At 39.7% G+C, this 72,089-nt stretch overlaps 1 protein-coding gene across 1 annotated transcript; it reads right to left on the bottom strand.

Moving 5' to 3' along the window:
• Positions 1 to 27,573: 27,573 nt before the first annotated feature.
• LOC107802047 (transcription factor JUNGBRUNNEN 1-like) lies at positions 27,574 to 61,151 on the bottom strand. Its single transcript, XM_075224399.1, has 3 exons — positions 60,798 to 61,151; positions 51,756 to 52,060; positions 27,574 to 27,957 (listed from the first exon to the last, which is right to left on the bottom strand). Exons 1-3 carry the CDS (start codon positions 61,057 to 61,059, stop codon positions 27,574 to 27,576), a joined length of 951 nt encoding a protein of 316 aa, XP_075080500.1. The 5' UTR covers positions 61,060 to 61,151.
• Positions 61,152 to 72,089: the final 10,938 nt, after the last annotated feature.

The following is a 72,089-nucleotide window of genomic DNA, read 5'->3' as shown; positions in this document are numbered from 1 at the left end:
AGCCTCTAGATCCAAGCCATTGATTTCAGTTGATCCGACGGCTGAGATCAACCCACCCATTAACTATATAAACCCTTTACCATACCCTGCCCCCCTATCCAACACCCCAGCCTTCGTCTTCACCAAACCCGTCCCCTTCAAACCCTAGCCGCCCCTGTATCCTTCACCATGAAAGCCGGCGGCATGGACGCTGGTGACCCCACCCTCAACACCATAGATGCTCCTCACCATCCTAAACTCAAATCCACCAACCACACACCTCGAATCCCATCCCACCTTCTCGAATTTTCATTTGAAGATTCGAGTCGGAACCCGATTTACACCAACCGACCCCAGCTTCACACCAGACACTCCCCAGACCCCCCCATCGTGACCAAACCATACTTGGTTTGGTCCGAATCTGATCTGGGAAGCATGAATCCCAGATCTGAGTTTTGGAACTTTGTGTTTCTTCGTCACTGGTCCATATCCGAAGAGATTAAGGTCTAATGGACCTTAATCGAGGTGTTTCTCATCCGAGAAACACTTCGTTTAAAAGTCCATTCAACCTTAAAGAAGATCAGTTCAAACACCAGTGGACTTTTCTGATTTGTTCCCTAAAAAAGCTTAAAGGTGAGTTAATTTTCTTTTCTTTATTTCAGTTCGTATGTTTGTGTGTTGTTAAAGGCCTGTCCGTATGGCCAAACTTTTTGTTTTGTGTTTTTGAACTGCTATTGTCCACCTTGGCCGGACCTCTATATTCAGTAAGTTCTTTCTTCATGATGCGTGTGTATAAATGTATGTTCAATTGAATATTGAATTGGTTCGTTCATTTAGCTCCTGGGGCCCTTCTGTGTTAACATTGCAATATGAACCCCTTATGTGATAATGTTAAATGTCTGATTTTGGCTACGATTGTATGTGTTAATGCTAATATAGTCGAGTCGACATATGTCGTCAATTAGTTTCAACTGTCTGAACAAAATAAATCGATTTGCTTCTGTCGAACATTGCCTGAATCAATTAAGAACTAAGTTCATTTACTTATAGTTGTTAATGTGATTTCAGAAACCTAATGTTTAGTCTGTAATGGTAATCTGAACTGGAGGGCATGTGCACAACATGGGCATAAAGGCCCTTTTGAATTAAATAGTTTGACAGCATGTGCTGTCAGACTACATCCTGCTGCCCATGCTCGCTTTTAGTTAATAAAATGGAAAGTTAAGCCTGCCAAGGGAATGATGGGGTTTAATACTTAATTAGCTAAAGTGGAACTGAAAATGAAAGGCACATGAGAGGGGTATGGTGATATTCTAAATAGGCTGTTAAAAGGGATATTCTAAACAGGCTGTTAAAAGGGGGTAGTGTTAAGGCTTATAAAGGGAAGGAGAGGATCCGGAAGATAAGAGGAAAAAAAAAACACAGACAAGGATTAGAGGAGAGAAATATACACATTGTGAGGATATAAGAGAAAAAGAGAGAGCTGATAGAGATACACAGACAGAGATTAGAGGAAAGAGGGCACAGAGATATACACATACAGAGAGGATTGAAAAAGGATAGAACTGATTTTAGGAAAACACAGATAGAGAGAGGTTAAGAGATAGAAAGTATACAGTCAACAATCAGAAACTGTTTCTTCCTATTGTTGTTTGGGTTTCATTTGTTCAACTTGTTCAAATCAATTCTGATTCTTTGAAGTTCCAATTGTGTCTACTAGTCGAGTGTTTTCATTGGTCTACTACTGGTTTTGGTCTGCCTGGAGTTCTGATTCTGCTCCACTGTGTGTTGCTGTCATTTGGCTACTTCTTCTATCGGCTATAGTTGCATTCCTGCACTCGAGCCTGTTCTGCTGGGTTGTTTTGTTTGCTGCTATTCTGTCCTGCTGCTATTGCTAGTCCTGTTTCTTGCTGCTGCTGATTTCCACATCTTCTTCTTCTTCTCCTTTGCATTTTCAGTATTTCCAGGTACACATTTCAAGTCCCATATTGATGTAACTGAAACAGTTTGAAAGCATGAAATGAAAAAGGTTGAAGAAGTTCAAAGTTATTTGTTGTAATATTCACGGTATATTAATGGGCCTGTGTAGTTGTTAGTTCCCAATTCAATAGTACGAAAGTGTATGTTAACTAATACTCATCTGAGCTTAGTCCTTCATGTTTTAGTTTGTAGCTATTTGTTAATACGGGGTATGGATACTCCAAACTTATACTATGCTGACTTGTTTTTTATTTTAGTCTTTTTGCTGGGTCTCGTTAGGCAGTACATAAGATCATATTCAAATCCCATTAGTAACAACGCCTAGTAGTTAATTCCCTTAATTCAGCCCCAATAAGTCTAGTTAAATTCAATTCAAGAAACGTTTGGACACAAGTATAACATTGGGTCAATCTCGAATGTAATTTCTTTGTCCAATTAAAGTATGTTTCACAAGTTATGCCATCCCTCCACTTTGTAAATAATTAATCAGAAATTGATAAGAATCCGGATTAGGCAAAAGCATATAGTTAAATTAGCATGTTCCTTTTCTTTTAGTTTTAGGGACAAACGTAACAGAAATGTAGTCACTGTAGGATACCCTTCTAAAATAATGAGACGAGCCTCGCCAAATAAAAATGTAAATTGCGGGGCCCTCAATAAATAACCATAATGAGTGTTTTAGAATTCAGGCTAGGCCGTTTAGTGAATCTCACAGCCTTCCACCAAATAATAACGCGCTAGACTCTTCGGGCACGGTTTAAGTAAATTATATTCTTAAATTCGGGTGCACATTGATGTGACCCAAATCCAAATCTCAACGGAGTCAAAATGTGTTAACAACTACGGGTGCATTGACTGTGACGTGGTTTGAGATGCATTTTCACGACGTTGCAATTCTATAAAAATAAATGATAATAATAAAAGCGGTTTAAACTTAATAAAAGCACATAAGTCACAACATGTATTTAAATCAGATATTTAGCCATTATAACAATTTAAGCGATCGTGCTAGAACCACGGGATTCGAGGGTGCCTAACACCTTCCCTCGGGTCAACAGAATTCCTTACTTAGAATTTCTGGTTCGCAGACTTCATTTGGAAAAGTCGAAAATTTCCTCGATTTGGGATTCAAGATAAACCGGTGACTTGGGACACCAAAAACCAAACCTTTCCCAAGTGGCGACTCTGAATTAAATAAATAATCCCATTTCGAATATTGTCACTTAAATTGGAAAAACTCCCTCGCGCATTTAACCCTTCGGGGCGGGGCGCGCAAAAAGGAGGTGTGACAGCTCTGGCGACTCTGCTGGGGAAACGAACCCAGAATCTCTGGTTCAGGGTTCAAGAATTCGAGCTTATAATAATTGTTATATTTGGCTTTATTATCTGATCTTTATTACATGTTTTTGCATAACGTGCTAAATGTTGTCTTTTATCGCTTTGATATTATCTGAACTGTATATAAACTGTGCCGAAACCCTTCTCTTCTTACCTCCGGGGAGAAGCTCGCTGGTCGAGACTCCCTATTCTGTTAGTGTCAATACCTGAAATAAGAAAGAGGTCGGACAAGTTACAAAGCCGGACGATCTCGCGGGTCCCCGGTACGTAGCCCCCTCCTCGACTCGAGTGGTCCGCTCGGGTACACAGTCTAGAACAAATACCCAGGTTACGAACCTAGAATAACTTGACTTCATGCCGGATCCCTAGTAGGAACGCTTATTTGCATCATGTTGCATTTGACTTAGGGGACTCAACACAGGGGTTGGGTCCGTCTAGGACAGACAACCTGAAATGAAAAGACCATCATTGCTGCATTCCTATCTATGTTGTGCATTTATATGCTTCGGTTCCGCATGTTGACCGGTTTCTAAAAAGGGGAAAATAGCAGCGTAGGGAGATAATTACTTATTTTGGAAAAATAAAACCAATGTTCAAGTATTGTCAAAACCTCGCCGGAATTTTTCTAAAAAAAAAATAATAAAAAAAAAATTGTCTTCTTAGTTTGAATTATTAAAAAAATAATAATAATAAAAAAAAATCTTTCATGTCCAAAATCAAAAAAAAAGAAGGTATGTATTTAAAAGTAAAAAAAATGGAAAATTCATAATTCAAAAAAAAATGTGTTGTTTCTTTTGTGGTACCCCTTTTATAAATTCAGACTAATAATCCAAAATATTGCCTAAAAAAAAATATTTTCTTTAGTCTTTATCTTTTTTTTTCAAAAATAATAATAAAAAAAATACTTATTCTTGATTTCTAGGTTTATTTGATTTTCTCTATTCATGATATTCCCGAACTACGCCGGTTTGATTCTCACCGGATGTGAGATACGTAGGCAACCCTCGTCGGGTTCAACCCCATTTTGCTAAATAGCCAGAAATCAATAAATAAATAAAAAAAAAAATGTGTCAAATTTTTAAAGAGCCATAAATAAGTCAGGCGACGTTGTTTTGTCATAAATAGCCGAATATTCCCGAAAGGGACGCCGGAAGGCTGACTTTGCATAAACAGCCACCTTTGGGTCTTGTTTAGCATTTTATCCAATAGACCCACACAGCCTTAAAATCTTCGTCCCCGAAGTGTTTAAAGGCCGTGTTCAAAACTTGATCCCCTCTGTAAAAATATTTTTGAGTCAGTCATTTTTGTTAAAATCACCCTAATAAATGTGCAGGATGAGCACGATGCAAAATGAACATTTTTCAATAATGACCAAAATCCCTGTCAAGTTACGGCTATGGTGGAATGATCTAGGTGTTGAAGGACAAAATGAGGTTAAGAAATATCTGAAAGGTCTTGTGGGTCTGTTGGAAATCCAACCTCGGGGAGATATCATAAGGGCTTTGGTCACTTACTGGGACCCGACGCACAACGTTTTCCATTTCTCTGATTTTGAACTTACCCCGACTTTGGAAGAAATGGCTGGGTACATCGGGAATGCTGAACTTCCGTTAAGACAGAGATACTTGGTTGCCCCAAGAGTCGTCACAGTACATCGGTTCCTAGATTCATTGAAGATACCTAGAACAGTCCACAACCCGGATCTAGCAGCCGGATTTTGTACTCCATGCTTCATATATGATAGGTACGGTCATGAGGGGGATTCAATAATCCAATCAACAAACTGTGCAGCAAAGGAGTTCGTCAGAAGTGGGACGAGCACAGACGGGTAGCGTTCATGATAATGTTCCTGGGTCTTCTGGTATTTCCAAGGAAAGATGGAAACATTGATTTGAAGATATCTGGGGTCGTCAGCACTTTACTCACGCAAAGTGACAGTACTCTCGCGCCAATGGTGGTATCTGACATCTTTCGGGCTCTCACAGCTTGTAAAGCTGGGGGAAATTTCTTCGAAGGTTGTAACTTGCTCCTACAGATATGGATGACCGAGCACCTCTGCCATCATTCCGAGATTTTGAGCCATGGTTCCCCGGAAAAGACCCGCATAGAAGAATCTTACACGAGAACCAAAGAGATCATTTTGCCCAAAGGAGTCCTGGCATGGACCTCGTTCTTTCAAGCTCTTACTGCCAGCCAAATACAATGGACGTTGGGATGGTTGCCTGTTGATGAGATCTTATATATGTCGGCAGCTAAAACTCATTTCTTGCTGATGGGGCTTAAGAGCATTCAACCTTACGCACCCGGCCGAGTTTTGAGACAGTTCGGAAGATGCCAGACAGTACCTCATGAGGAAGATCTTAGCGCTCAAGCAGTTGAGATAAGTCCTAACGGACAATTCCCAGAAGCAAAGATTCGCCAAATATGGAGTGAGTGTCAATATTTGAAATCAGATACTTGCGTGCGGGATCTAGCCAAAGGAGAAACGGCGCCAGGTTACCTTGCATGGTATAGAAGGGAATTCGAGCATGAAAGGCCGGCTAAGAGACCCCACATCCGGAATTTCACCGAATCATCGCAAAGACAGTGGGATTGGTTAGCAAAGGAAAGAGGCTATTGCGCCGAAATCAGCAGGTTGAAGCAACAAGTAGAAAGCTTGAAATATGAGCACAATGTGCAAACTGCTACCAATTTGGGAGAACGGAACGGGTTAGTTCAGGAGAACGAAATGCTCAGGGCCCGGATCAAACAGATAAGGTGGGAGGCAGATAAACAACCAAGGCGTCGATCAGACGAACACCTGATAAAAAGGCTAAAAAGTGAAATCAGGGAATGGCAATATGGTTTGGAGAAATCTGAAAACGTCATAGCAGAGCTCAGGGCACAGTGGGATGCAAGAGCAGATGAGCATCGCCGATACCTGAATCAATTGGAAGACAACCATGAGAAGACTGTTGCTAAAATAAAGAGATAGATGGCTGCACTTGAGATCAAAGCAGTTAATCAGGCCAAGGATTTCCAAATAGAGAGCGGATACTGGTACGACTCAATAGCCCAGATGAAGTTGGAAGTACGGCGACTGAAGTATCAGCATGTACAAGATGCTCAAGTCTTCAAGATATGCAGCGATCAGATAAAACGCCTACTCATAGAGAAGAAGCAAACCAGAGATAGGATCAAGGCCATTGCCCATGCCATCACCAGACGATGTCTACGATGTGAGAACATGTCCAGCATTACCGTCCTCTCGGCAGCAATGGGTTATGTTAAGCAGACTATGCATGAGCTGGAGCAACTTGAGAGGGATCTCACGCCCAGGACCGCGGTGAGGCCGAACGATGCCCCACGGACACCAATTTTCAAAACCATAATGCGTTCATAGGTCAAATCTGTATCTTAGCATCTTCTGCTCGTTTTTCCCATCAGGGTGATTTTTAGTCTATTTTGAATCTAGGTTTATTTTCAAAGTTCGCTTTTTCTTTTGCAAAATGTAGTTTGTAATAGAACATTTCAACAATAAAGAGGTTGTTTCTTTTACGATCATCTGTGTTTTTCGAACTACGTAATGATCTGATTCACGTAGGCATCGTGATACGTAGGCAATCCTCATCGGATCCGGTCGCATTTCTTTTACTGCAAAATAAAAAAAAACATAAAAGAAAAACAAAAGAGAAAAAGAAAAGAAAGAAAAAAGAAAACTAATAAAATGCCGGAATGACGCATGCTCTCGTAGCAAACATATAGTAATCCACTTAACTGTATAGGTGCATCATGCCCAACGTGAGATTAACTATATGTTATTTGCTACAAATTAACCGTGCGTTTGTCATTGAGTATTCCAGGGTTTTTGAAAAGACGGTTGGTTTGGTGAAAGTCTGGCCTCGCACTCATATTTCACGAGGTCAAGGAGAAGTGTTCAACTACCTGTTGTTAGGGCCAGAAGCAGTACTCACACTTACTTCACCAGGTCAAAAGGAAGTGTGGAAATGTCTTCAGAAATTCCATTGCAAACAATCCCTGTTTCCGAGGAAAGCTCGATCTCAGCCGTCCTCACACCTGAATCCGTAACTGCGGAGGAAAATAGAATCCTACGGCTCCGCATGTTGGAAATGCTGGACGACTGGAATAATGGGAAAGAGCCGCCAAGTGTCGTCCCCGGATTCCCTGAATTATTCTCCAGGTCAAGTGGGACTTCTAATGTCCCCATAAATTATCCTGCTACCCCATTCGGGTACCCAGCCACCTCAGCCTTCTCTGCTGGATCGCCTTCTGAGCCTCATCCCCGAATGTCGGCCACTGATGCAAGCATGAACATCTTTACTGCATCGCCTTGCCCGGTTACGGCACAACCTACCACATACAAGCCAAGCTTTGACTCATCCTCTTTTACATTCCAAGCACCATCGTTCTCAATGGAACCAACCAGGTTCGCTACCAACACTAATCCTCTACTGCCTCAGTGCGAGCTTGCACCCGGGCAGGATCAGAACCCCAGAATTGCAGAACAAAATGAGATTGCCAAGAGAATGAGAAGCCTTGAACAAAGTTTGAAGAACATGCCAGGATTGAGCGGACAAAAGAGCGTCTCTTACGCCGACCTGTGCATGTTCCCTCACGTGCACCTGCCAACGGGTTTCAAGACCCCAAAGTTCGAGAAATACGATGGGCACGGTGACCCCATTGCACATCTTAAGAAATACTGCAACCAATTGCGGGGAGCCGGCGGAAAAGAAGAACTACTAATGGCATATTTTGGGGAAAGTCTAGTAGGGATAGCTTCGGAATGGTATATGGATCAGGAAATGTCCCGATGGCATATATGGGATGATCTCGCCAGAGATTTTGTAAAACAATTCCAGTATAACATCGACATTGCGCCAGACCGAAACTCTCTGTCGAATTTGAAGAAGAAACCTTCGGAAAGCTTTAGAGAGTATGCTATTAAGTGGCGTGAACAGGCGTCGAGAGTGAAGCCTCCCATGGATGAAGTGGAAATGGTCACTACTTTTCTCCAGGCTCAAGAGTCTGACTATTTCCAAAACATGATGTCGGCCATGGGTAAGCCATTCGCGGAAGCAATCAAGATTGGAGAGATGGTGGAAAATGGGTTGAAAACGGGTAGGATTCTGAGTCAAGCAGCCATAAGGGCAACTTCCCAGGCCGTCCAAAGCGGGTCCGGAGGAACGACGAGGGGGAAGAAGAAGGAAGAAACGACTATGGCAGCCTCTGAAGCAAGGGAGTATCGTCATCCCAGGCCCCATTTTCCGGAAAGAGCCCCACAACACTACTACCCCCACTCAAATTTGGCATATGCTCATCAACCTTATATGGTCATGAATGCCCAACCTTATAACCATCCACCACAACAAGCCAACCGAGGCCCAGCTCCACCTCCCAGAAATCAGCCTCCTTACCGCAACCACTATAACCCACAACCCCCGCAGAATAACTACCGCCCCCAGGAGCCACCTCGACGGCGGACTTTCACGCCCATCGGTGAACAATACTCTACTTTGTTCCCTAAGCTAGTCCAGTTGGGTTTCTTGCAACCAATCCCCCAAACGAGGCAAAACCCAACATCGCCTTCTTACAAAGCCGGAGTCAGATGCGCCTATCATTCAGGGGCCGAGGGACATGATACAAACGACTGCTGGTCATTGAAAAGAGTGGTCGAAAATTTGATAGAGCAGGGGAAAATAGTGCTAAGGGACGAAGAGATCCCGAATGTGACTAATAATCCATTGCCCGCTCACAATAATGGGCCACTGATCGGAATGATTTGTGAAGACAAAGAGTTCGACCCTGCTCTGAAAGCCATAATTGCCATTGTCGACACGGGGAAGAGGCCTGAAATAGACCAGAAACCAGAAAAGGGGGAGGAGGCCAAGGCTATAAAGAGCAAGCCTGAAAAGAAGATAGAGAAGAAAGTGGTCCCTGTAAAAAATGAAGTTCTTTACATACCACGAGGTCGAGCTGAGAAGACGCAAAACTTCGGGATCAAAAAGACAAAACCTATGTACGTGCCGAGAAGGGCCTATGTGGTCCGGGGGACGATTCAACCACCTCGGCTGAATGAGCCAGTGGTTATCGGACGCGTGCCACAAAAGCCAATGACCAACCCGTCCACAGTGCCGTGGAATTATCAAAAGACTTGGGTGATGTACAAAGGTAAAGAGGTCATGGGAGAACTTCCAGAAAATACTTTCATTGGAAGGTATTCAAATACCCAAGAATTGAACAACGCCACACAAAGGCGCTTCCCGCCAAAGAAGCCCGTGAGTGTTGAAGAAGCGGAAGTGTTCTTCCAATAAATGAAAATGCCGGATTACGAAGTGATAGATCAGCTGCGCAAGTACCCTGAGCAAGTATCCATGCTGTCATTATTGATGAGATCAACCGAGCATCAAAAGATCCTATTGAAAACCCTGAATGAAGCATATGTACCAGTTGAAACCTCGGGGGAACAACTAGAGCGGATGACAGAAAGATTCTTCGCCGTCAACCAAATCTCTTTCAGCAAGAACGATTTACCCCCGGAAGGAGCAGCACACAACAAGGCCTTGCATTTAACAGTTAAATGCGAGGACTACTATGTCAAGCGGGTAATGTTGGATGGGGGATCAGGTGTTGACATTTGCCCGCTCTCCACGCTACAAAGAATGGAAATTGGGACAGGAAGAATCCGACCCAACAATGTCTGCGTAAGAGCTTTCGACGGCATCAAGAGAGATACCATGGGAGAAATAGACCTGTTGTTGGTCATAGGACCAGTTGAATTTCGAGTAACCTTCCAGGTAATCGACATGGACACATCCTACAATTTTCTCCTTGGCAAACCTTGGATCCATGCGGCAGGAGCCGTTCCTTCCACTCTTCACCAGATGGTGAAGTTCGAGTACGAAGACCGAGAGATCGTGGTCCATGGGGAAGATGAGCATGCCATTTATCGGGACCCATCCATCCCGTACCTTGAACCAAGAGAAGGAAGCGAACATACGGTCTATCAAGATTTCGAGGTTGTATTGGCAGAGCAGCACGAAGAGGGAATACCCTGCCCCCAGCCTTTCTTGTCTAACGCCTCGGTTATGGTGGCCAAAGAGATGATCCGGCACGGATTTAGGCCAGGGAAGGGACTTGGATGAACCCTTCAAGGAATAACAGAACCCATTACTTTGCCAGTCATCAAGAAACCTTTTGGACTAGGCTTCAAACCTACTCCAGCAGACGAAGAATGGGCAAAGAAAAGGAAAAATGAGGGTTGGAAGTTACCACAACCACTGCCGGATTTATACGCAACTTTCATCAGGCCGAGGTACATCGAAGAAGAAGATGATGAGGTCTTCACAGCTGAGGAAATCGAGGAGATATGTGGGGCAATGAGAGAGATACTCTACGAGGTCCACATTGTTCAACAAGGTGAAGGCACAAGCACTGCTGAGATGCTGTACATGGGGCCGAGCGCCCAACTTCAAAACTGGGAGGCCACGCCATTCCCGACTAGATGGAAGTCCGGGTAGACCTGTCCTGCCACCTTTCCTGTGTCACAAGTTATCTCCAGGACATAACTTGAACGTTTTTTTTCTTTTCAATTGTTGCTTTGAATTCCTAGTTGTAAACATTGTTGTCTTCCAACTTTCCAAAGAAAATATAAAAAAAAAATCATCATTGCTTTCCTATTTCTTTCTTTTGTTCTGATTTTTATTATTTTTCCTTTTATCTTCCTTTTCAGTCCTAATAATGCGGCTTTAAATATGACATGCTTGCGGACTTCACGCCCAGATCACAATGAGTTATTTAACTGCGAATTAATGAACCCAGAACCAGAATATGATGCGGAAGAGGCTTTTAGGGAGATAAACCGAGAGTTGGAATATTTCGAGAATAAACCTAAGCCAAATCTGAATGACACTGAACCGGTAAATTTAGGAACCCCGGAAGAAATCCGGGAGACCAAGATAAGCATTCACACGGACAAAGAAACGCGGGAGGCGATAATTCAACTGCTTTTTGAATTTAAAGACGTGTTTGCTTGGTCGTATGATGACATGCCAGGGCTGGGTGTTGATCTAGTGGTTCATAAATTGCCGATTCATCCTGATTGTCCTCCAGTTCAACAAAAGCAACGAAAGTTCAAAACTGAGGTCAGCGACAAGATCAAAGAGGATATCACCAAACAATTGAAAATGGGAGTGATTCGGGTAGTCCAATATACAACATGGTTGGCGAATGTGGTTCCAGTACCAAAAAAGGACGGGAAAACTCGAGTATGTGTAGATTACCGAGATTTGAACAGAGCAAGTCCTAAAGATAATTTCCCGCTGCCCAACATCCACATCCTCGTTGATAATTGTGCCAAACACGAGATACAGTCTTTTGTAGATTGTTACGCTGGGTATCATCAGGTACTGATGGATGAAGAAGACGCCGAGAAAACTGCCTTCACCACGCCTTGGGGGCACCTACTGTTACCGGGTCATGCCATTTGGTCTGAAGAATGCTGGGGCTACTTACATGAGGGCCATGACTGCCATTTTCCATGACATGATGCATCAGGAAATAGAGGTGTACGTGGACGATGTGATAGTCAAGTCTAGGATGCAGGATAATCACATCCAAGACTTGAGGAAATTCTTCGAGAGATTAAGGAAGTATGACTTGAAGCTAAACCCAGCCAAATGCGCTTTCGGAGTTCCGTCGGGCAAACTTTTGGGCTTCATCGTAAGCAGGAGAGGAATCGAGCTAGATCCAACTAAGATAAAATCCATCAGAGATCTACCTCCCCCAAGAACAAAGAAAGACGTGATGAGTCTGTTGGGCAGGTTGAATTACATCAGTCGGTTCATTGCCCAGCTGACAAGCATATGCGAGCCCATATTCAAGCTGTTAAGGAAAGACGCAGCGATCAAATGGACAGTTGAGTGTCAAGAAGCCTTCGATAAAGTCAAAGAATACCTTTCGAATCCCCCGGTCTTGGTCCCTCCAGAACCGGGAAGGCCACTTTTCTTGTATCTGACAGTCTTGGAGAACTCTTTCGGCTGCGTCCTCGGGCAACATGACGTAACCGGAAAGAAGGAGCAAGAAATTTACTACTTGAGCAAGAAATTCACCGGCTACGAGGCCAAATACACTCTGCTGGAAAGGACATGCTGCGCTCTCACATGGGTTGCTCAAAAGCTGAGACATTATCTCCAAACCCACACTACGTTCCTCATAAGCAGGTTGGATCCTTTGAAGTATATATTTCAGAAACCAATGCCTACTGGGAGACTGGCTAAATGGCAAATCTTGCTTACGGAATTCGACATAGTTTATGTCACTCGCACGGCAATGAAAGCCCAGGCATTAGCAGATCATTTGGCCGAAAATCCGGTCGATGAGGAATACCAGCCATTGGATACCTACTTTCCAGATGAAGAGGTAAACACCGTAGAAGTGATCTCGGAGGAAGCTCATGTTTGGAAGATGTTCTTCGACGGAGCCGTGAACGCCAAGGGTGTAGGGATTGGGGCAATTTTGATCTCGCCTTCTGGTCAGCATTATCCCGCCACAGCTAGACTTCGTTTCTTTTGCACAAATAATACAGCTGAGTATGAAGCCTACATCATGGGCATGCATATGGCAATCGATCAGGATGTCGAAGACTTACTGATTATGGGAGATTCTGACCTGATTATCCGGCAAGCTCAAGGCGAATGGGAAACTCGGGATGTCAAACTTATCCCATACCGACAACATGTGGAGGACCTCAGCAAGCGCTTTACATCAATAGAGTTCAGGTATATCCCGAGGTGTCACAATGAACTGGCAGATGCACTTGCCACTTTGGCTTCGATGCTACCCTACCCGGGCAACGCCCACGTCGATCCTTTGAAAATCCAAGTCAAGGAAAGACACGGTTACTGCAATGTAATCGAGGCGGGATCAAATATGCAGCCTTGGTACCATGACATCAAGAAATTCCTGAAGACACAAGAATACCCCGAGCACGCTACTGGAGATCAAAAGAGGACCATTAGGCGACATGCAAGTGGTTTCTTTTTGAGCGGTGAATTGTTGTATAAGAGGACCCCGGACCTCAATCTCCTAAGATGTGTCGATGTCGAGGAAGCGAGAAAGATCATGCACGAAGTACACGCAGGTGTGTGCGGACCTCGCATGAACGGGTATGTCTTAGCGAAGAAAATCCTTCGAGCAGGATATTACTGGATGACCATGGAAAAGGATTGCTTTAGCTTCGTTCGGAAGTGTCATCAGTGTCAGGTGCACGGTGATTTGATTCATGCACCTCCCACGGAACTGCATCCCATGTCCGCACCTTGGCCATTTGTCGCCTGGGGCATGGACGTCATTGGACCAATTGAACCAAAGGCCTCGAATGGACACAGGTTTATACTGGTTGCCATAGACTACTTCACAAAATGGGTAGAGGCTGTCACTCTCAAGTCGGTCACTAAGAAAGCTGTGGTGGATTTTGTACACTCAAATCTTATCTGTCGTTTCGGTATTCCTGCGACTATCATTACAGATAACGCAGCAAACTTGAACAGTCACTTGATGGGAGATGTATGCGAGCAATTCAAGGTAACGCATAGGAATTCCACGCCTTATCGGCCAAAGGCCAATGGTGCTGTGGAAGCGGCAAACAAAAACATCAAGAAGATTTTGAGGAAGACCATCCAAAGTTCCCGACAGTGGCATGAGCAGTTACCATTTGCATTATTGGGGTACCGCACTACGGTACGCACATCGGTGGGAGCGACTCCTTATCTTTTGGTTTACGGGACCGAGGCTGTAATACCGGCAGAGGTAGAAATTCCTTCGCTTCGAATCATTGTCGAAGCAGAAATCGAGGACAGCGAGTGGGTCAAGACTCGATTAGAGCAATTGACGTTGATTGATGAAAAGCGGATGGCCGCAGTTTGTCACGGACAGTTATACCAACGAAGGATGGCCCGTGCTTACAACAAGAAAGTCCGACCCCGGAATTTCGAAGTAGGACAATTGGTACTGAGGCGTATTCTGCCGCATCATGAGGAAGCAAAAGGGAAGTTTGCTCCGAATTGGAAAGGCCCATACATCGTAAGGAAGATATTACCAAGAGGAGCATTGTATCTAGGTGATATCGAAGGAAATGACCCCGACACAGCAGTAAATGCAGATGCAGTCAAGAGATACTACGTCTAAATCATACTCCAGTGGTCCTGACACGTTTGAAAATGGCGAAGGTTTTGTTCCCCACTACTCCCCAAACACTACCCAATTCTCTCTACCAACTTTTGAGCCGCTTACAAAACAAAAAAAAAACAAAACAAAAAACAAAAAAAAAAAAGAAAACAAAACAAAACATTGATTGAGGCCTGAACTACGTTTGACTTGATTCCGAAAGGATACGTAGGCAGCCTCTCCCTGAGGTTCAGTCACACCGACAATAAAATCCCATTCACCCTGAAATTGAAAACCGGGGCACGTCGAACAGTTGAGAAGTTAGTATCATCTACCTTTCTTTACCAAGCACAAGCCTTCAAATCAATTACCAAATATGGTGGGGAACCAATAAGCATCACAAATGGAGATCGGCACACTCTGAATTGAGAGAGATAAAATGAGAGAGTCTCGGCGGTGAAAACCTTCGGGCACCACGAGGCGACGGGAGTAGAGAAACCAAAATGAGAGAGCTTGTTTAGTAAAAACTCGCAAAGAGTGCTATCAAGCGATGACAGGAAGAGAAATGAGAGAGGTCAGCCAGCGAAAACCCGCAAAAGGCGCTGTTGGCCGAAAAAGAATGACTCCACCCCAAGAAGGTTTCGGCAAAATGCCACCGGTTTGGAATTACAGATCCATTCTGGTTCAGGAAAACGCAAGTTCTTAGAAGGTCAGACGTCCAGTCCAAAGAGCATGTCATGTCGTTTAAAGCCAGCGTCATCTTCCTCAGATAAGTCTTTCTCGTCCTGAAAAGGACACTCTTTTTCTGATTTGTTTTCTCCTTTCTTCGTTTCTTTCGAATCCCTTTTGTGTTTTAACCCCGAGTTCAGGACACACCGGAAAGGGCAGGTGGCAGGTTTGTTCGCACGGAATCCCGTCTCATGACGGAAAGCGCCTCATCTCGTTGGTACGAGTGCCCAAGCCTAATGAATCATGACGTTTGATGGTGTTTTAGAGTAAAGAGGAAAGAGAGAAATCTTGAAATCTTCCCCAGAAAGTCCGCCTTCGGACAAATCCCCACAGAGTCTCCCTCTGTACAAATCCCCACAGAGTTTTTCCTTTTGTACAATCTCCCACAGAGTCTCCCCAATATAAAAAAAAAAAAACCCGTTGGATTTTCCTCAGCACATCCCCAGCAAGTCCCTTTGTAAATATTCCCCAACAAACTTACCCCAACAAACCCTGGGAAACTCGTTTTGAAATAAATACCCAGCATGCCCCATTGTACAAACTCCACACAAAGAATCCACTTTGTAAATATCCCCCCCCCACAAAGCTTCCTTTTGTACAAATTCCCACAAGAATACCCCCAATAAAATCCCCGTTGAGAACCTTCAATCAAAACGGGACAAAAAGAGAGAAAAGAAAAGGAGGCCTTACGAGGCAAATCATCGCAGAATCTGGAAATACAAGCCTGAGCAGTCTAAAGGGTTTCACCATTCGAATCAAATCAATGGCGGAATTTCACAACAGAAACAAAGACGCACGAAAGCAACTGGGAACGATCAAGGTCACCAAACCGACCGTCATTTCCGAACTAACAATTGTTCTTTGTCTGAAAAGTTCAAACAGGTTTAATCCGAGACAACCGTGCAAGAAGCAGGCGTCGCCCAAAGAAGAAGGTACATGGGTGCAAGAAACATTTTGGCAATAAGGAATTCAATCGAAAGGTAAGTTTCCACGAAACTCCCTTTTATTTCTTGTACTAAAGTAAGAAAATTCAAAAAAAAAGAAGTCAGTAGTTGTTCTCGAATTTTGTCCCCAGCCAGTCAGCATTAGGGTTTTAAACCCTAAACTGATTTTTCCTTTAGCCAGCATTAGGGTTTTAAACCCCAAACTGAATTTTTCTTTTAGTCAGCATTAGGGTTTTAAACCCTAAACTGAAATTTTTCCATTCAGCCAGCATTAGGGTTTTAAACCCTAAACTGAGCTTTCCCATGTGATCAGCATTAGGGTTTTAAACCCTAAACTGAATTTTTCTTTTAGTCCGCATTAGGGTTTTAAACCCTAAACTGAACTTTTTCCTTTCAGCCAGCATTAGGGTTTTAAACCCTAAGCTGAGCTTTTCCATGCAATCAGCATTAGAGTTTTAAACCCTAAACTGAATTTTTCCATTCAGCCAGCATTAGGGTTTTAAACCCTAAACTGAGCTTTCCCATGTGATCAGCATTAGGGTTTTAAACCCTAAACTGAATTTTTCTTTTAGTCAGCATTAGGGTTTTACACCCTAAACTGAACTTTTTCCATTCAGCCAGCATTAGGGTTTTAAACCCTAAACTGAGCTTTCCCATGTGATCAGCATTAGAGTTTTAAACCCTAAACTGAATTTTTCTTTTAGTCAGCATTAGGGTTTTAAACCCTAAACTGAACTTTTTCCCTTCAGCCAGCATTAGGGTTTTAAACCCTAAACTGAGCTTTTCCATGCAATCAGCATTAGGGTTTTAAACCCTAAACTGAATTTTTCCATTCAGCCAGCATTAGGGTTTTAAACCCTAAACTGAGCTTTCCCATGTGATCAGCATTAGGGTTTTAAACCCTAAACTGAATTTTTCTTTTAGTCAACATTAGGGTTTTAAACCCTAAACTGAACTTTTTCCTTTCAGCCAGCATTAGGGTTTTAAACCCTAATCTGAGTTTTTCCATGTAATCAGCATTAGGGTTTTAAACCCTAAACTGAATTTTCCTTTTAGTCCGCATTAGGGTTTTAAACCCTGAACTGAACTTTTTCCATTCAGCCAACATTAGGGTTTTAAACCCTAAACTGAGCTTTCCCATGTGATCAGCATTAGGGTTTTAAACCCTAAACTGAATTTTTCTTTTAGTCAGCATTAAGGTTTTAAACCCTAAACTGAACTTTTTCCTTTCAGCCAGCATTAGGGTTTTAAACCATAAACTGAGCTTTTCCATGCAATCAGCATTAGGGTTTTAAACCCTAAACTGAACTTTTCCTTTCAACCAGCATTAGGGTTTTAAACCCTAAACTGAACTTTCCCATGTGATCAGCATTAGGGTTTTAAACCCTAAACTGAATTTTTCTTTTAGTCAGCATTAGGGTTTTAAACCCTAAACTGAACTTTTTCCTTTCAGCCAGCATTAGGGTTTTAAACCATAAACTGAGCTTTTCCATGCAATCAGCATTAGGGTTTTAAACCCTAAACTGAACTTTTCCTTTCAGCCAGCATTAGGGTTTTAAACCCTAAACTGAGCTTTTCCATGCAATCAGCATTAGGGTTTTAAACCCTAAATTGAATTTTCCTTTTAGTCAGCATTAGGGTTTTAAACCCTAAACTGAACTTTTTCCTTTTAGTCAGCATTAGGGTTTTAAACCCTAAACTGAGCTTTTCCATGCAATCAACATTAGGGTTTTAAACCCTAAACTGAATTTTCCTTTTAATCAGCATTAGGGTTTTAAACCCTAAACTGAATTTTCCTTTTAGTCAGCATTAGGGTTTTAAACCCTAAACTGAACTTTTTCCTTTCAGCCAGCATTAGGGTTTTAAACCCTAAACTGAGCTTTTCCATGCAATCAGCATTAGGGTTTTAAACCCTAAACTGAATTTTCCTTTCAGCCAGCTTAGGGTTTTAAACCCTAAACTGAGCTTTTCCATGCAATCAGCATTAGGGTTTTAAACCCTAAACTGAACTTTTCCTTTCAGCCAGCATTAGGGTTTTAAACCCTAAACTGAGCTTTTCCATGCAATCAGCATTAGGGTTTTAAACCCTAAACTGAATTTTCCTTTTAGTCAGCATTAGGGTTTTAAACCCTAAACTGAACTTTTTCCTTTCAGCCAGCATTAGGGCTTTAAACCCTAAACTGAGCTTTTCCATGCAATCAGCATTAGGGTTTTAAACCCTAAACTGAATTTTCCTTTTAATCAGCATTAGGGTTTTAAACCCTAAACTGAATTTTCCTTTTAGTCAGCATTAGGGTTTTAAACCCTAAACTGAACTTTTTCCTTTCAGCCAGCATTAGGGTTTTAAACCCTAAACTGAGCTTTTCCATGCAATCAGCATTAGGGTTTTAAACCCTAAACTGAATTTTCCTTTCAGCCAGCATTAGGGTTTTAAACCCTAAACTGAGCTTTTCCATGCAATCAGCATTAGGGTTTTAAACCCTAAACTGAATTTTCCTTTTAGTTAGCATTAGGGTTTTAAACCCTAAACTGAGCTTTTCCATGTAATCAGCATTAGGGTTTTAAACCCTAAACTGAATTTTCCTTTTGGTCAGCATTAGGGTTTTAAACCCTAAACTGAGCTTTTCCATAAATCAGCATTAGGGTTTTAAACCCTAAACTGAACTTTTTCCTTTAGTCAGCCTTAGGGTTTTAAACCCTAAACTGAATTCTTCCTTTGTTCAGCGTTAGGGTTTTAAACCCTAAACTGAACCTTTCCCCAGCTAGTCGGTATTAGGGCTCCAACCCTGAACTGAGCATGCATATCCTCTTTCATCAATTTTATGAACTTCCTGGCGAATAATTAACGAAACGTTCCTAGTGAAACTGGGGCAGAAAATTTCGTTCGTTTGTTTTCTCCCGTAGGTCTAACCTCGAGCCACATGGATCGAAATGACCCACGAGATGAGTCCCAGTTCGGAATCAACGAAGAAAAAGAAGAAAAAGGGAGAAGATGTCCCGAGATATCGGAGTAAATGGAAGGCGGATTGACTCCAACATTTGATTAAGGTCCTGAACCCTGACGTTCGCGTCTCACTCAGTATCTCAGAGGTTAAACAAGTCGCCGCAACTCGCAAGCATCAAGATTCAGGTTGGAGTCTACAAGTAGAATCAGCTAAGACCCAAGATCAAGTCGTAAAAGAATCATAGATAGGAATCTTGTAACTAGCAGTTGACATGCATATAAGTAGTTAGTTCAGTTTCCAATTTTCGTTTGGTTGTAATAAGGCGGTCAGTGACGCAGCAGTGACAACAGCAACAGCAGTAGCAGCAAGCATTGCAATCCCATGGTAGTCCCAGCTACCAAAACTTCTCGAACTACATTGACCTGATTCCTGTTTAGCCCAGGATATGTAGGAAATCTTTGAAGCAAGATTCGGTCAGATCTTTCAAAAACATGCTTCATACGGAGTGGTCCATAGGCAAAAATCGCTCATACACGCTCACTTTATCTTTGCACGAAAACTCTTCGTGTTTCCGAACAAAGAGGGGCAGCTGTGAGCACGTGATTTTTGTTTCGCACGACAATTGCTCCAAAAGAAATAAAAAATAATAATAATTGGCCCTGCTGTACAAATTTTGGATTTTTACATGGCACTTTGTTGGTTATTTACGATTTTTGCCCATTTTTACTTTATTAAAACAAAATACAAAAAAATGTGTGTGTCATGCATAATTCGAACCGTAATCCGGTCGTTAAATAGAAAATCATAAATAGGCATCTTCGTCCGTGATTTTATTTTGTTTGATTTTACCTATTTTGAAATATTTTAGTGTGTGTGCAAATAATTGTATTCAGTGTGTATTTAATTTTAATTTGATTTTTTTTTGCTTAGTTTTGTTTTTAAGAATAAATAAGAAAAAGAAATAAAAAAAAAAATCTCTCTTCTTCTTCCGGATTGGGCCAATTTATTAAAATTGGCCCAAACAAACAATGCCCAAACCAGGCCTGCCCGGTCCAGTCCAACCTGATACCCAGGGTGTCCAAACGACGCCGTTTTAATCCAGTTTGATCCGGGCCGTTGATCTCAGATTGATCAACGGCCAAGATCACATTCCCCATACCCACGAACAAAACCCGACCCGTTCCACCCGGACCAACCCAAACCCCCTTCAGTTGAAATGACACCGTTCCCCCTAAGCCTCTAGATCCAAGCCATTGATTTCAGTTGATCCGACGGCTGAGATCAACCCACCCACTAACTATATAAACCCTTTACCATACCCTGCCCTCCTATCCAACACCCCAGCCTTCGTCTTCACCAAACCCGTCCCCTTCAAACCCTAGCCGCCCCTGTATCCTTCACCATGAAAGCCGGCGGCATGGACGCCAGTGACCCCACCCTCAACACCATAGATGCTCCTCACCATCCTGAACTCAAATCCACCAACCACACACCTCGAATCCCATCCCACCTTCTCGAATCTTCATTTGAAGATTCGAGTCGGAACCCGATTTACACCAACCGACCCCAGCTTCACACTAGACACTCCCCAGACCCCCCCTCGTGACCAAACCATACTTGGTTTGGTCCGAATCTGATCTGGGAAGCATGAATCCCAGATCTGAGTTTTGGAACTTTGTGTTTCTTCGTCACTGGTCCATATCCGAAGAGATTAAGGTCTAATGGACCTTAATCGAGGTGTTTCTCATCCGAGAAACACTTCGTTTAAAAGTCCATTCAACCTTAAAGAAGATCAGTTCAAACACCAGTGGACTTTTCTGATTTGTTCCCTAAAAAAGCTTAAAGGTGAGTTAATTTTCTTTTCTTTATTTCAGTTCGTATGTTTGTGTGTTTTTAAAGGCCTGTCCGTATGGCCAAACTTTTTGTTTTGTGTTTTTGAACTGCTATTGTCCACCTTGGCCGGACCTCTATATTCAGTCAGTTCTTTCTTCATGATGCGTGTGTATAAATGTATGTTCAATTGAATATTGAATTGGTTCGTTCATTTAGCTCCTAGGGCCCTTCTGTGTTAACATTGCAATATGAACCCCTTATGTGATAATGTTAAATGTCTGATTTTGGCTACGATTGTATGTGTTAATGCTAATATAGTCGAGTCGACATATGTCGTCAATTAGTTTCAACTGTCTGAACAAAATAAATCGATTTGCTTCTGTTGAACATTGCCTGAATCAATTAAGAACTAAGTTCATTTACTTATAGTTGTTAATGTGATTTCAGAAACCTAATGTTTAGTCTGTAATGGTAATCTGAACTGGAGGGCATGTGCACAACATGAGCATAAAGGCCCTTTTGAATTAAATAGTTTGACAGCATGTGCTGTCAGACTACATCCTGCTGCCCATGCTCGCTTTTAGTTAATAAAATGGAAAGTTAAGCCTGCCAAGGGAATGATGGGGTTTAATACTTAATTAGCTAAAGTGGAACTGAAAATGAAAGGCACATGAGAGGGGTATGTTGATATTCTAAACAGGCTGTTAAAAGGGATATTCTAAACAGGCTGTTAAAAGGGGGTAGTGTTAAGGCTTATAAAGGGAAGGAGAGGATCCGGAAGATAAGAGGAAAAGAAAAAACACAGACAAGGATTAGAGGAGAGAAATATACACATTGTGAGGATATAAGAGAAAAAGAGAGAGCTGATAGAGATACACAGACAGAGATTAGAGGAAAGAGGGCACAGAGATATACACATACAGAGAGGATTGAAAAAGGATAGAACTGATTTTAGGAAAACACAGATAGAGAGAGGTTAAGAGATAGAAAGTATACAGTCAACAATCAGAAACTGTTTCTTCCTATTGTTGTTTGGGTTTCATTTGTTCAACTTGTTCAAATCAATTCTGATTCTTTGAAGTTCCAATTGTGTCTACTAGTCGAGTGTTTTCATTGGTCTACTACTGGTTTTGGTCTGCCTGGAGTTCTGATTCTGCTCCACTGTGTGTTGCTGTCATTTGGCTACTTCTTCTATCGGCTATAGTTGCATTCCTGCACTCGAGCCTGTTCTGCTGGGTTGTTTTGTTTGCTGCTATTCTGTCCTGCTGCTATTGCTAGTCCTGTTTCTTGCTGCTGCTGATTTCCACATCTTCTTCTTCTTCTCCTTTGCATTTTCAGTATTTCCAGGTACACATTTCAAGTCCCATATTGATGTAACTGAAACAGTTTGAAAGCATGAAATGAAAAAGGTTGAAGAAGTTCAAAGTTATTTGTTGTAATATTCACGGTATATTAATGGGCCTGTGTAGTTGTTAGTTCCCAATTCAATAGTACGAAAGTGTATGTTAACTAATACTCATCTGAGCTTAGTCCTTCATGTTTTAGTTTGTAGCTATTTGTTAATACGGGGTATGGATACTCCAAACTTATACTATGCTGACTTGTTTTTTATTTTAGTCTTTTTGCTGGGTCTCGTTAGGCAGTACATAAGATCATATTCAAATCCCATTAGTAACAACGCCTAGTAGTTAATTCCCTTAATTCAGCCCCAATAAGTCTAGTTAAATTCAATTCAAGAAACGTTTGGACACAAGTATAACATTGGGTCAATCTCGAATGTAATTTCTTTGTCCAATTAAAGTATGTTTCACAAGTTATGCCATCCCTCCACTTTGTAAATAATTAATCAGAAATTGATAAGAATCCGGATTAGGCAAAAGCATATAGTTAAATTAGCATGTTCCTTTTCTTTTAGTTTTAGGGACAAACGTAACAGAAATGTAGTCACTGTAGGATACCCTTCTAAAATAATGAGACGAGCCTTGCCAAATAAAAATGTAAATTGCGGGGCCCTCAATAAATAACCATAATGAGTGTTTTAGAATTCAGGCTAGGCCGTTTAGTGAATCTCACAGCCTTCCACCAAATAATAACGCGCTAGACTCTTCGGGCACGGTTTAAGTAAATTATATTCTTAAATTCAGGTGCACATTGATGCGACCCAAATCCAAATCTCAACGGAGTCAAAATGTGTTGACGATCACGGGTGCATTGATTGTGACGTGGTTCGAGATGCATTTTCACTACGTTGCAATTCTATAAAAATAAATGATAATAATAAAAGCGGTTTAAACTTAATAAAAGCACGTAAGTCATAACATGTATTTAAATCAGATATTTAGCCATTATAACAATTTAAGTGACCGTGCTAGAACCACGGGATTCGAGGGTGCCTAACACCTTCCCTCGGGTCAACAGAATTCCTTACTTAGAATTTCTGGTTCGCAGACTTCATTTGGAAAAGTCGAAAATTTCCTCGATTTGGGATTCAAGATAAACCGGTGACTTGGGACACCAAAAACCAAACCTTTCCCAAGTGGCGACTCTGAATTAAAATTTCGAATATTGTCACTTAAATTGGAAAAACTCCCTCGTGCATTTAACCCTTCGGGGCCGGGCGCGCAAAAAGGAGGTGTGACAGCTAGACACACCCCTTAAAAAGTAATTAATAAAAGGGTATTTTTACTATATCAATCCCAACTATAATAACTAAGTCATCTAAATAATTTAAACCATTCAAACATAAAAGTTGCAGCTAACCAACAGTCAGTTCAAGTTTTCAACCAAATAATTGAATAGTGATTTTATCACTTTCACTTATTCCCCATAAAATATAAGTTTGGAGCCCAAAAATTTACCTTTTCTTCATCTTATTATACAATTTTTTAAAAAGTTTTCCACCAAAATAACCGTTTTATATCTGTTTAGAGAGTTTTCGCAAAGGTATAGCTACAAAATTTTTTTACGAAATTCCATTGAACAAGTTAACTGGATCTAAATATACATGCTGAACCCGATGGATTATTGTGTTACACAACATGTATTGGATCTCAAGAAACTAGTGTGGAGGGATATTGCCTAATACACTTATTAAATTTTCAATAAGTTTAACAAGAAGCATAAGTAATCCATACATATATAGATTAGTTGGGATAATGGAGGGATGTTGTCGGATGCATTTTATCAACTATTGAAAAACTAAATAGTAGTACTTAATAATACGGGAAAGGTATAAAATGGTATATTATCTTTTGGTTTTCCAAATTGAACAAGTAAAAATGGACATTTGTTTTAGTATAGTGGACAAGTAAAACTAGATGGAGGTAGGGGTGTCAATGGATATTCGAAAACCGACTAAACCGACCGAACCGTGCCGCACTGAACCGATTTTTAGGTCTCTTCTTAAAACCGTAGTGTTTTTATATAAATCTATAACTGCACCGATAATTAGGGTAGGTTTTTTATTTTATAAAAATAAACCAAAAAAAAACCGAACCGTACCGAATAAATTTTACATGTAGAAAATATATTTATTTAATAAGTTTATAAATAATAATGCATTAAATTATCTTTGAGCCTTGGAATTATGAAAACTATTACAAGCCAACAAGTAATTAAACTCAAAATACTAATTCCTAAAACTTATTATGCTACTTCTACTTAAACTAAGTTATTGCAAATATCTTTATTAGCAAGACACCAAGTATTCTAGCAATTAGGAGTAACAAACTACAATGTATTGAATATGTTTCCTTTCATATAATTTAGATTTATCTTTTTGAATATTTAATCTTCTATAGACTTTATTCTTGAGTCCCAGCTTGGTATATCTTTCAACTCGTGTGATTAATATTTTCTTTGCTTTTGTTTGATTTCTTTTACGCTGTTGTAGAATAGTTGATGGATCTATACTCTAGTCATATTTCCTTTTTTTTAATTCATCACCCTTTAAACAATAAAAATGTCTAGAAAGTTTTGCTAAGTCCTATAAAAGAACGTACGTTATTGCAATTCTACTTCTACTAGTGAATTTTACATGATATTAAAAAAATACCGAAAATTAACCGAACCCTACCGATACCGAAGAGAAACCGACATGATTGAGACGGTTTCGAAAAGTCTAATTTTTGTTATACATAATAGAATAACCGAAAAATTGGTATGGTACAAATTTTATAAAATAGCCGACCGAACCGAACCATTGACACCCCTGGATGGAGGGAGTAGTTTTTAAGTTTCTAAAATGGTTCAGCAAGAAAGTTTTGTACAATAAAGTGACTTAATTCCTACTCCTGAACTTTTCAGATTATGTGATGCTCCTTTAATTTAGTTATTGTCTTAACGAACAATATTTTAAAACGGATTTGAAGGAATGTTTTGAAATTTGTATCTCTAAGATTTTACGTACTAATTGAGAAATGTGTTGTCTCAAGATAATTTAGGAGGAGCAATGGGCGGGTCGGGTTGGATATGGTTCAGGTCGAAAACGGGTAATAAAAAAATGGATAATTTATCCAATCCGACCCATATCTAATACGGATAAAAAATGGGTTAACCGACAGATAATATAGTTATATCTATGACTTCTTGAATATGAACACTTTTGGGAGAATTCCTAGTTTCCCAAATTTAAGGAACCCCTATTTGAGGCTTTACAAAATGTAAAATTTAAACTCATTAGTTATTCATTGGTTACCCATTAGTTATCCATTTTCTAAATGGATAATATGGTTCTTATCCATATTTGACCCATTTTTAAAAAGTTCATTATCTAATCTATTTTTTAGTGGATAATATGGATGATTAACTGTTTTCTTTTAACCATTTTGTCACCCTACTCAGGATGCACTAATCGGAATGTGTACGAGTTTAGAAGTATAAATTATGGTCAGTGGGAAGAATTATAAGAAGTCTCTCAAAAGATGCAATAATTTCAGTATCTTTTAATGTAATTTCACTTAATCACGACCTAATATTGTTGATATCATTCACTAGCCAGCTTTCACAACGTGCAATTCTAATATATAGCGACCTAAGGAATAGCTAAAACCATATTTCTTTTTCTGCAAAACAATTTTATTCTAAACCATGCAATAATACGTAAGTGCGTAACATACAAACAAAAAATAAAAACGAGTAACGTGTAAAAAATGAACATATATATTTCCTCAATAACAAGCAAATTAAACTATTTCCACTACCAACAAACAGAAGCAGTTTGAAGGAAAGAATGGAAGTTAAAATGGAGTTAAGACATTATTATATAGGATGCTACTTTGTTTTAGCCCCAGATTTTCGAAACATTTTGTTCTGCTTGAACATCTTGACTTGCTAAATTTAACAAGCTAATTTTATCCACGGTCATTGAACTTTTGTGTTTGTTACCCAAAAGTCATTTTTCTTTTTTTTTGTTACGTAAAAGTCATTCAACTTTGTGTTTATTACACAAAAGTCACTTTTCTTTCTTTTGTTACACAAAAATCATTTTACTTTGCTCTAATCATCACAAAAGTCACATTTTTACTTGAAAAGTCTATTATGCCCCTGATATTATTTAAACCTTCATATTTATGTAATACCTTCTATATTATATACTATATAATATATTTTTAACTATGTATTTTATTTATAAATAAAATAACTTAATATTATTTTATTTATTATTTTTATAATATATTCGTATATTTAATTTTTTCTTAACGTTAATTTTCAAAATATATTAGTAGCATTATTAAATTTGTCAGTAACTTTAATATATATTAGTAGAGAAATAAATCGCCAAGTACATTTCCGTGAGAAAATTCGCAGGTAAACAAACAAAGAAAATGAGGAACAAATCATATGTTAATCTGAAGGAAAATCCCTAGGTACTACATGCAAAATTTAGCTGGGGATATTTTTTGGGAATTTACCTGGGCAATTGGTTATTTGGAAAATTACACTACTAGAAATTCGGAAAAACTGTCCAAACAAATCGACCAAAGTTGGTTGGTAATGGCCAATAACTGTCCAAAACGCGACCATTAACGTGTGATCGGCATTTTGAAGGTCGGAAGGGCATACAGACCAAAGTTGGTCGGTAATTTCCGATTAACTTTGGTCGGTCCTTTAAATTTAAAAAAAAAAAGAATTGCTGAAAAAAAGTTATTTTTTAACGCTACTAATATATCTTGAAAATTATAGTTATGTAAAAAATTAAATATACGAATATATTATAAAAATAATAAATAAAATAATATTAAGTTACTTTATTTATAAATCAAATACCTAGGTAAAAATATATTATATAGTATATAATATAGAAGGTATTACATAAATATGAAGGTTTAAAATATCAAGGGCATAATAGACTTTTCAAGTAAAAATGTGACTTTTGTGATAATTAGAGCAAAGTAAAATAATTTTTGTGTAACAAAAGAAAGAAAAATGAATTTTGTGTAATGAACACAAAATTGAATGATTTTTACTTAACAAAACAAAAAAACCTGACTTTTAAGTAACAAACACAAAAGTTCAATGGTCATGGAAAAAATTATCTCAAATTTAACTCTTCTCAAACTTCAATCCAGCAACAAATGGTTCGTCATATTCTTTTATCAATCTCCTAGCCCTGGCTTAACTCATCATCACTGGTGGATCTAATCGGATCTTGTCTAGCCTATTTACGTACATCTGTATAAACTTGATGGGTCAGTTGCTAAGTCAACAATAGATTTAAGCTCATCCCATTTCCCATCACTAAACAACTCCTCCTCCTCACCATTACTTGTGTTCCAAAAGCTTGAGCTGGATGATGTGAATGGATGTTGTTGATAGAAATGAGGGTTTCTTTCATCCATTAAATTGTCATCACCATTATTGTTTTCTTGTTGAAATGACATTTGTTTAAAGTTGGTGGAGTGGTCACCACTGTTTTCAGATTCAAGGCTACATGCTTTAGGACTTGCATCCCCAAAGCTTAGTGAAACTAAGGGATATTTCCCTTCTGGTGTGTATCTCCTGTAATTGGAGGTCCTCTTGAATATTCTACATAGTGTCCAAACTTCCTGCAATTAAGATTTATTAGCTATTAATACTGTCACACCTCCTTTTTGCGCGCCCGCCCCGAAGGGTAAGATGCGCGAGGGGAGTTTTTCCAATTTAAGTGACAATATTCGAAATGTGATTATTTATTTAATTCAGAGTCGCCACTTGGGAAAGGTTTGACTTTTGGTGTCCCAAGTCACCGGTTTATCTTGAATCCCAAATCGAGGAAATTTTCGACTTTTCCAAATGAAGTCTGCGAACCAGAAATTCTAAGTAAGGAATTCTGTTGACCCGAGGGAAGGTGTTAGGCACCCTCGAATCCCGTGATTCTAGCACGGTCACTTAAATTGTTATAATGGCTAAATATCTGATTTAAATACATGTTATGACTTACGTGCTTTTATTAAGTTTAAACCGCTTTTATTATTATCATTTATTTTTATAGAATTGCAACGTAGTGAAAATGCATCTCGAACCACGTCACAATCAATGCACCCGTGATCGTCAACACATTTTGACTCCGTTGAGATTTGGATTTGGGTCGCATCAATGTGCACCCGAATTTAAGAATGTAATTCAATTAAGCCGCGCCTAAAAGGCCTAACGCGTTATGATCTTTGGGAAAGGCCATGAAATACACTAAACGGCCTGTCCCGAATTCTAAATATTTATTATGTTTAGTTATTGAGGGCCCCGCAATTGGCATTTTTATTTGGCGAGGCTCATCTCATTATTTTAGAAAAGGATATCCTGAAGCGACTACATTTCTATTACATTTGTCTCTAAAAATAAAAAGAGAAAGATACCAAACTTACTTGTTTAAACGACTAACATACTAAATCTTGACTATGTGGGACGAGTCCAGATTTTGCTTGATTACCTAATTGGTTGCTTATGAGGTGAGAATTATTTCATGCCTTGTCTTCAAAGAGTGAATAAGCTTTGTTAATTTGATAAGGGAGATTGTAAGCAAACAAATAACACATACTAAATTTAACATTAAACAAACCTTAAGTTTGAATTTCAAAATTAACTTATTTAGGATTGATAAATGAAATCGGCTATTTATTAAGAAAAACTACTATTAATTAGATTCGAAAAATGCCTATTAGTTTTCCTCAAAAGTCATCGCATTATTTCGAAACAATGAATCTATATTGAAGCCCATATCGAACCTATATAGGAACAAGTAATCTAACAAAAAGGGTTGGCATACATTATCACCCTGTTATTGTAACGCTACATGAGAATTAGCTTGGGGTACACTTATCTTGAAATTAAATGGAACCGAATGTAACAGATTTGATAGTTCAGAGATCTAGACAAAATACGTACGGATGCTTGCTATGATTCTATGTTATAATGTCATAACTAAAACAAAAACCTAATGGTTGTATGCATTAAAACACGTCCGATCTAACAAATAAATGCTATCTAGTAGTTCGTCTCAAATCAGAATGTATGTTAACCCTTACAGAGTATTTGTAGTTTGAAATTAAACAAGTACATGCCAAACTAACATTCGACCTATTTTGAAGACAAGTATTGTAAAGTAAAAAAAAATGTTCAGTTCTTTATTTCTGCTTCAAACTTCAAACTTTCAACCAACAAGGTTTCAGGAGTGTGTACCTGGGAATGCTTATAATCGAAGAAGAAAGGAAGTCAGTAGAATGACAATGGCAACAGAGACAGCAACAGTAACAGCAGGTAACAAATAGAATAACTCCCAGTGCAGGGTACAGTTATAGCCGATGGAAAAATGACAGAAAAACAGCAGCAAACAATGCAGTAGAAACAAAACTCCAAGACAGATCAAATCCAGGAGAAACAAACAATGTGAATCCATCAATGAACTCAGCTGATACTTGAAAGAAAACAGAGTTGATTGAACAGGTTAAACGAACTGAGAAATCACACAAACAAGGAAGAAACAGTTGCTGATTTTCTATATATCCCTTCCCCCTATCTCCTTTCTTTTCAAAATCCAATATCAGTCTTCAGTTTTGAAATTATACTTGAGTTATCAGAAAGAAACCTTTTCCAGTTTTTTACTGTTTTTTCCAGAACTCAACCCTCCTGAAAATGTTCCCTCTCAATTCACTCTGTTATTATCAATGTCTGTCTGTGTGTGTGTATTCTTGCTCTCCCCCCCTTTACTGATGGAAGTCCTTCCCTTTTATAAGCCTTAACATCAGCCCTTTAACAGCCTGTTAGACCAAAAGAACACCCCTCCCATGTGCTATCTTCTTTTCAGTTTCCACTTAGCTATTTAAGTATTAACCCCCTCATCACATTCCCTGGCAGACTTACTCTTTTAAACGAGGTTTAATACTTCTTAAACTAAAGCAGGGTAATGGGCAGCAGAATATATCTGACAGCATATGCTGTCAAACTATTTTTAAATCAAAAAGCCCTTTATGCAGGAACCAGGCTGTGCACAAATGCACCTGTGGTGCCCAAATGCACATGTTGTGCACAAGTGCACATGCCCTCCAATTCAGAACTGTAACTAAACAAAACATTTCTTTTACATTTCTGATTCAAATTAACAACTATAAGTAACCAAACTCAGTTCCTAATTGATTCAAGCAAATGCTTAGTAGAAGTAAGTCGATTTGTTATTGTTCGGACAGCTGAAACTAATTGACGACATATGTCGACTCGACTATACTAGTTATAACACATACAACCGAAACCAAAATCAGACATTTAACAGTATCGAACACATGATTCGAATTGTACCGACTAAGCAAAATTGTACTCGAGGAATCAGTTGGTCAGTTCAAATTTGAAAATCAGCTAATTGCACAACACATACATACATACGCATTATCAGAACAACTAGAAGAAGGACTCAATCAAACGCAGAGGTTCAGGCAAGGTGGACAGGACACAGTTGGTAAAATTCGAAACACAAATTTCACAAAACATGAACAACCTTTTAAACAATCACATGGACTAAAACAAATAAAGAAAAGAAAGCAAAACTCACCTTAAACCCCGAAAAATCAAAAACCTTAGCTTGGACTCGAACAGACCTTTCTTAAGGCTGAACGGACTTTAATCGAAGTGTTTCTCATATGAGAAACACTTCGATTAAGGTCCATTAGACCTTAATCTCTTGGTTTAAACGAGATACGGACCAGTGACGAGGAACCCTAAGGTTCCAAAAATTAGATCCGGGATTCATGCTTCCCTGGTCAGATTCGGACCAAACCAAGCATGGTTTGGTCACGAGGGGGGTCTGGGGAGTGTCTGGTGTGAAGTTGAGGCCGATTGGTGTAAATCAGGTTCCGACTCGAATCTTCAAATGAAGATTCGAGACGGTGGGAGGGGATTTGAGCTAAGTGGTTAACAGATTCATGTTCAGGATGGCAAGTGGGTTCTATGGTGTTAAGGGTAGGGTCACCGGCGTCCATGCCGCCGGCTTTCATGGTGAAGGTATACAGGGGCGGCTAGGGTTTGGAGGGCTGGGGTCTGGTGAAGACGACCCAAGGCAGGGGAGGTTTGGATTAGGGGGCGGGGTGAAGGGTTGTAGGTTTATATAGTTAGTGGATAGGTGGATCCTGGCCGTTGGATGAGACATGATGAAGGGCCAGGATCCTTCGACTAACAGGGAACGGCGTCGTTTCAAAGGTAAAGGGTTGAGGTCGGTCCGGGTGAGACGGGTCGGGTCTGTTAGTGGGTTCGGGGTGAGAGATCTTGGCCGTTGATCTTTCAGAGATCAACGGCTCAGATCAGCCTGGATTAAAACGACGTCGTTTGGACGTTCTTGAAGTAGGCTGGTCACGGACCGGGCAAGCACGGGTTTTGGGCTGAGTTTGTTTGGGCCAATTCGTTTAAAATTGGACTGGCCCAAGTCCGAGAATTTTTTTTTCTTTTATTATTATTTTTATTTTCTTCTTTATTTTAAAAACAAATCCTAAGTAAATCAAATTAAAATTAAATAAACACTTAATACAATTATTTGCACACACAAATTAAAATATTTAACAGGTAAAATCAAACAAAACAAAAATCACGGACGAAGACGCATGTTTATGATTTTCTATTTAACAACTGGATTGCGGTTCAAATTACGCATGACACGTACATTTTGTATTTTATTTTAATAAAAATAAAATGGGTAAAAATTATAAATAATTAACAAAGTGCCATGTAAAATCCAAAAATTGTACAACACGACCATTTGTTATTATTTTTATTTCTTTTGGAGCGATTGTCGCGTAAAACAAAAATCACGTGCTCACAGCTGCCCCTCTTTGTTCGGAAACACGAAGAATTTTCGTACAAAGATAAAGTGAGCGGATATAAGCGATTTTTGCCTATGGACTACTCCGTGTGAAGCATGTTTTGAAAGTTTTGACCGAATCTTGCTTCAGAGATTTCCTACATATCCCGTGCTAAACAGGAATCAGGTCAATGTAGTTCGGGAAGTTTCGGTAGCTGGGACTACCATGGGACTGCAATGCTTGCTGTTACTGCTGTTGCTGTAGTCACCACTGCTTTACTGACCGCCTTATTACAACCAAAGAAAAATTGAAACTGAACTTAAATACTTATATGCATGTCAACTGCTAGTTACAAGATCCCTATCTATGATTCTTTTGCGACTTGATCATGGGTCTTAGCTGATTTTGCTTGGAGACTTCGATCCGAATCTTGATGCTTGCGAGTTGTAGGTGCTTGATTATTCTCTGGGATGCTGAGTGAGGCGTGACTGGCAGAGTTTTGAATCTTAATCCAATGTTGGAGTCGATCCGCATTCCATTTAACTCCGATATCTCGGGACATCTTCTTTTTGTCTTTTTTTTTGATTCTGAGTTGAGACTCACTTCGTGGGTCGTTTCGATCCGTGTGGCTCGAGGTTAGACCTGCGGGAGAAAAACAAACAAACGAACGAAATTTTCTGCCCCAGTTTCACTAGGAAAATTTCGTGAATTATTAGCCAGGAAGTTCATAAAATTGATGAAAGAGGATATGCATGCTCAGTTCAGGGTTGGGGCCCTAATACCGACTAGCTGGGGAGAAGTTTGGTTTTAGAGTTGAAACTCTAATACTGACCAACTGGGGGAAAGTTCAGTTTAGGGTTTAAAACCCTAATGCTGATTAAGAGGAAAAGTTCAGTTTAGGGTTTAAAACCCTGATGCTGACTAAAGGAAAAATTCAGTTTAGGGTTTAAAACCCTAATGCTGACTGCGTGGAAAAGCTCAGTTTAGGGTTTAAAACCCTAATGCTGGCTGAATGGAAAAAAGTTCAGTTTAGGGTTTAAAACCCTAATGCTGGCTGAATGGAAAAAAGTTCAGTTTAGGGTTTAAAACCCTAATGCTGACTAAAGGAAAAATTCAGTTTAGGGTTTAAAACCCTAATGCTGATTGCATGGAAAAGCTCAGTTTAGGGTTTAAAACCCTAATGCTGGCTGAATGGAAAAAAGTTCAGTTTAGGGTTTAAAACCCTAATGCTGACTAAAGGACAAATTCAGTTTAGGGTTTAAAACCCTAATGCTGATTGCATAGAAAAGCTTAGTTTAGGGTTTAAAACCCTAATGCTGGCTGAAAGGGAAAAAAGTTCAGTTTAGGGTTTAAAACCCTAATGCTGTTTAAAGAAAAAAGGCCAGTTTAGGGTTTAAAACCCTAATGCTGACTGCATGGAAAAGCTCAGTTTAGGGTTTAAAACCCTAATGCTGGCTGAATGGAAAAAAGTTCAGTTTAGGGTTTAAAACCCTAATGCTGATTAAAGGAAAAGGGTCAGTTTAGGGTTTAAAACCCTAATGCTGACTGCATGGAAAAGCTCAGTTTAGGGTTTAAAACCCTAATGCTGGCTGAAAGGAAAAAAGTTCAGTTTAGGGTTTAAAACCCTAATGCTGACTAAAGGAAAAATTCAGTTTAGGGTTTAAAACCCTAATGCTGATTGCATGGAAAAGCTCAGTTTAGGGTTTAAAACCCTAATGCTGGCTGAATGGAAAAAAGTTCAGTTTAGGGTTTAAAACCCTAATGCTGACTAAAGGAAAAATTCAGTTTAGGATTTAAAACCCTAATGATGATTAAAAGGAAAATTCAGTTTATGGTTTAAAACCCTAATGCTGATTGGCTGGGGACAAAGTTCGAGAATACTAAGCGACCTCTTTTTTTTTTTGAATTTTCTTGTTTTAGTAGAAGATAAAAGGGGGTTTCGTGGAAACTTACCTTTCGAGTGAATTCCTTATTACCAAAATATTTCTTGTACCCATGTACCTTCTTCTTTGGGCGACACCTGCTTCTTGCACGGTTGTCTTGGATTACACCTGTTTCAACTTTTCAGACAAAGAACAATTGTTAGTTCGGAAATGACGGTCGGTTTGGTGACCTTGATCGTTCCCGATTGCTTTGTTGCGTCTTCCTTTCTGTTGCGAAGTCCCGCCATTGATTTGATTCATATGCCGAAACCCTTTAGACCGCTCAGGCTTGTATTTCCAGATTCTGTGATGATTTGCCTCGTAAGGCTCTTTTTCCTTTTCTCTTTTTTTTTGTGTCCCGTTTTTCTTGGAGGTTCTCAACGGGGATTTTATTGGAGGTATTCTGTGGGGATTTGTACAAAGGAAACCCTATGGGGGAATATTTACAAAGTGGATTCTTTGTGTGGATTTTTGTACAATGTGGCATGCTGGGGATTTGTTTCGAAGCGGGCTTTCTAGGCTTGGTTGGGGTAAGCTTGTTGGGGAATTTTTACAAAGGGACTCGCTGGGGATGTGCTGGGGAAATTCCAACGGGGATTTTTTTTTATATTGGGGAGACTTTGTGGGGGATTGTACAAAGAGAGACTCTGTGGGGATTCGTCCGAAGGCGGACTTGCTGGGGGAAATTTCTCTTTTTCCTCTTTACTTTGAACGCCATCAAACATCATGATTCATCAGGCTTGGACAAACGTACACGAAACGGGGTGTTTTCCTTCATGAAACGGAATTCCGTGAAAACAAACCTGCCACCTGCCCTTTCCGGTGTATCCTGAACTTGGGGTTAAACATAAAAGAGATTTGAAGAAAAACAAAGAAAAGATAAAAAGAATTTCAGAAAAGGAGTGCCCCCTTCGGGACGAGAAAGACTTATCTGAGGAAGATAATGCTGGCTTTAAATGACATGACATGCTCTTTGGACTGGACGCCTGACTTTTCATGAGCTTGCGTTTCCCTCAACCAGAACGGATCTGTGATTCCAAACCTGGTGGAACTTTGCCGAAACCTCCTTGGGTGGGGTCACTCTTTCGGCCAACAGCGCCCTTTGCGGGTTTTCGCCGGCTGACCTCTCTCATTTCTCTTCCTGTCATCGCTTGATAGCACTCTTTGTGAGTTTTTACTAAACAAGCTCTCTCATTTTGGTTTCTCTACTCCCGTCGCCTCGTGGTGCCCGAAGGTTTTCACCGACGAGACTCTCTCATTTTATCTCTCTCAATTCAGAGTGTGCCGGTCTCCATTTGTGACGCTTATTGGTTTCCCACTATCTTTGGTAATTGATCTGAAGGCTTGTGCTTGGTAAAGAGAGGTAGATGATACTAACTTCTAAACTGCTCGACGTGCCCCGGTTTCAATTTCAGGGTGAATGGGATTTTATTGTTGGTGTGACTGAACCTCAGGGAGAGGCTGCCTACGTATCCTTTCGGAATCAAGTCAAACGTAGTTCAGGCCTCAATCAATGTTTTTTTTAAACGGCTCAAAGGTTTGTAGAGAGAATTGGGCAGTGTTTGGGGGTAGTGGGGAATAAAACCTTCGTCATTTTCAAACGTGTTAGGACCACCGGAGTATAATTTAGACGTAGTATCTCTTGACTGCATCTGCATTTACTGCTGTTTCGGGGTCATTTCCCTCGATATCACCTAAATACAACGCTCCTCTTGGCAATATCTTCCTTACGATGTATGGGCCTTTCCAATTTGGAGCAAACTTCCCTTTGGCTTCCTCATGATGCGGCAGAATACGCCTCAGTACCAGCTGACCTACTTCGAAATTCCTGGGTCGGACTTTCTTGTTGTAAGCACGAGCCATCCTTCGTTGGTACAACTGCCCGTGACAAACCGCAGCCATTCGCTTTTCATCGATCAAAGTCAACTTCTCTAACCGAGTCTTGACCCATTCGCTGTCTTCGATTTCTGCTTCAACAATGGTTCGAAGAGAAGGGATCTCTACCTCTGCCGGTATTACAGCCTCGGTCCCATAAACCAAAAGATAAGGAGTTGCTCCTACTGACGTGCGTACCGTAGTGCGATACCCCAACAATGCAAAGGGTAACCGCTCATGCCACTGTCGGGAACTTTGGATCGTTTTCCTCAAAATCTTCTTGATGTTTTTGTTCGCCGCTTCCACAGCACCATTGGCTTTTGGCCGATAAGGAGTAGAATTCCTATGCATTATTTTGAATTGCTCGCATACATCTCCCATCAAGTGACTGTTCAAGTTTGCTGCGTTATCTGTAATGATAGTTGCAGGAATACCGAAACGACAAATAAGATTTGAGTGTACAAAATCCACTACAACCTTTTTAGTGACCGACTTGAGAGTGACAGCCTCTACCCATTTTGTGAAGTAGTCTATGGCGACCAGTATAAACCTGTGTCCATTCGAAGCCTTTGGTTCGATTGGTCCAATGACGTCCATGCCCCAGGCGACAAATGGCCAGGGTGCAGACATGGGATGCAGCTCCGTGGGAGGTGCATGAATCAAATCACCGTGCACCTGACACTGATGACACTTCCGAACGAAGCTAAAGCAATCATTTTCCATGGTCATCCAGTAATAACCTGCTTGAAGGATTTTCTTTGCTAAAACATACCCGTTCATATGAGGTCCGCACACACCTGCGTGTACTTCGTGCATGTTCTTTCTTGCAGCCTCGATATCGACACATCTTAGAAGATTGAGGTCCGGGGTACTTTTATACAACAATTCACCGCTCAGAAAGAAACCACTTGCATGTCGCCTAATGGTCCTCTTTTGATCTCCAGTAGCATGCTCGGGGTATTCTTGCGTTTTCAAGAACCTCTTGATGTCATGGTACCAAGGCTGCGTATTTGATCCCGCCTCGATTACATTGCAGTAACCGTGTCTTTCCCTGATTTGGATTTCCAAAGGATCGACGTGGGCGTTGCCCGGGTAGGGTAGCATTGAAGCCAGAGTAGCAAGTGCATCTGCCAGTTCATTGTGACACCTCGGGATATACCTGAACTCTATTGATGTAAAGCGCTTGCCAAGGTCCTCCACATGCTGTCGGTAAGGGATAAGTTTGGCATCCCGAGTTTCCCATTCGCCTTGGGCTTGCCGGATAATCAGGTCAGAATCTCCCATAATCAGTAAGTCTTCGACATCCTGATCGATTGCCATATGCATGCCCATGATGAAGGCTTCATATTCAGCTGTATTATTTGTGCAAAAGAAACAAAGTCTAGCTGTGGCGGGATAATGCTGACCGGAAGGCGAGATCAAAATTGCCCCAATTCCTACACCTTTGGCATTCACGGCTCCATCAAAGAACATCTTCCAAACATGAGCGTCCTCTGAGACCACCTCTACGGCGTTTACTTCTTCATCTGGAAAGTAGGTACTCAATGGCTGGTATTCCTCATCGACCGGATTTTCGGCCAAATGATCTGCTAGCGCCTGGGCTTTCATTGCCGTGCGAGTGACATAGACTATGTCGAATTCCGTAAGCAAGATTTGCCATTTAGCCAGTCTCCCAGTAGGCATTGGTTTCTGAAATATATACTTCAAAGGATCCAACCTGCTTATGAGGAACGTAGTGTGGGCTTGGAGATAATGTCTCAGCTTTTGAGCAACCCATGTGAGAGCGCAACATGTCCTTTCCAACAGAGTGTATTTGGCCTCGTAGCAGGCGAATTTCTTGCTCAAATAGTAGATTGCTTGCTCCTTCTTTCCGGTTACGTCGTGTTGCCCGAGGACGCAACCGAAAGAGTTCTCCAAGACTGTCAGATACAAGAAAAGTGGCCTCCCCGGTTCTGGAGGGACCAAGACTGGGGGATTCGAAAGGTATTCTTTGACTTTATCAAAGGCTTCTTGACACTCAGTTGTCCATTTAATCGCCGCATCTTTCCTTAACAGCTTGAATATGGGCTCACACGTGCTTGTCAGCTGGGCAATAAACCGACTGATGTAGTTCAACCTGCCCAACAGACTCATCACGTCTTTCTTTGTTCCCGGGGGAGGTAGATCTCTGATGGATTTTATCTTAGTTGGATCTAGCTTGATACCTCTCCTGCTTACAATGAAGCCCAAAAGTTTGCCTGACGGAACTCCGAAAGCACATTTGGCCGGGTTCAGCTTCAAGTCATACTTCCTTAATCTCTCGAAGAATTTCCTCAAGTCTTGGATGTGATTATCCTGCGTCCTGGACTTGACTATCACGTCGTCCACGTACACCTCTATTTCCTGATGCATCATGTCATGAAAAATGGCAGTCATGGCCCTCATGTAAGTAGCCCCAGCATTCTTCAAACCAAATGGCATGACCCGATAACAGTAGGTGCCCCAAGGCGTGGTGAAGGCAGTTTTCTCGGCGTCCTCTTCATCCATCAATACCTGATGATACCCAGCGTAACAATCTACAAAAGACTGTATCTCGTGTTTGGCAAAATTATCAACGAGGATGTGGATGTTGGGCAGCGGGAAATTATCTTTAGGACTTGCTCTGTTCAGATCTCGGTAATCTACACATACCCGAGTTTTCCCGTCCTTTTTTGGTACTGGAACCACATTCGCCAACCATGTTGTATATTGGATTACCCGAATCACTCCCGTTTTCAGTTGTTTGGTAATCTCCTCTTTAATCTTGTCACTGACCTCAGTTTTGAACTTTCGTTGCTTTTGTTGAACTGGAGGACAATCAGGATAAATCGGCAATTTATGAACCACTAGATCAACACCTAGTCCCGGCATGTCATCATACGATCAAGCAAACACGTCTTTAAATTCAAAAAGAAGTTGAATTATCGCCTCTCGCGTTTTCTTGTCCGTGTGAATGCTTATCTTTGTCTCCCGGATTTCTTCCGGGGTTCCTAAATTTACCGGTTCAGTGTCATTCAGATTTGGCTTAGGTTTATTCTCGAAATGTTCCAACTCTCAGTTTATTTCCCTAAAAGCCTCTTCTTCGTCATATTCTAGTTCTGAGTTCATTAATTCATAATTAAATAGCTCGTTGTGATCTGGGCGTGAAGTCCGCAAGCATGTCATATTTAAAGCCGCATTATTATAACTGAAAGGAAAGATAAAAGGAAAAATAACAAAAATCAGAACAAAAGAAAAAATGGGAAAAACAACGATGATGATTTTTTTTTATTTTTCTTTGGGAAGTTGGAAAACAACACTGTTCACAACTTAGGAATTTAAAACAACAATTGAAAGGAAGAAAACGTTCAAGTTATGTCCTGGAGATAACTTGCGATACAGGAAAGGTGGCAGGACAGGTCTACCCGGACTTCCGTCTAGTCAGGAATGGCGTGGCCTCCCAGTTTTGAAGTTTGGCATTCGGCCCCACGTACATCATCTCAGCAATGCTTGTGCCTTCACCTGGTTGAACCATGTGGACCTCGTAGAGCATATCTCTCATCGCCCCACATATCTCCTCGATTTCCTTAGCTGTGAAGACCTCATCATCTTCTTCTTCAGCGCACCTTGGCCTGATGAAAGTTGCATATAAATCCGGCAATGGTCGAGGTAACTTCCAACCCTCATTTTTCCTTTTCTTTGCCCACTCTTCGTCTGCTGGAGTAGGTTTGAAGCCTAGTCCAAAAGATTTCTTGGTGACTGGCAAGGTAATGGGTTCTGTTATTCCCTGAAGGGTTCGTCCAAGCCCTTTCCCTGGCCTAAATCCGTGCCGGATCATCTCTTTGGCCACCATAACCGAGGCGTTAGACAAGAAAGGCTGGGGGCAGGGTATTCCCTCTTCGTGCTGCTCTGCCAGTACAATCTCGAAAGCTTGATAGACCGTATGTTCGCTCCCTTCTCTCGGTTCAAGATATGGGATGGATGGGTCCCGATAGATAGCATGCTCGTCTTCCCCATGGACCACGATCTCTCGGTCTTCGTACTCAAACTTCACCATCTGGTGAAGAGTGGAAGGCACAGCTCCTGCCGCATGGATCCAAGGTCTGCCGAGGAGGAAATTGTAGGATATATCCATGTCGAGCACCTGAAAGGTTACTTCAAACTCGACTGGTCCTATGACCAACAACAGGTCTATTTCCCCCATGGTATCTCTCTTGATGCCGTCGAAAGCCCTTACGCAGACATTGTTGGGTCGGATTCTTCCGGTCCCAATTTCCATTCTTTGTAGCGTGGAGAGCGGGCAAATGTCAACACCTGATCCCCCATCCAACATTACCCGCTTGACATAGTAGTCCTCGCATTTAACTGTTAGATGCAAGGCCTTGTTGTGTGCCGCTCCTTCTGGGGGTAAATCGTTTTTGCTGAAAGAGATTTGGTTGACAGCGAAGAATCTTTCCGTCATCCGCTCTAGTTGTTCAACCGATGTTTCAACTGGCACATGTGCTTCATTCAGGGTCTTTAGTAAGATCTTTTGATGCTTGGTCGACCTCATTAACAATGACAGCATGGACATTTGCTCGGGGTACTTGCGCAGTTGATCTACCACTTCGTAATCCGACATTTTCATTCGTTGGAAGAACACTTCCGCTTCTTCAACACTTACGGGCTTCTTTGGCGGGAAGCGCCTTTGTGTGGCGTCGTTCAGTTCTTGGGTATTTGAATACCTTCCAATGAAAGTATTTTCTGGAAGTTCTCCCATGACCTCTTTGCCTTTGTACATTACCAAAGTCTTTTGATAATTCCACGGCACCGTGGACGGGTTGGTCATTGGCTTTTGTGGCACGCGTCCGATAACCACTGGCTCATTCAGCCGAGGTGGTTGAATCATTCCCCGGACCACATAGGCCCCTTTCGGCACGTACATAGGTTTTGTTTTTTTGATTGCGAAGTTCTGCGTCTTCTCAGCTCGACCTCGTGGTATGTAAAGAACTCCATCCTCTTCCGGTACCACTTTCTTCTCCACCTTCTTTTCAGGCTCTTTCTTAATAGCCTTGGCCTCCTCCCCCTTTTCTGGTTTCTGGTCTGTTTCGGGCCTCTTCCCCGTGTCGACAATGGCAATTATGGCTTTAGAGCAGGGTCGAACTCTTTGTCTTCACAAATCATTCCGATCAGCGGCCCATTATTGTGAGCAGGTAATGGATTGTTAGTTACATTCGGGATCTCCTCGTCCCTTAGCACTATTTTCCCTTGCTCTATCAAATTTTCGACCACTCTTTTCAACGACCAGCAGTCATTTGTATCATGTCCCTCGACCCCTGAATGATAGGCGCATCTGACTCCAGCTTTGTAAGAAGGTGACGTCGGGTTTTGCCTTGTTTGAGGGATTGGTTGCAAGAAACCCAACTGGACTAGCTTCGGGAACAAAGTTGAGTATGGTTCACCGATGGGCGTGAAAGTCCGCCTTCGGGGTGGCTCTTGAGGGTGGAAGTTATTCTGCGGGGGTTGTGGGTTATAGTGGTTGCGGTAAGGAGGCTGATTTCTGGGAGGTGGAGCTGGGCCTCAGTTGGCTTGTTGTGGTGGATGGGCATAAGGTTGGGCATTCATGACCATATAAGGTTGATGAGCATATGCCAAATTGGAGTGGGGGTAGTAGTGTTGTGGGGTTCTTTCCGGGAAATGGGGCCTGGGATGACGATACTCCCTTGCTTCCGAGGCTGCCATAGTCGTTTCTTCTTTCTTCTTCCCTCTTGTCATTCCTTCGGACCCGCTTTGGACGGCCTGGGAGGTTGCCTTTATGGCTGCTTGACTCAGAATCCTACCTGTTTTCAGACCATTTTCCACCATCTCTCCAATCTTGATCGCTTCCGCGAATGGCTTACCCATGGCTGACATCATGTTTTGGAAATAGTCAGACTCTTGAGCCTGGAGAAAAGTAGTGACCATTTCCACTTCATCCATGGGAGGCTTCACTCTTGACGCCTGTTCACGCCACTTAATAGCATATTCTCTGAAGCTTTCTGACGGTTTCTTCTTCAAATTCGACAGAGAATTTCGGTCTGGCGCAATGTCGATGTTATACTGGAATTGTTTCACAAAATCTCTGGCGCGATCATCCCATATATGCCATCGGGACATTTCCTGGTCCATGTACCATTCCGAGGCTATCCCTACTAGACTTTCCCCAAAATATGCCATTAGCAGTTCTTCTTTTCCGCCGGCTCCCCGCAATTGGTTGCAGTATTTCTTAAGATGAGCAATGGGGTCACTGTGCCCATCGTATTTCTCGAACTTTGGGGTCTTGAAACCCGCTGGCAGGTGCACGTGAGGGAACATGCATAGGTCGGCGTAAGAGACGCTCTTCTGTCCGCTCAATCCTTGCATATTCTTCAAACTTTGTTCAAGGCTTCTTATTCTCTTGGCAATCTCATTTTGTTCTGCAATTCTGGGGTTCTGATCCTGCCCGGGTGCAAGCTCGCACTGAGGCGGTAGAGGATTAGTGCTGGTAGCGAACCTAGTTGGTTCCATCGAAAACGATGGTGCTTGGAATGTAAAAGAGGATGAGTCAAAGCTTGGTTTGTACGTGGCAGGCTGTGCCGTAATCGGGCAAGGTGATGCAGTAAAGATGTTCATGCTTGCATCGGTGGTTGACATTCGGGGATGAGGCTCAGAAGGCGATCCAGCAGAGAAGGCTGAGGTGGCTGGGTACCCGAATGGGGTAGCAGGATAATTTATGGGGACATTAGAAGTCCCACTTGACCTGGAGAATAATTCAGGGAACCCGGGGACGACACTTGGCGGCTCTTTCCCATTATTCCAGTCGTCCAGCATTTCCAACATGCGGAGCCGTAGGATTCTATTTTCCTCCGCAGTTGCGGATTCAGGTGTGAGGACGACTGAGATTGAGCTCTCCTCGGAAACAGGGATTGTTTGCAATGGAATTTCTGAAGACATTTCCACACTTCCTTTTGATCTGGTGAAGTAAGTGTGAGTACTGCTTCTGGTCCTAACAACAGGTAGTTGAACACTTCTCCTTGACCTCGTGAAGTATGAGTGCGAGGCCAGACTTTCACCAAACCAACCGTCTTTTTCAAAACCCTGGGAATGCTCAATGATAAACGCACGGTTAATTTGCAGCAAATAACAGATAGTCAATCTCACGTTGGGCATGATGCACCTATACAGTTAAGTGGATTACTACATGTTTGCTACGAGAGCATGCGTCATTCCGGCATTTTCCTCTTATTAGTTTTTTCCCCTTTTTTCTTTTTTATTTATTATATTATTATTATTTTATTATTTTGCAGTAAAAGAAATGCGACCGGATCCGATGAGGATTGCCTACGTATCACGATGCCTACGTGAATCAGATCATTACGTAGTTCGAAACACAAATGAAAGAAACACACCTCTTATTGTCGAAACAGTCTATTACAAAACTACATTTTGCAAAAGAAAGAGCAAACTTTAAAAATAAACCTAGACTTATCCTAGACTAAACAGACTGATGGGAAAAACAAGCAACAGATGCTAAGATACAGACTCGACTTATGAGTACATTATGGTTTTGACAGTTTGTGTCCGCGGGGCATCGTTCGGCCTTGCCACGGTCCTAGGTGTGAGATCCCTCTCAAGTTGCTCCAGCTCATGCATGGTTTGCTTGACATAGCTCATTACTGCCGAGAGGACGGTAACGCTGGTCATGTTCTCACATCGTAGACATCGTCGGGTGATGGCATGTGCAATGGCCTTGATCCTATCTCTGGTTTGCTTCTTCTCTATGAGTAGGCGTTTTATCTGATCGCTACATATCTTGAACACCTGAGCATCCTGTATATGCTGATGTTTTAGTTGCCGTACTTCTAACTTCATCTGGGCCAACGAATCATACCAGTATCTGCTCTCAATTTGGAAATCCTGGGCCTGATTAGCTGCTTTGATCTCAAGTGTAGCCATCTCTCTCTTTATTTTAGCAACAGTTTTCTCGTGATCGCCTTCCAATTGATTCAAGTGTCGGCGATGCTTATCTGCTCTTGTATCCCATTGTGCCCTGAGCTCTGCTATGATGTTTTTAGATTTCTCTAAATCCTCTTGCCATTCCCTGACTTTGCCTTTTAGCCTTTTTATCAACTGCTCATCTGCTCGACGCCTTGGCTGCTTATCCGCATCTATCATTGTCTGTTTGATCTGGGCTTTGAGCATTTCGTTTTCCTGAATCAACCTGTTTCGTTCTCCCAGATTGGTAGCAACTTGTACGTTGTGATCATATTTCAGGTTTTCCACTTGTCGCTTCAACCTGCTGATTTCGGCGCAATAGCCTCTTTCTTTTGCTAGCCAATCCCACTGTTTTTGCGATGTTTCAGCGAAATTCAGGATGTGGGGTCTCTTAGCCGGCCTTTCATGCTCAAGTTCCCTTCTATACCATGCCAGGTAACCTGGCGCCGTCTCCCCTTTGGCTCGATCCCGCACGCAAGTATCTGATTTCAAATATTGACACTCACTCCAGATTTGGCGAATTTTCGCTTCTGGAAACTGTCCGTTAGGACTTATCTCAACTGCTTGAGTGCTAAGATCTTCCTCATAAGGTACTGTCTGGAATCTTCCGAGCTATCTCAAAACTCGGCAGGGTGCGTAAGGTTGAATGCTCTTAAGCCCCATCAGTAAGAAATGGGTTTTAGCTACCGGCATATATATGACCTCGTCAACAGGCAACCATCCCAGCGTCCATTGTATTTGGCTGGCAGTAAGAGCTTGAAAGAACGAGGTCCATGCCAGGACTCCTTTGGGCAAACTGATCTCTTTGGTTCTCGTGTAAAATTCTTCTATGCAAGTCTTTTCCGGGGAACCATGGCTCAAAATATCGGAATGATGGCATAGGTGCTCGGTCATCCATATTTGTAGGAGCAAGTTACAACCTTCGAAGAAATTTCCTCCAGCTTTACAAGCTGTAAGAGCTCGAAAGATGTCAGATACCACCATAGGTGCGAGAGTACTGTCATTTTGTGTGAGTAAAGTGCTGACGACCCCGGATATCTTCAAATTAATGTTTCCGTCTTTCCTTGGAAATACTAGAAGGCCCAGGAACATCATCATGAAAGCTACCCGTCTGTGTTTGTCCCACTTCTGATGAACACCTTTGTTGCACAGTTTGTTGATTGGATTATTGAATCCCCCCTCATGACCGTACCTATCGTATATGAAGCATGGAGTACAAAATCCTGCTGCCAGATCCGGGTTGTGGACCGTTCTGGGTATCTTCAATGAATCTAGGAACCGATATACCGTGACAACTCTTGGGGCGACCAAGTATTTTTGCCTCAACGGAAGTTCAGCATTCCCGATGTACCCGGCCATTTCTTCCAAAGTCGGGGTGAGTTCAAAATCAGAGAAATGGAAAACATTGTGCGTCGGGTCCCAGTAGGAAACCAAAGCTCTTATGATATCTCCCCGAGGCTGGATTTCCAACAAACCCACGAGACCTTTCAGATATTTCTTGACCTCATTTTGTCCTTCAACACCTAGATCATTCCACCATAGCCGTAACTTGGCAGGGATTTTGGTCATTATTGAAAAATGTTCATTTTGCATCGTGCTCATCCTGCACATTAAGGTGATTTTAACAAAAATGACTTGACTCAAAATATTTTACAAAGGGGATCAAGTTTTGAACACGGCCTCTAAACACTTCGGGGACGAAGATTTTAAGGCTGTGTGGGTCAACTGGACAAAAATGCTAAACAAGACCCAAAGGTGGCTGTTTATGCAAAGTCAGCCTTCCGGCGTCCCTTTTCGGGAACATTCGGCTATTTATGACAAAACAGCATCACCTGATTTATTTATGACTCTTTTAAAATTTGACACATCTTTTTCCCTTTTTTTTCTTCTTTTTTTTTATTTATTTATTGATTTTGGCTATTTTAGCAAAAATGGGGTTGAACCCGACGAGGGTTGCCTATGTATCTCACATCCGGTGAGAATCAAACCGGCGTAGTTCGGGACATCATGGATAGCGAAAAATAAATTAAACCTAGAAAGCAAGAATTTATTGTTGGTTTTATTCCTTTTCTTTTTTAGAAAAATTCCGGCGAGGTTGTGACACTACTTGGACATTGGTTTTTCCAAAAGAAGTAATTATCTCCCTACGCTGCTATTTTTCCCTTTTACTTTTTTTTAAAAACCGATCAGCATGCGGAACTGAAGCAAATAAATGCGCAAAACAAATAGGATGCAGCAGGATGGTCTTTTCATTTTAGGTTGCCTGTCCTAGACGGACCCAACCCCTGTGTTGAGTCCCCTAAGTCAAATGCAACATGATGCAAATAAGCGTTCCTACTAGGGATCCGGCATGAAGTCAAGTTATTCTAGGTTCGTAACCTGGGTATTTGTTCTAGACTGTGTACCCGAGCGGACAACTCGAGTCGAGGAGGGGGCTACGTACCGGGGACCCGCGAGATCGTCCGGCTTTGTAACTTGTCCGACCTCTTTCTTATTTCAGGTATTGACACTAACAGAATAGGGAGTCTCGACCAGCGAGCTTCTCCCTGGAGGTAAGAAGAGAAGGGTTTCAGCATAGTTTATATACAGTTCAGATAATATCAAAGCGGTAAAAGACAACATTTAGCACGTTATGCAAAAACATGTAATAAAGATCAGATGATAAAGCCAAATATAACAATTATTCTAAGCTCGAATTCTTGAACCCTGAACCAGTGGTTCTGGGTTAATTCCCCAGCGGAGTCGCCAGAGCTGTCACTCCTCCTTCTTGCGCGCCCGCCCCGAAGGGTAAGATGCGCGAGGGGAGTTTTTCCAATTTAAGTGACAATATTCGAAATGGGATTATTTATTTAATTCAGAGTCGCCACTTGGGAAAGGTTTGGCTTTTGGTGTCCCAAGTCACCGGTTTATCTTGAATCCCAAATCGAGGAAATTTTCGACTTTTCCAAATGAAGTCTGTGAACTAGAAATTCTAAGTAAGGAATTCTGTTGACCCGAGGGAAGGTGTTAGGCACCCTCGAATCCCGTGGTTCTAGCACGGTCACTTAAATTGTTATAATGACTAAATATCTGATTTAAATACATGTTATGACTTACGTGCTTTTATTAAGTTTAAACCGCTTTTATTATTATCATTTATTTTTATAGAATTGCAACGTAGTGAAAATGCATCTCGAACCACGTCACAATCAATGCACCCGTGATCGTCAACACATTTTGACTCCGTTGAGATTTGGATTTGGGTCGCATCAATGTGCACCCGAATTTAAGAATGTAATTCAATTAAGCCGCGCCTAAAAGGCCTAACGCGTTATGATCTTTGGGAAAGGCCATGAAATTCACTAAACGGCCTGTCCCGAATTCTAAATATTTATTATGTTTAGTTATTGAGGGCCCCGCAATTGGCATTTTTATTTGGCGAGGCTCATCTCATTATTTTAGAAAAGGATATCCTGAAGCGACTACATTTCTATTACATTTGTCTCTAAAAATAAAAAGAGAAAGATACCAAACATACTTGTTTAAACGACTAACATACTAAATCTCGACTATGTGGGACGAGTCCAGATTTTGCTTGATTACCTAATTGGTTGCTTATGAGGTGAGAATTATTTCATGCCTTGTCTTCAAAGAGTGAATAAGCTTTGTTAATTTGATAAGGGAGATTGTATGCAAACAAATAACACATACTAAATTTAACATTAAACAAACCTTAAGTTTGAATTTCAAAATTAACTTATTTAGGCTTGATAAATGAAATCGGCTATTTATTAAGAAAAACTACTATTAATTAGATTCGAAAAATGCCTATTAGTTTTCCTCAAAAGTCATCGCATTATTTCGAAACAATGAATCTATATTGAAGCCCATATCGAACCTATATAGGAACAAGTAATCTAACAAAAAGGGTTGGCATACATTATCACCCTGTTATTGTAACGCTACATGAGAATTAGCTTGGGGTACACTTATCTTGAAATTAAATGGAACCGAATGTAACAGATTTGATAGTTCAGAGATCTAGAAAAAATACGTACGGATGCTTGCTATGATTCTATGTTATAATGTCATAACTAAAACAAAAACCTAATGGTTGTATGCATTAAAACACGTCCGATCTAACAAACAAATGCTATCTAGTAGTTCGTCTCAAATCAGAATGTATGTTAACCCTTACAGAGTATTTGTAGTTTGAAATTAAACAAGTACATGCCAAACTAACATTCGACCTATTTTGAAGACAAGTATTGTAAAGTAAAAAAAATGTTCAGTTCTTTATTTCTGCTTCAAACTTCAAACTTTCAACCAACAAGGTTTCAGGAGTGTGTACCTGGGAATGCTTATAATCGAAGAAGAAAGGAAGTCAGTAGAATGACAATGGAAACAGAGACAGCAGCAGTAACAGCAGGTAACAGATAGAATAACTCCCAGTGCAGGGTACAGTTATAGCCGATGGAAAAATGGCAGAAAAACAGCAGGAAACAATGCAGTAGAAACAAAACTCCAAGACAGATCAAATCCAGGAGAAACAAACAATGTGAATCCACCAATGAACTCAGCTGATACTTGAAAGTAAACAAAGTTGATTGAACAGGTTGAACGAACTGAGAAATCACACAAACAAGGAAGAAACAGTTGCTGATTTTCTATATATCCCTTCCCCCTATCTCCTTTCTTTTCAAAATCCAATATCAGTCTTCAGTTTTGAAATTATACTTGAGTTATCAGAAAGAAACCTTTTCTAGTTTTTTACTGTTTTTTCCAGAACTCAACCCTCCTAAAAATGTTCCCTCTCAATTCACTCTGTTATTATCAATGTCTGTGTGTGTGTGTGTATTCTTGCTCCCCCCCTTTACTGATGGAAGTCCTTCCCTTTTATAAGCCTTAACATCAGCCCTTTAACAGCCTGTTAGACCAAAAGAGCACCCCTCCCATGTGATATCTTCTTTTCAGTTTCCACTTAGCTATTTAAGTATTAACCCCCCATCACATTCCCTGGCAGACTTACTCTTTTAAACGAGGTTTATACTTCTTAAACTAAAGCAGGGTAATGGGCAGCAGAATATATCTGACAGCATATGCTGTCAAACTATTTTTAAATCAAAAAAGCCCTTTATGCAGGAACCAGGCTGTGCACAAATGCACCTGTGGTGCACAAATGCACATGTTGTGCACAAGTGCACATGCCCTCCAATTCAGAACTGTAACTAAATAAAACATTCCTTTTACATTTCTAATTCAAATTAACAACTATAAGTAACCAAACTCAGTTCCTAATTGATTCAAGCAAATGCTTAACAGAAGTAAGTCGATTTGTTATTGTTCGGACAGCTGAAACTAATTGACGACATATGTCGACTCGACTATACTAGTTATAACACATACAATCGAATCCAAAATCAGACATTTAACAGTATCGAACACATGATTCGAATTGTACCGACTAAGCAAAGTTGTACTCGAGGAATCAGTTGGTCAGTTCAAATTTGAAAATCAGCTAATTGCACAACACATACATACATACGCATTATCAGAACAAGTAGAAGAAGGACTCAATCAAACTCAGAGGTTCAGGTAAGGTGGACAGGACACAGTTGGTAAAATTCGAAACACAAATTTCACAAAACATGAACAGCCTTTTAAACAATCACATGGACTAAAACAAATAAAGAAAAGAAAGCAAAACTCACCTTAAACCCCGAAAAATCAAAAACCTTAGCTTGGACTCGAACAGACCTTTCTTAAGGCTGAACGGACTTTAATCGAAGTGTTTCTCATATGAGAAACACTTCGATTAAGGTCCATTAGACCTTAATCTCTTGGTTTAAACGAGATACGGACCAGTGACGAGGAACCCTAAGGTTCCAAAAATTAGATCCGGGATTCATGCTTCCCTGGTCAGATTCGGACCAAACCAAGCATGGTTTGGTCACGAGGGGGGTCTGGGGAGTGTCTGGTGTGAAGTTGAGGTCGATTGGTGTAAGTCAGGTTCCGACTCGAATCTTCAAATGAAGATTCGAGACGGTGGGAGGGGATTTGAGCTAAGTGGTTAACAGATCCATGTTCAGGATGGCAAGGGGGTTCTATGGTGTTAAGGGTAGGGTCACCGGCGTCCATGCCGCCGGCTTTCATGGTGAAGGTATACAGGGGCGGCTAGGGTTTGGAGAGCTGGGGTCTGGTGAAGACGACCCAAGGCAGGGGGTTTGGATTAGGGCGCGGGGTGAAGGGTTGTAGGTTTATATAGTTAGTGGATAGGTGGATCCTGGCCGTTGGATGAGACATGATGAAGGGCCAGGATCCTTCGACTAACAGGGAACGGCGTCGTTTCAAGGGTAAAGGGTTGAGGTCGGTCCGGGTGAGACGGGTCGGGTCTGTTAGTGGGTTCGGGTGAGAGATCTTGGCCGTTGATCTTTCAGAGATCAACGGCTCAGATCAGCCTGGATTAAAACGGCGTCGTTTGGACGTTCTTGAAGTAGGCTGGTCACGGACCGGGCAAGCACGGGTTTTGGGCTGAGTTTGTTTGGGCCAATTCGTTTAAAATTGGACTGGCCCAAGTCCAAGAATTTTTTTTTCTTTTATTATTATTTTTATTTTCTTCTTTATTTTAAAAACAAAACCTAAGTAAATCAAATTAAAATTAAATAAACACTTAATACAATTATTTGCACACACATATTAAAATATTTAACAGGTAAAATCAAACAAAACAAAAATCACGGACGAAGACGCATATTTATGATTTTCTATTTAACAACCGGATTGCGGTTCAAATAACGCATGACACGTACATTTTGTATTTTATTTTAATAAAAATAAAATGGGTAAAAATTATAAATAATTAACAAAGTGCCATGTAAAATCCAAAAATTGTACAGCATGACCATTTGTTATTATTTTTATTTCTTTTGGAGCGATTGTCGCGTAAAACAAAAATCACGTGCTCACAAATACTTGATATGTATAGAAGAGCAAAGAGTTAAATCTATACTTGCAATAGTTTTTTTTTTAAAAAAAAACAATAAAAACTTTAAATCTCAAATTTTCTGAAACTATTGGCAAGGGTTAATGAAAAAGAAATGTTGGTACTTTTATGTGCTTATGGCTCCATATATTTCGTGAGTTACAAGTACCTGTATCTCTTTAATGTATTGAACTGTGACAGCCTTCTATCTAAAAGTTTAAAATGTTAAAACGTTTTGTCTGCTTTGATGCTATGTTGAATTACGTTACCATCTTATTTAAAAGCTTAACAATTAGAGAAAATACACTTATATTTACGTGTTCTCCCTTAATAGGAGGGTGTGGAGGTCAAGAATTAGGGTAGACGGTTATGAGATAGTCGAGAGTTTCCCTGTCCATTACCAGTAGTATTAGTAGCAATCTTTCATATTCTTAAAGCATTATTTACGTCATGTTGTTTCGTTCGCTTCAGATATCTTATTTTCTTGTTGTTACTGTTTAGGCTAATTCTTCTTTTTCTTTCCTTTTTCTTTTTCTTCTTATTTTTCTTCCACTCTTTTCCTCCTCTTCTTCACCAATTATCTTAAGCGGAGAGATTACCGGAAACAACCTCTCTATCTTTACCAGGCAGGGGTAAGATCTGCGTACACACTCCCCTTTCCCAGACCTGACTTGTGAGATTAAACTGGTTTTGTTGTGTTGTTGGTGATTTATATGTTCTATGATTCACTCAAGTTATGAAATGCAACAACCAAAGATTAGAGTATATTGTTTAAATTCACCTAATAAAAAACTAGAACATGAAATACACCAAGCTAAAATATATAAGAGCAGACTTACAGCTTCGTGATTACTGGGGAGCTGGTTAGAAGTAGTCTTCCAAGTTGGAGGGAGGCGAAACTCATGCATCATCCAATCAGTTTTTGTGCCTTTCCCAACACTTCCCCGATAATATACTAAACATTTTTTGAGGCCAATGATGCAATCGTGATTTTGTGATTTGGTAGTAGAATAAACAGGCTTGTCAACCCCAGTTGCTTTCCAAAATCCAGATCTTGTTACTCTATTTGGTCTTACACTGTTCTTGTATTTTCTCCCCCTCATGCAGAAAAAATACCATTCTTTATCCCCTATTGTGCTCGCCCCTTCATAATATATCATCAAAACAAAAGGGAATTAAGTTAAAAATACGTGAAAGTATTATATAAATATTATCTAATTTATTTTCATTCAAGAATTTTGTTGATTTCAAAAAGAAAAAGATAAAGGTATATTTCAAAGTATAAACCTTGTCAATAGAGTGATGCTAGATTTTACTATAGTCCATAGCATTTAAGCATATCAAAATACTCCCTAAAACCCCCAAAAAATCGCCGTTAATTGTTGCTTATGAAGAACTCCACAAATCTTAAATTATAAGAATAAGAGATGATTAATCCTCGCATTTTACATTAAACGGAGGAAATTAAAGTTATATATATACTGTAATCTTGATTGCAACTTAAATGAATATAGTAGGTTATTACTATATTTTCTATATTACCATATGAGACATTAAAACAGGCTACTTATTGTTATAAGTTAACTTAATGTGTACAGATGTAGCAAATTCATACACTATCAATGCACATAATGTAAACTCAATCCAAAGGAAAATTATCCTAACTGATAAGTGGTAGAGTTTAAATTAGCTATCAGCTAGATATAAAGAAGACTTGGTCAAGAAAGAGAATAAGAATTAAATCCCTTTGCGCTGTATGTCGTGTTTAACAACTTAATTCTTTTATGGATTCTAAATATCAAGTTTGGAGCCTAGCGCCCAGTCTAAAATAGTTGCACCACAAATTCAGGCAAAAAAGATACATAATAAAACCAAATCTATCAATTAGTAGTATCCCTTTCTTATTATATAATTTTCACTGATCACCGTCCCACTGCTAACACATTTATCACAACAAACTTAAATCTGCATGAATAGGGAAGTCATCCAAACTTTTTACTTAAATCGGATCGTTAATTTATTCTGTTGAAATACAGATCCTTGATCACTAAACTTATCAGCTGGAGTGGTTACCTTGATTTTAATTATTTAATTTACCTGTGTAAATATTTAACATGTGCATGTTGGTGATCTTACAAAAAACTTGCAACTTGTATATTTTCAGCTACTTTCAGAAAAGTGCTCTAAGCTATAGACACTTATTACTCTTACAGCAATAGAAACAAATCCGAATGTAGTCGGGCTCCAATGCGGGTACCGGATACCAAGCGAAAAACCAAAAAAAAAAAAAAAAAGGTCCTTGGTTTTGATTTTTGAGAAGTTTCTTTAGCACTATTTAGAAAGGTACCATCAAGTTTGACAGTTTTCTATGATCACGAAATCAAAGTAAAAAAATCCTCAATGAGGACCGTAGACATGTAATTTTTGACCCTCCCCGAGATTTTACACATTTTTAGTGTTAAATATTTAGTTTAGGTCTAATATCGCTATTTTAACTAGTTTTAACTATTTTACTTTAATTTAAAACAAAAATGAAAATTACAAAAATATTTTCTTTTATCTAATTACTTTAGTTTATATATCTTTCATAAAATTCAAAAACACAAAAAATAGTTTAACTTTGTTTTCAAGGATATTAGTGTTTTGGTAGTAATATTGTTTTAATTTTACGATAATTTTAATCTAATTATTCTATTTTTTATTATAATCTTTAAAAATATAAAAATAATTTCGTTTTAACTGCATTTCAGTTGAAGTCAATTTAATTATATTTATTATTTGTGATACTTTTATTTTACCTCAAAAAAGAAGAATGAATTTTGGGCCAGTTTTGTGTCTTGATAGGTCCAATTTTAGGTCCATTTTCGAAATTTCCCTTAGCCCACTAACCCAAAAGCCCAAACCTAGACAGAACACTAGAAAGAGAGGATTTGACCAAAATCATCCCTCTTGTTTCACTCAAACTTTCACTTCATCCTTTTAATATTTCACTTAACCTACAACATCCTTTAAGTTTCCCAAAGGTTGACCAAAAACATCCCTCTGTTAAATTTGCCGTTTATATTTGACGGATATTGTATTCTCACGTGACTTCTCTTTTTCCCTCCATTTTCTCACAAAATTTTCCCTCTTACTCCTTTTCACAGAACCAAAAGCCACTTTTGGGGGAAAGTTGAGATAGGGTTTCTAATGGTTGAACAACTTCTTCTTGGGTGAAGTTTCTACCTTTCAGTGTAAATTTGACAATCTTATTGTTGAACCGTGATACACTCCCAACCTGGGTTCCAAACAGTAAGTATCTCATTTTAGTTTTTCTTGGTTTGTTTTAGTTATAGACATTACTTCTTCTTCTTCTAGTCATAGACATTAGTTATATTCTGTCTTCCTCTAAAATGAATGCAAAGTTAAAGGCATAATACCTTAATGTACGGGAGGTTCTGGACAAATGAACGTAAATGTAAAGGCATCAATTATATACATTAAAACAGCAAGGGACCAATTTTAAGAAAGAATCTTATGTTTAACATAAAAAATAGCTTCTTTTATTATTATATAACAAAAATTACTTTATTGGCAGATTCAATGTTCGAAAGTCAAGCAGTATATAGTGATTCTAATAATGATTCCGATTATAGAGAGTTTGAAGATTCAGATTATAAAGATGACATTTTATTTGATAGAAATATTGATCCGTCGGTTGAAACATTTTCTGTCAATGCCAATGAAAATACAAGAACAAATGATGATAGTAGAGAGTTTATTAGCCAAGAGTTGCAAAAGCATATGCAAAATGAAGATGGTGACTCAGATTGTGTTGTTTCCAGTGACACAAAAAGCTTGAATAGTGATAGTGTTGCATCTAATGAAGATTTTAACTTTCCAAAGCATAATCCGAAAACTGATGGCTCTAATCCTAAGCTAGCATTAGGACAAGTATTTCAAAACAAAAAAGAGTTTAAGGAAGCTGTAACTACTCATGAGGTTAAAAGAGGAAGGACAGTCGAGTGGATTAAGGATGATTCAGAAAGAGCAAGGGGAAGATGTAAGCATCGTCCTTCTTGTGAGTGGGTTATTCTAGCTTCAAAAATGCACAGAGATACAAATTTTCAAATAAAAACTTACAACTCCGAGCATACATGTTTTTGTTGGAATGTCAAGAATAAGAATGTTACTTCCAGTTGGATTGCAAAGAAATATATGGACAAAATCAAATCAAACAGAGATTGGAAGACATCAAAATTCAGAGATGAAGTCAGTAGAGCACTGAGAGTAGATGTATCTTTATGTCAAGCAAGAAAAGCTAAAAAGAAGGCTATTTCTCTTATTGATGGTAACTTAAATGACCAGTTTAACATGTTGTGGAATTATATTAATGAGATCGTGCGATCTAATCCAGGAACATCAATTTACATGGAGTTAAAACCAAATGAGACCCCTAACAATCCTTCTAGATTCCAAAGATTATACATTTGCTTTGCAGCATGTAAAGAGGGCTTTAAGGCAGGTTGTAGGAAGATTGTTGGTGTTGATGGTTGTTGGTTGAAAGATTCTATGTATGGAGCACAGTTGATTGCTGCTGTTGGTTTGGATGGCAATAACAATATCTTTCCTATAGCCTATGCCATCGTGGAAAAGGAGTGCAATGATACATGGCAATGGTTTTTGAACTATTTGATGATTGATATTGAAATAGAAGAGCAATATCTCTGGACATTCATGTCAGATAAGCAAAAAGGCCTTCTTGAAGCTTTCGAGGAAGTGTTACCAAATTTTTCTCACAGGTTTTGTGCACGACACTTGCACAATAATTTCAAAAAGGCTGGGTTCTCTGGTCATACGTTAAAAGATGCTTTTTGGGAAGCTGCTAGAGCAACAACGGTTGAAGCGTTTAATGTATGTATGTTGAAGATACTTGAATTGGATAAAGAAGCGCATGAATGGCTTTCTACTAAGTTACCTAGTGAATGGTCCAGATCTCACTTCTCACCACTTTCTAAGTGTGATATGTTGTTAAACAATGTGTGTGAGGTCTTCAATAGTTTGATTCTTGATGCTAGAGATAAACCCATTATTAAACTTTTGGAGACCATAAGACACATACTAATGACTAGGATTGGAACCAACAGGGATAAAGCTGAAAAATGGGCTTCAAGTGATATTTGTCCAACTATAAAAAAGAAATTGCATAGAAACATGAAGGGAGCTTCTGGTTATATTCCTCGAAAAGCCGACTCATGGAATTATGAGATCCTTGGGTCTACTGATAATGACACTTGGACTGTGGACTTGTTTAACAAGATATGTAGCTGTAGAAAATGGGAATTATCAGGGATACCTTGCAAACATGCTATTTGTGCCATATGGATAAAAAAGGATGATATTGCAGACTATGTTCATGACTGCTACAAGGTTGAGACATACATGAAAGCATATACAACCACATTCCCTATGAATGGGCAAGGTTTATGGCCTAAATCATCTAATCCTAAACTATTGCCACCTTCTTATTTGAAAAAGAAGAAAGGAAAGAAACAGAGATTAAGAAAGAAAGAAGTGGATGAACCTGGAGCCTCGAGGACTAGGATAAAAAGAAAACAAAAATCAGTTGATTGTAGCAAGTGTGGTAGACCTGGCCACAATAAAAGAACATGTTCTTTATATAATGTTGTTGAACCAGAACCAACAAACTACACTTCATTTTTGGATTCTATTATAGTTGAGAACACAACAAATTGGACGCAAGAATCTGCCCCTTTTCGTGAAAAACTTCCGGTGAGATGCATATATCAATAATGCTTGTCTTACTTCACTGTAATGCAATTCATCTACATTAAAGTCATTTTATTTCCTTTTCAGGTTAGAAGAGGCCAGTAGCACGGATGTGCCAAGTTGCAGAGTGTCATTGTCATAGATGTAACAATCCTTTTCATTTTGTTCATTTTGTAATGACAATATTTATTTTGGAATGACTCAAGTTCATTTTGTAATGTGATGACTCAATTATGATGACTCATTTTTCAGTTTCTACACAAAACAACTGCACATTATTAAGTTTCTGCATACCAAAATCTGCATATATTTTCAGTTTTTGCGTGCGATTGTCTACCCAAATACAGGAAAAGGTGTTGAAATCAATTCAAAAGATTCACATTCTGCAAAACAAATGTAGGAAAAAGAAATGAGAAGTTTTGATTGATCAGTAATCGGAAAGAGATCGGGAAAATCAAAGACGGAAAAAGATGGAACACACTTTTGTTAAGAATGAAGAGGTTGCTGAAGATGAAGGCTCTCCCTTATGGGAAAAAGAGAAGTCACGTGAGAATACAAGATCCGTCAAATATAAACAACAAATTTAACAGAGGGATGTTTTTAGTCAACCTTTGGTAAACTTAAAGGATGTTGTAGGTTAAGTGAAATATTAAAAGGATGGAGTGAAAGTTTGGGTGAAAAACCCCATAGGAGCTACTTCATCTTCTTCAACAAGACAACAATGGAGAAAAAACCCTAGAAGAACCCTAGACACCTCTAATCATCAGCCGCAACACCCATTTGAAATTTTGATCTTCCAAAAGAGAACAACCATCCGAAACAGCCACTGAAAACAAAAGGCCAGCCCCCCATCGAGTCTTCTTCTTCAAAAACCAAAAAGAGAACCCTTCTTCTTCATGGAAATTAGACTAGTTGAACCTAGTTGGACACACACTTCCGCCGCTGCCTTCCAAGCCACCATCCAGCAGCTCTCCAGTCATCATCTCCTCACTCCAGTTCCGCCGCCGCTCCGCTCCCAGCAGCTCGCCGGAAAACGTCATCCACGGGACCGCCTGAACTTCCTCTGAACATACCCTAACACCAACAGCCGTTTCCGCCTTCCTTCTTCAACTCAAACCCACCGGACACCCCTTCTTCAATCCAAAACCGACGACCCTTCATCTCTGACGAAACCAGCGAGGCCGGAACCAGCCAGCTCCGTCGCCGGAACCAGCCACTGCTCCTCCTCCCTTCATCCGTCCCCATCACCCTAAACCAGTAGCCGTCTCCACCTTCATACCTTGGAACAACATAAAGAAAACTCACAAACAACCGACCCCCTCCCATCGTCAAACCAGTAGCCATCGCAACTCCACCAAAGAACACCCAACTCACCGGAAAACGAACAGCAGTAGCCGCATCTCAGTCAGGTTTGAATTTCGCTAAAGACCGTTCGAGTTCGTCGAGGTCCGGTGTGTCGAGGTCGTCAACCGTAGCTTTGCGGGATGTTTCTTGTTCATTGTTTCAAAACGTAATGCTATAAAAAGGTCCAATCCCTTTTCTCTTTCTTTGAATCCCTTAATTTTATTATGTGATTTTTGTTGACATGCTTCTGATGATGCTCTGTTTTTGAAGAAATATAAAGTTCATATATGTGTCATTGTTGAAAATTCGGGACTTATCATAATTCACGTGATTTGATTTGTATTGTCTCATGACTCAATTAAATGAAAGAGTGAACCAACGAATTAAGTTGAATCAAAGGGGGTGTGGGATTGGAAATTGAAAGAAAAATAGAGTTGGATTAATGTGACATGATAATAGTTCTATTTCGTTTTTGCTAGTTTTTGTTTTGTTATGCGCTAGTAGCATGCTTAATCCGACCACACTCGGGTAGGCAAATCTTAGGTTTTCTTTAATTCGTTTTTATTCGAGGTGAGAGGTCGTTTCCTTAGTTAAATTTATCCGGGGAATGCCCCGCAAAGTGTGTATATATTATTATCCGGGGTATGCCCCGAAGAACTATGTAAATATTTAGGCCTTGGCGAGCATGGTGGAGAAGTCGTAGTATAGGTTAGCTTAGGATTTTTCTTTTCCTTTCCTTTTTATTTCTTTCATTTAGGTGGGGACGACCTCGAGCCTTTGGTGTGTTTATTTTATTTCTGTGTGTTTTACATCAATTTGAATGTTTTGAAAGCCAACTAAATCGAGTACGCAACCGTACTAGTTACGGGACTTGGGGAGTGCCTAACACCTTCTCCCCGAGTCAAATGAACCCCCTTACCCTAATCTCTGGTGTAGACTTGGTTTTAGAGTTCAAAGTGATTTGAAAGGAATATTATTATTTTTAGAAAAACGGTAACCTGAGTTATTTTCTTTTAAATACAATTTTGTCACGTTCTAATTGAAAAATTCTTTTCAAACTTTATTAAATCTTTTATTAATTTTAAGAGGACTTGGTGAGGTTTGGTAAAAAAAAAAGGGGTGTGACAAGGACTCCAAATGAATCCTAAAGATGAAGAGTTACCGAATTCTTGGTTATAATCATATTGCCGACGGTGCTTTTGTGTTAATTTGAAAATTGCATAACGGTGGTGTTAATTACAAAAAGATATAATATTAAGTAACTAATCATGCGTAACAAACTGCTGATTCTGCCTTGACCTCTTAGACCAGTATTACTCATACAGCAAGAACGAGTTCTTTCATAAAGTTTTACTTATTATATTGGTCATCGATATATAACTTTTCTTTGGAAACTGATCATGAAATCAATCTTATAAAGCAACTTTATTCTTCCGATTTGCTCGTGTTCTTATTTTGCAAAGGTTAAATTAAGAATCCTCAAGAGTATTATATGGTATCGTTCATTTTGGGTCAAGTACACATGGTATTCTATAGAAGGCTACATATATATTAAGAGTATCTCTATAGCTTCTTTTTTCTTATTAACTTTCAACATGAAACTTCGTCCATACTCCAATAAAGAAACACCAAATGAATCTAAGGTTGTCGCCTTTCGTTCAGTGTGTACAAATTAAGAATGTGAAAAAATAAAGGACGCGACTTAAAACCTTAAGACGATAGGTGATGTAGCTAAAGACTATTTAAACCTCATTCGAAACATACACCATCCATGATCGACAAGTTCATTAAAATCAAAATACTCCAAATGAATCATCAAAGATTAAGCGTTGCCACCTTTCTTTTGGTCTATCAAGTCCAAAAATAAAAAATGCGAAAGAATTTGAGTATCCAACCAAAAACCTTAAGTCGATCAAGACCAATTAAACCTCATTAGAAACATAAAAACAGATGAGTTATAAGTGTAGTATTCTCTAATATCCTCATGTATGTGTAACTAGATCTGTTCTAGGGTTTAATTACATACGGACTTGGTTTTAGTTTTTGCCCTTTTTTTTTGTAAATATTATTTATAAGTGAGAGAGGAGGCGTAATATCATGAGCGTGTTTAGAGTAGAGGGAGACAAATTAGACTCAACATGCTAGTGGGTGAGGTAGGGCGATAGTCAGTAGCGAAGCCAAGAATTTACTCAAGGGTGTTCAAACCTGAAAGAAGTGAAAAAAATTCTCCGAAAAAGTGTGTTCAATATCTTTATATACCTCTAAAATCTAATATTTTACCTATAAACGCAGTGTAATTTTCCAACGAAGGGTGATCAGTTGACCACCCTTTATAACATGTAGCTTCACCCATGGCGCTAGTGGCTCGATGGACTCCATAGCTTGAGTTCGAGAGAGAATTCTAGAGCAGAAACATGAAGTGGAAAATTAAGCGGATATAATAATGAGCTCACCAAAGTTTACCTCTGATATCATGTGAGAAAATATGAGCATCCAACCTAAAATCTTAAGGTAATGGGTGGAGTAGCCCACGACCATTTAAATCCCTTTCAAAATTCTTACGCAGATAGATGTAGTATATTATCAAAGAAATTAAGAACATGCCCCCACAAGAAACCAAATATCATTCCTTTAATTTTAGCCCTCACCAAATTTACATTATGTTAGATTGTAGTGTGTGTATGTAATATATATATACACGCGCACACACACTCCGTTTCTTTGGGGACATCTATTTTAGATCATAAACATAATGCTTATACACTTACTTGGAATATCCCAGGGATCATATTTGTAGATGTCAATCCGTTTGATGAGTTCAATGTTTATTCTTTTGTTTTCAACTTTGCGCCTTAGATAAAACCCAACAACCTCTTCATCAGTAGGATGAAATCGAAATCCTGGAAGAGTTACTTCTTCTTCATCACCATCTTTGATAGTTTTTGCAACTGCTACATCTTTTAATTCCATAACTTGGCTTTTCTCTTGATCTTTTTTTAATCTATTCTTCTTACTCTCAATTACATGCATGGAATATATGTATATGAATGGCCATTGTTACCCAAAAAATAAAACGAAATGAATTTAAACAAAGTAAGAAGAATGACACAAGGATGGTATTGTTGCTTGGTCAACCTCATGGATCTTAGCATTTATATAAATAAACTTAGCAGATATAAGTCAAAGAATGACTAATAGGTGACTTTATGGTGTATTTGACAGGTACTGGAATTCCTAATGAGATTAAGTGTATGATTGGCTCACGTTTAACTTGCAGTGTCAATATTTCTAATTAGTTTCCATTGTAACTTTATTTTATGTAAAGTGTAGGAATTCCAATTATGTATTCTCGCTGTTCCATTATTGTATGAGTCAAAATTAGATCAGAGAAATTCGACACGTGGAGACATAAGGTCGTAGTCGAACAGATCGAGGTCGGACAGGCCGAGGACAGACAATCATCAATAGCCAAGGTCGGACAATCATGAAACAACTAGTTTACTTTGGAATACTGATTAAAAGGAATATTCTACCGAATATTCCCTCTAAATTGTACCTTTTTTAGGAATTTTCTATGGATATCCCCCCCCCCTATAAATAGGAGGGGAGGACTTCCCAAAAAGGGCTGGGAGGTTCTCTCCCTCTATCTCTTTCTAGAAAATATGTAAACACACCTCTCCAAAGAAATGAGAAGATCTGTGATCTCATATCTTCATCAGATCCAAAAGAGTCCTAAAGTTCTTGTATTTGCTTATCATTCATCTTTATTAAATGAAAGAAGATCCGTCTTACTGAAGATAGGGTGAATCTTTTCCTTTATTCACATTTTTGTTACTTAATGCATCTTTCTTTATGCTATTAAATCTGGCCATAATCGCCATCAACATTTATATTCGGCTATGTATTTTAATTCGTATTATTCATCTCGGATCTAGAGTTAATTATCCTTAACTAGGATTAACCCCTTCATCTTCTTTGATTGATTTGTTCAAAAAGATTTTAATATCTTTTGAGTCGAACAATTTGGCGCCGTCTGTGGGGATTTTCTTGTTAAAATTTTAGTTTCCTCTAGATCTGGAATTCAATTTCAGTTCCACGTTCTATTCATGGTAGTTCCTGGAAACAGCCTCTCTGCCCCTCGGGGTAGGGGTAAGGTCTGCGTACATAATACCCCCCCAAATCCCATTTGTGGGATTATACTGGGTTGTTGTTATTGTTGTTATTGTTCTGTTCATGGTAGATATTTCCTAGTACGGCTGTCTACCATAACATGGAAAGACGAAATAGCTTTCTTAAACTCTCTTTCGCTTCTGCAGCTTCAAATTTTTAATATACTATCCGTATAAGAGAATATTCGTACAACTTCCGCGTTCTTTAAATGCCAAATCAAAGGCGTTTCTTATCATTAGATAAATTTGATTATATATTTCAACTGTAGAAAACAGCTAAGTGACTTCAAGGACTTATGAGTTCAATTGTCTTAAATGAAAAGAGCTTGGACATAGAAGTTAAAAACGTCCAAGTTACAAAGATGGAAGGGCTACAATTGCACAAAACAAACTCAAGAAAATGACAGCCCATAGAACGTCGAAGTGGAAAAAGAGGGCAGATGGAGCAATCTTAACTTTATGTTTGAAATATCATAATATACTATCTGTACAACAAAAAAAACTTTACTAAAGCGGACAGCCACGCCAAAATTGGTAGCAGCCACTGAAAGCATAACCGGAGAAAGGAATATGGTCACTCTTCTCCACTCGTCGACCGATCAAATCGAGGTAACAAACACTTTTATTTTGTTTTAATTGACTATTTCTCTAAGTGGAATAGAAGGAGAAGCAAACTGGGACTCCCCCAGGAAATACATCATATTCTCCAATGCAAGAAAAATTAAGCAAACTGGGACTCCCCCAGGAAATACGTCATATTCTCCAATGCCAGCAAAATTAAGCAAATTGGGACTCCCTCAGGGAACACCCTTTAAGGCCAAGAGCCTTTGCCACAAAGAAGAGTTCGACATCGACCAAACGATGACGGATTAACATTTCGATAAGTTCGAAATAACACCCTTTAAGGCCAAGGTCCTTCGCCAAAAAGAAGAGTTCGACATCGACCAAACGACGATGGGTTAATATTTCGATACGTTCGAAATAACACCCTTTAAGGCTAAGGGCCTTCGCCAAAGAAGAAGAGTTCGACCCTGATCGAATGACGACGTGTTAACATTTTGATACGTTCGAAATAACACCCTTCAAGGCCAAAGGCCTTCGCTAAAGAAGAAGAGTTCGACCTTGATCGAACGACGACGGGTTAACATTTCGATACGTTCGAAATAACACCCTTTAAGGCCAAGGGCCTTCGCCAAAGAAGAAGAATTCGACCTTGATTGAACGACGACGGGTTAACATTTCGATACGTTCAAAATAACACCCTTTAAAGACAAGGGCCTTCGCCAAAGAAGAAGAATTCGACCTTGATCGAACGACGATGGGTTAACATTTTGATACGTTCGAAATAACACCCTTTTAAGGCCAAATGCCTTCGCTAAAGAAGAAGAGTTCGACCTTGATCGAACGACAACGGGTTAGCATTCGATACATTCGAAATAACACCCTTTAAGGCCAAGGGCCTTCGTCAAAGAAGAAGAGTTCGACCTTGATCGAACGACGATGGGTTAACATTTCGATACATTCGAAATAACACCCTTTAAGGCCAAAGGCCTTCGCCAAAGAAGAAGAGTTCGACCTTGATCGAACGACGACGGGTTAACATTTTGATACGTTCGAAATAACACCCTTTAAGGCCAAGAGCCTTCGCCAAAGAAGAAGAGTTCGACCTTGATCGAACGACGATGAGTTAACATTTTGACAAGATCGAAATAACACCCCTACGGCCAAGGGCCATCGCCAAAAAGAATAATTCGACCTCGACCGTAACAACATTCGGCCTCATCCGAACCAACATTCGGCCTCGTCCGAATCGACCTTGCGGCCAAGAGCCATCGCCAAAAAAGAGGGGCTCGACCCTTACGGCCAAGGGCCGTCACCAAAAAAGAATAGGTCGACCCCTACGGCCAAGGGCCATCGGCAAAAAGAAGAATTTGGCCTCGACCAAAACAACATTCGGCCTAGTTCGAATTGACCTTACGACCAAGAGACATCACCAAAAAAGAGGGCTTGACCCTTACGGCCAAGGGCCGTCGCAAAAAAAGAATAGGTCGACCCCTACGGCCAAGGACCATCGCCAAAAAAGAATAGGTCAACCTCTACGGCCAAGGGCCATCGCCAAAAAGAAGAATTCGGCCTCGACCGAAACAACATTCGGCCTCGTCCGAATCAACTTTCGGCCTCGTCCGAGTGGAACCCTACGGCCAAGGGCCATCGCCAAAAAGAAGAATTCGGCCTCGTCCGAACCAACATTCTGCCTCGTCCGAACCAACATTCTGCCTCGTCCGAAACAACATTCGGCCTCGTCCGAATCGACTTGTGGCCAAGAGCCATCGCCAAAAAAGAGGGGCTCGACCCTTACGGCCAAGGGCCGTCGACAAAAAAAGAATAGGTCGACCCCTAGCCAAAAAGAAGAATTCGGCCTCGACCGAAACAACATTCGGCCTCGTCCGAATCAACCTTCGGCCTCGAACGAATCGACATTCGGCCTCGTCCGAATCAACTTCGGCCTCGTCCGGATCGACCTTCGGCCTACTCGAGTCACTAGCCCTGATCGAACTCTGCTAAAGTTCAGCCCATAGGGATACCACTTTGACCTAAAGATCGGCGCCCTCAGCTGCGATCCACACTAGTCGACCCCCCATCCGAATTTCTCAAACTACGATTGATAAAGTTTGCTCACCGAGCTCAACCAAGAGACGACCTCAATAAGCGAAGGGACTAACTGTATGGGTCAAAATTAGATCAGAGAAATTCGGCACGTGGAGACATAAGGTCGTGGTCGGACAGGCCGAGGACTGACAGGCCGAGGACGGACATTCATCAATAGCTGAGGTCGGACAGTCATGAAACAACTAGTTTGCTTTGGAATACTCAAAAGGAATATTCTACCGAATATTCCCTCTAAATTGTACCTTTTTTAGGGATTTTCTATGGATACCCCCCTTATAAATAGGAGGGGAGGACTTCCCAAAAAGGGCTGGGGGGGGGGGAGGGGGGCTCTCTCCCTCTCCCTCTTTCTAGAAAATATGTAAACACACCTCTCCAAAGAAATGAGAGGATCTGTGATCCCATATCTTCATCAGATCCAAAAGGGTCCTAAGGTTCTTGTATTTGCCTATCATTTATCTTTATTAAATGAAAGATGATCTCTCACTGAAGATCGGATGAATCTTTTCCTTTATTAACATTTTTGTTACTTAATGCATCTTTATTTATGCTATTAAATCTGGCTATAATCGCCATCAACATTTATATTCGGCTATGTTTTTAATTCGTGTTATTCATCTCGGATCTAGAGTTAATTATCCTTAACTAGGATTAACCCCTTCATCTTCTTTGATTGATTTGTTCAAAAAGGTTTTAACATTTTTTGAGTCGAACAATTATATGTTGTATTTGACTAAATAACATTAAGTTAAAATGTCGATTTACGTGTGTTACTAGTAAAACAGAGAAAGAAAATATCAGGGTAATGTGTAAAAAGTAAGTTGGATAAAGAATATCTATGTCCCCGATATAATTTAACCTGCTGTAGAAGCTTATTTACATTATCTTTTCAGGGTACTACTTCCACTTGTTATGCATATTACTTATAGTTGTACTTTCTCCGTTCACTTTTACTTGGCACGTTTTGATTTTTTACGCTCCTTAAAAAATAATAAATGAAGTGTTTAATTTACCATGATACCCATATTAATTGATGCATATTTTATTGGATTTGAGAAAATGAAAAAAAATTATCTTCCTTTGATATGCGTAAAGTGACAAGTAAAAATAAAAATCTATTTTTAGTATACATGCCAAGTAAAAACGAACAGAGGAAGTAGATGATATGTTAGCGTAAATAATCTAAAATAGAAAACGCTTACCTAAAGTAGAAAGAAGACAGTGTCGCACCTCTTTTTTTTTTTTCCCCGCGCCCGCGGGGCGCGTGGGGAGTTTTCTCCAATTAAAGGACAGTCGAGACGGGATTTGTTTATTTGTTTCAGAGTCGCCACCTGAGAATTTTGAGGCGTCCCAAGTCACCAATTATAATCCCTGAATCGAGGAGAATATGACTCTGTTTATTTTTTCTCGCGAACCAGAAATCCTGAGTAAGGAATTCTGTTAATCCGGAAGAAGGTGTTAGGCATTTCCGAATTCCGTGGTTCTAGCACGGTCGCTTAACTGTTTTTATTATTGGCTTAATCAACTTGATTTTATTAGATATTGATGTTTTCTGATTTTACTACTGCTTATACTTATTACGATTGAAACCTTCTTTGAATCGAATTACGCGTACGTATATTCGTGTTATAAATTAAAAATGCGGAATTGTGTCACGCGTACGTGTACACAATAATTTTTTATAATATATTAAGCAATCATTTCTCCGAGATTGTTTTGAATCAAGAATATTTATTTTTCTTGAATAGTGAACCGTACATCTCGGGTTTTTTATGAAATTGATTTAATGCCTTTAGAAAAATCCTTTTATTAAATATTCGCTCGAAATTGCGCGTACGCATAATCCGAAGTTTTGTTTCTTTAAAAAGTATAATCAGGGTACGCGAACGTATCCCTAATTGCGCAACATATTTGTAATGATATTATGAAATTTTGAAAAAAAATTTTTGTTATATCACGAAAAATCTTGTTTTAAGATATTCTTTAAATTTTTGGAAAATAATCCACAATTTATTAAATATCGACCATTGATTATAATTTCCGAATATAAATCATATTCATTCCAATTATTCAAATTCAAAAGACAGAATAAAAATATGATTAGTACTAACTTTAAAACAAATGTGACATATATAAATATGCCAAAGAATAAATTGCATATGAAACCGAAAATAAATAATTCATAAAGGAAGGAAATATTTCCGGGAATTTTCATGATTATTTAATGCAAATTCTATTTTTAATTACCATTGATTTAAGAAGTTGCCATTTATGTATATACAAATCAACTTATTCTCATATGCTTGCTTTTAATATAATAGGCCTAATTACTTGGTTAATTTATTTTAAGAAGGTAGATAGGCATTCGAGTTTATAAGAAAGGAATTATTATACAAGCCAATTCAATAAAATTACCTTATATGCAACTTAGTTATATGTTGTAAACCTTCATAATATTTTAAACATCGTAACAAGCTATACCATGTCACCTTTCACCAAAGTTTATACACACATCTATTATCTTATCGACATCATCATCTTAACCTTATGTAACAAAAAATATCACTACTATAGTTATCTTGGCCCTTCTACATCACTTCTTACTTAACCAACAACAAAATTTAAATAATGAACAACATTCATACCATATTCCCTACTTCGACAATTTAATATGATTAAACTAATGAGATAATGAGCTAATGTTATTACAAATCTTTATACGAACTTTCAAAGTAAGACAATTAGCTCATAGCTATCAAATTGAATTCACTACTAATTAACTAACATAAAATAAAAAAAACGAGATTTAAATTGATGAATTTGGACAGATAAAAACAGAATTTCAATTCAATCTTCATTTATCCACCATATTGAATCTCTTTCCAACATAGAATTTAAAAGGATATATATACCTGAAAATGAAGGTAGAAGAAGTAAGTTTCAGCAGTTGCAGCAGTAACAAAAACAGCGAAATACCAGTATTCCCTCAAATTTGAGCAATAAGAGGATCCGAAGAAAACAGATACACAGTACAGCTATTTTTAAAGCTGGACACTTCAAATATTAATTGAATCAATGGAACCAAGTAAGGTTGAACAAATTCAACAAAAGAAACAATATTTCAAATTTCAATTCCTTTTCAGTTTCAAAATCCCATTTTTTCTGATTTTTGTTTTTCTGTTGTTGTATATCTGTGTGTGTGTGAATGCTCTTTTGTTCCTTTTCTGTTTCTTTTTCCTCTTTTAAAATCTCTCAAACTCTCCTCTTCTGAAAACTGATCCTAAAATCTGAAACTCCCTCTCAATTTTCCTAAAATTTCTTCAAAAGGAACTCTTAAACTTTCTTCCAGTTTTTCTGACTAAATTCTGCATGCAAAACTCTCTCTTAAAATTCTCTCTTTCTCACTCAAAAATTCTCTTTTTTCTCTCTTAAAAATTCTGTTTTCTCACTCAAAAATTCTGTCTCCTTAACTGTCTGTCCAGCTCCTGTATTTATACAGGGCTGGTCCTAGGCAATTTAAGTGCTTCTTGGACCAGCCTTCTTCTTTTTAAAAACAGAAAATCCCATTATGTAAAACATTTTCCCTGATTTTCAGCAGCCCATTATCCCTTGTTCCCCATTAGTATTATTAACTAATAGCAACTAACATTACATTATAATATACTAGTACTAACACCCTGTTTTTTACTGCTCATTCCCAGAAATGCCCCTGAAATCTTGATGTTATTACTGAAAAATCAGAACCTATAGCAAAACAGTTTCTAAAAATCTGTACAAACTTAGTTATTCTTCTGATTTATAGCTATAACCAATCCTATTAACCTCCTAATACAATTGTATCTGACCAACTTTGTAAACTAGAATCCAAACTTGACATTATAGCAATATTTCACTGAATTTAGAACTAACAACATATTACTGAAAATTATCAACACAATTCAGACTGGACCTAACACTGAACTAGAATCAAACACACACAGGATCATTGTCAATACTGACAATGTCCTGAAACTTTAATGTTCAGACAGTAACATATATACAACCTTTATTTTGACAGATTCATATAAACCAGGATGATTTAACTAACGAGTATTAGCTAAAATGATTATCTACAGTATTCGTCAACAAACAGTACATAATAACAGATAATTTCAATCAGTATTATGAGAATTCGTAATATAATTAATCGACGAACTTAATCGAGTCGATTACACACATTGTAAACAATCACAACCAATAGAAACAATTCTCATTCGGATCAAGTAGATGGGGTAGGAGACAGAAATGACAGAATTGATCAAAACAAATATGAAAAATTAAAAAAAACTATTAAAACAGACAACAATACACGTAGAATACACAAAAGAAATAGAAAATACCTCTGAATCTTCAAATTTATTCAGACACAGACTCAACTTGGATTCGGACATTTTTGAGGTTGAACAGACTTTATTCGAAGTATTCTCAGTTGAGAATACCTCGATTAAAGTCTCTTAGACCTCAATCCTTCACTCGAATCGGAAAAATTCCAAGATTGGAAAATTCTTAGGGTTCCAGATTTTGGATCTTAAATCCGAACACTTCTAGGCAGATTCGAAGCAAACCAACGGTATTCTAGGCACGAGCGAGGTCTAGGGGTCATTTGGTGTTAATTTGGAAAGAATCTGAGTAGGGTTAGGTTTCACTCGAATCTTCAAGTTAAGATTCGAGCAGTTCTATGAAGATTCGAACCATGCTACTAACAGATCCGTGATGAGGATGGACAGGGGAAGCTCTGGTGTTATTTTGGAAGTCATCAGAGACAGTTGGTTCTTCAGGCCAAACTTCGATCGAAGATTCGAGACATTGGGGCCTGATTCGAGGTATATGTGTTATGGATTTGGAATGGGGAGGTTGAGAGGAGTCGAGGGTGTTAAGGTGGGGTGGTTTGGACTACCGGAACCGCCGTGAGGCGATTTCCGGTAGGCGGTGCACGGTGGTGGAAGGTGAAGTTCATTTGGTCTCTTGAAGGAGACGATGAACAGGGCCGAAGGGTGGGGTGTTTGGTCTGGGGGGCTGGGGTGTGGATTGGATTTATATACGAGTGGGGTGGATTGATCTCATCCGTTGGATCAATTAAGATTTACAGTTGAGATCAATTCACTTAACCAAACATCGTCGTTTGGTTAAAGGTTGGGGTCAGGCTGGATCGGGTTAAAGGGTCGGGTTACGGGTTACGGGTAAGGGTAGTGTATCTCAACCGTTGGATGAATTGAATCCGACGGCCCTTGATGAAGGGTGATGAAACGTCGTCGTTTTGATTTGTTTGAATTGGACCGGACATGGGGCTGTTGGGATTGGGCTGTGAAGGGGATTAATTGATTTGGGCCTGGATTTTAATCCAGGTCCAATCTTTTACTAGTATGTTTTCTTTATTTTATTTTTTAATTAATTCATTTTCTAATTTAAAAATTATAAAACCATTTTAACTTCACAAAAAATATATTAATTGCTCTATAACAATTATTTAACACATAGGCAAAAACATCAATTACATAGTGAAACATTTAAAATAGATCCAGTGCGTATTTTTTGCGATTTTATTTAAATTATCTCTTAAATGCATAATTAAATCCTATATGCATGCAATATGTATTTTATTTTATTTTTATTTTATTATGACAAATATAAACATTTACGGACATAATACAAATATTTAACACCACGCAAATTCACAAATTACACAGTAAAAGAAATTTATTTTGATTTATTTTGGAGCAATTTTTCGTAATGCAAAAATCACGTGCTCACAGCTGCCCCTCTTTGTGCGGAAACTCGAAGAGTTTTCGTGCAAAGATAAAGTGAGCGGATACGAGCGATTTTTGCCCGTTCGAATACTCCGTGGGAAGCATTTTTAGAAAGATTTGACCGAACCTCTGCTTCAAAGGTTTCCTACATATCCTTGGCTATAAAGGAATCAGGTCAATGTAGTTCGGGAATTTTTGGTAGCTGGGACTACCGTGGGACTGTGATGTTACTGCTGTTTCGTGCTGTTTTTACTGCTTACTGACCTCCTTATTACACCTTACTTTAAAGGAAATACAAAAAGCTAAATTAGACTATGGTACACGAATTATAAAATCTTATCTAGATCATGCCCTTGCGTTTCTTGTTGTCTTGATATCTTGGTGACTCTTGGGTATTTGGCTTATTCCGTATTCCTTTTGGAACTCTTGTTGTTTCTTGCTGGGGATTCTGTTGGACTTCTCTGCTTTATTGATTCTAAGTGTGCTCCTTTATCATATGAGCGGGCTTTTGATTTCAACACTTCAATTGTATTCCCTCGTTCTTCAGGTGGGTGTCTTGACTGCTTTAATTCTTTGTCCTCATTCTCCAGGTGGACGCCTGACTTCTTTAATTCTCATCCTCATTCTCCAGGTGGACGCCTGATTTCTTTAATTCTCATCCTTATTCTCCAGGTGGACGCCTGATTTCTTCAATTCTTTGTCCTCATTCTCCAGGTGGACGCCTGATTTCTTCAATTCTCATCCTCATTCTCCAGGTGGACGCCTGATTTCTTCTTTTCTTTGTCCTCATTCTCCAGGTGGACGCCTGATTTTCTTTAATTCTCATCCTCATTCTCCAGGTGGACGCCTGATTTCTTCAATTCTTTGTCCTCATTCTCCAGGTGGACGCCTGATTTCTTTTTCTCATCCTCATTCTCCAGGTGGACGCCTGATTTCTTTAATTCTCATCCTTATTCTCCAGGTGGACGCCTGATTTCTTCAATTCTTTGTCCTCATTCTCCAGGTGGACGCCTGATTTCTTCAATTCTCATCCTCATTCTCCAGGTGGACGCCTGATTTCTTCTTTTCTTTGTCCTCATTCTCCAGGTGGACGCCTGATTTTCTTTAATTCTCATCCTCATTCTCCAGGTGGACGCCTGATTTCTTCAATTCTTTGTCCTCATTCTCCAGGTGGACGCCTGATTTCTTTTTCTCATCCTCATTCTCCAGGTGGACGCCTGATTTCTTCAATTCTTTGTCCTCATTCTCCAGGTGGACGCCTGATTTCTTTTTCTCATCCTCATTCTCCAGGTGGACGCCTGACTTCTTTAATTCTTATCCTTATTCTCCAGGTGGACGCCTGATTTCTTCAATTCTTTGTCCTCATTCTCCAGGTGGACGCCTGATTTCTTCAATTCTCATCCTCATTCTCCAGGTGGACGCCTGATTTCTTCTTTTC

The sequence above is a fragment of the Nicotiana tabacum genome, chromosome 11 (genome assembly GCF_000715075.1).
Source record: "Nicotiana tabacum cultivar K326 chromosome 11, ASM71507v2, whole genome shotgun sequence".
In the NCBI taxonomy this organism is placed as follows: domain Eukaryota; kingdom Viridiplantae; phylum Streptophyta; class Magnoliopsida; order Solanales; family Solanaceae; genus Nicotiana; species Nicotiana tabacum.
This window is presented reverse-complemented; position numbering and strand designations above follow the sequence as displayed.

Bases quoted from the DNA above. Each gene is read 5' to 3' on its own strand.
- LOC107802047 (XM_075224399.1), bottom strand. From the start codon at position 61,059: ATGCATGTAATTGAGAGTAAGAAGAATAGATTAAAAAAAGATCAAGAG. The intron at 52,061-60,797 runs GTAAGTGTATAA...TATATTATGAAG, and splicing joins TGATCCCTGGGATATTCCAA to GGGCGAGCACAATAGGGGAT. The intron at 27,958-51,755 runs GTAAGTCTGCTC...TCTTAATTGCAG, and splicing joins TCCCCAGTAATCACGAAGCT to GAAGTTTGGACACTATGTAG.